Source organism: Phocoena sinus, chromosome 13, assembly GCF_008692025.1.
Source record: "Phocoena sinus isolate mPhoSin1 chromosome 13, mPhoSin1.pri, whole genome shotgun sequence".
NCBI lineage: Eukaryota > Metazoa > Chordata > Mammalia > Artiodactyla > Phocoenidae > Phocoena > Phocoena sinus.
This window is the reverse complement of record NC_045775.1, coordinates 17,489,305-17,561,393: the sequence shown is the minus strand read 5'-3', so window position 1 is coordinate 17,561,393 and position 72,089 is coordinate 17,489,305.

The window sequence follows — 72,089 nt, the reverse complement described above, 5'->3', positions numbered from 1 at the left end:
TTGCTGGGTCATATAATAGTTCTATTTTTTTTTTTTTTAAGAACATCCATACTGTTTTCTGTAGGGCTTGCCCCAATTTAAATTCCTATCAGCAGTGCCTGGGAGTTCCCTTCTCACCACATCCTCGCTAACACTTGCTATTTCTTGCATTTTTGATAACAGCCATTCTAACAGGTGAAATGTGATATGTGGTTTGAATTTGCATTTCCATGATAATTAGTGATGTTGAGCATGTTTTCATGTACCTATTGGTCATCTGTATGTCTTCTTTGAAAAAATGTCTATTCAGATCCTCTGCCCATTTTTAAATTAGATTGTTCATTGTTAAATTAGATTGTTCATGTTGTTATCCTTTGCTGTACAAAGAAGCTTTTTAGTTTGACGTAGTCCAACTTGTTTATTTTTGCTTTTGTTGACTTTGCTTTTGGTGTCAAGTCTAAAAAATCATTGCCAAGGCAGGTGTCAAGGAGCTTACCACCCATGTTTTCTTCTAGGAGTTTTTTTTTTGTTATATTTATTTCTTTTTCTGGTTATGTTTATTTTTTAGACTGTTGCCTTTCTCTTTATTGGAACAAACAATTAAAGTAATGGGCTTATGTATATTTTGACTTTTTAAAAAAGAATAATTTCAACAAACTTCTTTATCCCCCAAGTCTTTGTTAAATATTCTTTATGAGCTAGGTAGCATATGATATCACTCGTGGGAGGGGTGTCCATCAAGACTGGGTTAGGTTAAGTGAGCTCATTCCTTCATTCTCTCATTTAATAACCACATTTTAAGCACCTATATGTTTTACGAACAAAACAAATCATAGTCCTTCCCTCATGAAGCTTATATGGTAGTGGTAGCATAATACAGTAGATAAAAATATAAAACAAACAAACAAGCAAAACTTGGTAAGAAGCACTGTGAGCCAAAATAATGAAAACTAAAGCTTTGGGGAAAGTGGGCCTATGATTTTTCTTTTCTCATACTGTGCTTATTTTCATACATGGATATGTTGGCTGCCTCCATGGTCCACAGGGAAGATTTGATGCAGGTGGATGTAGTGCAGGGGATTATAGGAGTGGCTCTGAGCCACACAGGGAGCTGTGTTGTGGATGAGTAGTGGGCACAAGCTTGGATCTGCTTTTAGGGAGTCTTGCTGAGTTGTTGTTAACTCTCAAGATGTCCTGAAGCAGACACCTAGGCATCCAGAGCCCCATGAGGGTCCCCCAGGGTCACACGCCTCACTTCCTCAGAATGCTGCTCCCTTTCCTGCAGGGTGTGCTGGGACATCCCCAAGCTCCTCCTGTGCTTTCCTTGTAAATGCAGCAGAGTTTGGGGCCATTAGAGATGCCAGCCAAAAAAAGTGAGCAAGTCAGCTTTAATTTCTGACAAAGGTATAAATTAAAAGTGCAAAGTATGTGCTTTGAAAGAAGGTAAATATGAATGCTGGGGAGAGGAGAATTTAATTCAGGATGGTAAAGCAACACCCGCCATCCCCATGATGACCAGAGCCTGGTTTCAAATGGATTTCTCTCTCTTTCCCCAAGTGACAGACAGAAAGGGCCAGGCAGGCTACCCTGAGTAGTGAGGAATGTTTGCCATTTGCTTGGTATAAAGAACCACCAGATAACTTATCATATTAAAGCAATTTATGACCTTGTGCATCTGGTGGAAGACATTTTTTTTCAGTTTCATTGAGATATAATTGACATACAACGTTGTATTAGTCAAAGTGCACAGCATAATGATTTGATATATCTATACATTGCTAAATCATCACCACAATAAATCTAGTTAACATCCGTCACCTCACATAATTACACTTTTGTGTGTGTGTTGAGAGCTTTTAAGACCTACTCTTTTAGCAACATTCAGATATACAAAACAGTATCGTTAAACTGTAGTCACCGTGCTGTACATTACATCCCCAGAACTTACTTATCTTATAACTGGAAGGTTGTACCTTTTGACCCCCTTATCCTTCTGAAGTCTGTTTAAAGTGAGGCTTAAAATGCCCCTCGTTCTTTTTTTATATAGCTCGAGCTTTAGCAGTAAGCTGTGAGGCTTGAGTAAATTCCAGAATTGGGAGAGGTGTCCCACAGTTGGAGGCTGCAAAGAGCAAGACACTGTGGGTGGTGACATGCTTTTCCTCTCTGGGTCACTCTCAGGACCCCAGCCAGAGTCTCCCTGGACCAGGCCCAGATGGAACAGCCTGACCAACTGGCACAGCAGTTGGCCTTCCTTGTGTGTTAGATGTGAGATGTGTGTGGTGAACCATCTGACAGCCAACCAACATGCTCTAATTGGTGGCTGCTGGGTGCCCTCCCCATGCAATATTACCATGGGGCTAGACAGCCTGAAGGAGTGAGGCGGATGCCACGCTCGATGCAGGCACCACGCGCCGGAGGGCTTGCTGATGGCCGTGCACCTGCAGCTGGCCTTGGACAGTGGTTCTCACCCTTTGGTGTGAAATAAGAATTTCTAGAGGTTCTTGTTAGACTGGATTCCTAGATCCCACCCTGGGAGGTTCTGATTTATTGGGTCTGAGTTGGGATTTAGAAATGTGAACTTTTGGCAGGCACTCCTGGACATCCTGCTGTTATGTAATGAAAGCAGTTTGAGAAGCCCTACCTTTATGCAGCTCAGTCCTATCTTTTTTTTTTCTTTTAATCTACTAGGAGCTTTACTTTTTTAAACCACTTTACTGAGATATGATTGACATATAAAAAGCGGTACACATTTATTGTATACCACTCGATGAGTTTGGGAATAAGTACACACCTGTGAAACCATCACCACCATCAAGGCCAGAAATATACCCATTACCTCCCAAAGTCTCCTTCCATCCCCTTTATTATTATTATTTATTATTATTTTGTGGTGAAGAACATTTAAGATCTACCTTCCTAGGAAATTGTAAGTATACAATAAACCACTGTTAGCCATAGGCATTGTGCTGTATAGTAGATCTCCAGAAGTTATTTATCCTGCATAACTGAAACTTTGTATCATTAAGCATTATCTCCCCATTTCCCGGTAACCACCATTCTATTCTCTGCTTCTATGAGTTTGACTATTTTAGATTCCACATATAACTGAGATCATAAAGTATGTCTCTTTCTATGTCTGGCTGATTTCACTCAGCATAATGCCCTCCAGGTCCATTCATGTTGTCACAGATGGCAGGATTTCCTTCTTTTTTAAGATAGCCCAGCCTTTGATGGGAGTAAATGCTGCAGGGTCCCAGGAGCAGGACTGCTGGAGTCAGCTTTTTATAAGAGTCTAGCCTTTCTCTATAGGAATTATAGCCCTAATTCCTACAGCAGTGGTCCCCAACCTTTTTGGCACCAGGGACCGGTTTCATGGAAGACAGTTTTTCCACAGATGGGGGTGGGGTTGGGGGGTGGAGGGGAGGGTTCAGGCGGTAATGCGAGCGATGGGAAGCGATGGGCAGCAGCAGAGGAAGCTTCGCTCGCTTGCCTGCTGCTCACCTCTTGCTGTGCGGCCCAGTTCCTTACAGGCCTCGGACCAGCACCAGTCTGTGGCCCGGGGGTTGGGGACCTCTGCCCTACAACTATGACCACGGTGAGGTGGCTCACAGTCAGTGTTGGCAAAGGTGTCCCCTCCTTGATACAGAAAAGGAAAGCCACTCAAAGGAGACAAAAGGAGGAGCTTACTGAAATACTACAATCATTACTACTGCTATTACCAGTATTTAAAATTGTGATCGTTTATTGGGAGCTACTATAGCTCATGTACTGTTCTGAATTCTCTGCCTCTTTACTGTTCTGAATTCTCTGCCTGTTTAATTCTAATGAATAATCTTTGAGGTCTGTACTGTTATTACCCCCATTGTACAGGTGAGGAGACTGAGGGAGAAAGAGAGTACATAATTTGTCTGGGGTCACACACCTGGTAAATGAACAGTTCATGACTAAGGAACCCCAGTGTGGAGGCCTCCTACTGCATGAAATCGCATGGGACTGGAACAAGAGAATGCTTTCCACTTCTGGTCTTTAATTTTCTCACTCATAAAATAAAGGGTTTGGATATTATGACCTCTGAGCTGGTCTGACTTTGTCCAACCTGTGCAGTCACACAGGGCCCTGCGATCCGAAGGGTCCTGGGCTTGGATTCATGCTCTGCTGTTGCCATCTTGAAATTGCTAATAATTTTTGAACAAGGAACTCCATGTTTTCATTTTTCACTGGACCCTGCAAAATATAAAGCTGATCTTGGCTCTCAAGGGCTCTTCTGGTTACACCGTATTTTTTTCTCAACTCCTTTATAGATCCTTAACAATTCCCTGTGCATCCTTGGCCCTGGAACAGCCTTTTGCAGAGGCAGTGGAGCAATGGGCTGACCTGAGCTTCACAGTGAATGGAGTTTCTGGGCTGGTGATGAGTGCCCATGGTGTGTCTGCAGGGGCTGATGGTAGACGGCTGGTGAAGCAGAGCACACAGAGAGCTCTTAGTGGCTAAGGGTGGTATCTCATACAAACAGCCACGTCCCTAGCCAACCGCAGGTATTGTGAGTGTTATTGTGAGTGTCATTAAGTGGCCCATCTACAGCAGTCCCTCAGTGCAGAAGACGGATGAGGACTCAAAGTTGAAGTTAATGAATTCAGTTCTCCCAGAGAGGCATTTTGGGCCTTTGCTGGCAGCCCCTCACTCATTCTTTGGCCCTGGTCTCCACCTCCCCCCACTTACTCACCAGCAGCCCTGCTCCCAACACTCTGGACTCCCAGGGGTTTATCCCCATGCATGTTGCCTGGAACAAGCTTTCCAAAACATTGTTTTTTTCCTGACAATATCTAATGTTACTACTGTACACACAGTGCACAAATTCATCACACTTGCTGCTAGAAAGGTTTGGCTCTGGAACAAGTGAAGGAAATGGTTATTGAGTGCTTATCATGTGACCTCCTTACTCTCTTCCCCCAGGTCTTCCTCTAAGTAAAGTCTTAGTCCCACTTAACTTCTAAGGAAAAAAAATTAAAGGGTGCTTATCAGGGTTAATAACTTAGATTCCTATCAGCACCAAAACAAAAAATTCAGACACAGACAGTCCATCCAAGGTGTAGGATAAAAGGTTCATTCTTCACACCTTGACGCTTATAGGCAGAACAGAGATAAGCCATGAGGGAAGTGTCTGCATGTTTCTGTGTGTGAGTGAGTGTTAGTGTGTGTGTGTGTGTGTAGACTAGGAAGGCAAAGAAAGGGATGACCAGTTATCTTGCCTTAAGTGAGGCATTTCCCCTTCCTTCCTCCCTCTCTCATTCCAGGCTCTAGATCTTTTACAAATTATGTTTTGAACAGTTTCCTCCTCATCTAAGCTTAGCCATCACTTCCTCCCAGAAACCTGTGTGCACCCAGCCCCGGTCTGGGTCAGAGGTCTACTTTTAACCCCCAGAGCATGCATACCTAGTAGCCTCCTTGTGCTTGCACCACTCCAAATTGCAGTTATTTACTTACTCATATGTAGCCTCAGGGGCTGTTATCTCCATGGGGGCTGGCAGCAAGACTGTCTTGTTCACTGCTGTAGCCCCAGTGAGGATTAATAAATGTTTGTTAAAAGCATGAATAAACAGCATGAGGAGGAGCTCATGGCAACAACTGAGTCCTGGTGTCTCAGGTGTGAAGACAGATGTTTTGAGTGGGATACTGTGGGGGCAGCTCCACCTGCATGACCCAACCAGGAAAGGTGTTTATAAGTCTGTGTTTCTTCAGTGCTTACCAGGTGCCCCATGCAAAGGACTTCACTTACATCACTCTGTTTAATCCTTATAACAACAAAGTGGGTCCTGATTAAGATTTTATGGAGAAAGTAACATCTTGAACTGAATCTTGAAAGTTGTTCAGGCATAGAAGACAGAGAAGGGCTTTCCATTCACAGAGAGCAGATTGAGCTCTGTCCCGGGGGTGTGAAAACAGCTCAGGTGAGTGTGTCTATGGCTAGAAGTCAGAGTGGTGGAGTGAAATGAGATGACAATGCTGAACTTTACTTGAGTCCTGTGCTCCTGGAGATAGCTTTTAGGAAGTCTCCCCACCCTTTTGTGTTCCAAGAAAATCTAACCACAAAAACAACCACTGTGATCTCACATATTCCTAGATAGGCCCATCTCAGTTCTTCTTCATAACTTCCATAGGACTTGCCCATGACTCCCTGGTTTACCTGTCTATTATCAAATTCAAAGCCCCTTCCTGTTCTTTGATATGTTCCTCATTCGTTCTTCCTATTGCAATAGCCTGAATAAAATCATCTCCTTAGTTGTCTGACACACTTTGTCCTGCACAGGGGTTACATCTGGCAAGGCAGAGAGGGAACAGATCATGGAGACCTTGTAAGCCATGGGCAGGAGCTTGGACTTCCTCCTGTATGCATGGGAAGGCAGTGATGGGGCTAAAGAGTTTTTAACAGAAGAATGGAAAAGTCAGACACTCATTGTAGAAAGCTCATTCTGCTTTCTGTATGTGATAAGGATAGAGGGAGAATTAACTAAGACAAATTTCAAATTCTGATAAGAAAGGATGGGGCTCTGAGCTCGCATGGGGTGGGCTATGGGTGATGTGCCAAGGGTGGTACTCTCCTGGACATACATGGTACCTAGATGTGAGACCAAGGGAAGGGTCTAAGAAGGTTCCCATTTGTGTCAGGGTGGTGTCAGTTCACTGGCACCATCAGCCATCATGAGAGAGGTGGTCCTTAATCTGGACCATGGAAAATGATCAGCAGGGAAAGCCACAGGTAGGCCAACGGCATGTAAAAGGTTAAAGCAGGTTATGATAGCACTATCAGACACAGAACTCAGAAGCAGATGCCTTCAAGGCTCTGCAAATGTCCTTATAAATGGAAATTAGGGGGAGGAGGCTTAAGGCATACATAGCTTCCCTTTATCTAACTGGACCATGGTTTTATTTTTTTGCCAAACTATAGTTCTGCTTCCATTGGAAAAGAGATCCCCTAACATTATGAGCCCAGCCTAAATAGCATAAGGAAGGCTGCAAGGGAGATGGAAGATGTGGACATCAAATCACCCAGAGAGATGGCTGTTAGAGTTTTCATTCGGTCCCTCCACTGGTCCATTGTTGGTTAGTGATAATGAGGCCTAATTGGAGACCTGGTTCTGGGCTCCCTCAGCCTCTCACCTGCAAATCAACACTAAGGAAATGTGAGCATTTTATGGCAATCAAAGGGAGAGTTGTTTTTATGGTAGGTGCCACACTTGAAGGCAGTGGGTGATTCAGGTGCTTATTCCTCAGGGAGAGAGGCACCTTTGTTATATGTCTTTACAAGCCTGTGCTCAGGCTGGAGCTGTGAACTGTAGACAACCTGGTGAAACGTTCTTCTCAGTTGTTCTCAAGATATTGGTGGGTTTTTTTTTAAGTGTTTTTCACACATTAATACCATTTTCAGGCTTTAAAAAAAATGCAGTGTTTGATTGCCTGAAAGCTTAGTGTAGATGTAAGCACTTTCCTGGACTCTCAGTAAGAAATGTTACATTAATGTTATTACAGTGATGATGATTCATCATCAGGCCCAGGTATGATGGTACCCTGGTATCATGAATCTGGGCCTGCAGAAAACCCTTCACATAGAGCTCTGACTTCATCTCTTTCCTCCGAGTTTGATATCGCCCCTCTGCATGGTGGCGGCCCAGGGATGCATCAAGCCTAGGCTACACCTGGGGACTCCCCTCAACCCAGTGCCTTCAGGACAGTTCATTTGCTGGTAGCTTCCCAGTTGCTTCTGAACCCAGCCTTCTGCCCTGATATCCAGGCCCAGAGAGCCAGCTGTTCACTACATCTCACCACCTGGATTTTCTGTAGAAATCACAAAACCCACAGATCTCAATATCTCAGTATGGAGTTAGTCATCTTTCCTATCTTTGAAGCCCTCTCCCTCCAAACTGCAATGACTCAAACGTCAAAAGGGAAGCATTCTGAGAGAGATTTCTAGAGGAAGTGATACTAAACATAAAGGATACAGAGATATTAGCCAGGCAAACCCTGCAGAATGTGACTGGGCCTGCAAGTAGGTCAGGAATTTGGTAAAGGGCTTCTTCCTGGGTCTTGGGTGGATGGTCAAGCTATACAGCTACTCGTCCAAGATGTCCTCCTACTTGAAGAAGCCACACACAACAAACAGAGTGCTGACACTGAGGTATTGATTGTGCTCTCACAATTCATCTCTCCTTCTCTTCCCTTTCTTCTCTATATTTTAATCATTTACTGGAAGCCTGTTATAAAAATCTGAAGGTCTTGACTTTCTATTAGCAATCTTCATAATTTCAAAATATCCTCTCCTATAAGTAACCAGAGAATGGCAGCTTTCCCAGAGTAATACCCAGGTCAGTGACTAAATCCTGTAAATCAACAGAACCGAAGAGGGCCAGGGACTTTGTATGAATTTGTGAGAAAGGGAGAGACTGGGGGGTGGGGAAAAATTAAGATGATTGAAAAAGGTCTTTTCTTTTTTTTTAATAGATCTTTATTGGAATATAATTGCTTCACTTATACTGTGTTAGTTTTTGTTGTACAACAAAGTGAATCAGCCATATGCATATATATATCGCCATATCCCCTCCCTCTTGAGCCTCCCTCACACCCTCCCTATCCCACCCCTCCCTATCCCACCCCTCTAGGTGGTTGCAAAGCACCGAGCTGATCTCCCTGTGCTATGCTGCTGCTTCCCACTAACTAACTATTTTACATTTGGTAGTGTATATACGTCAATGCTACTCTCACTTCGCACCAGCTACCCCCTCCCCTCCCCGTGTCCTCAAGTCCATTCTCTATGTCTACATCTTTATTCCTGCCCTGCCACTAGGTTCATCAGCACCATTTTTTTTGGTTGTTTTTTTAGATTCCATATATATGTGTTAGTATACAGTATTTGCTTTTCTCTTTCTGACATACTTCACTCTGTATGACAGACTCTAGGTCCACCCACCTCACTACAAATAACTCAATTTCATTTCTTTTTATGGCTGAGTAATATTCCATTGTATATATGTGCCACATCCCCTTTATCCATTCATCTGTTGATGGACATTTAGTTTGCTTCCATGTCCTGGCTATTGTAAATAGTGCTGCAATGAACATTGTGGCATATGTCTCTTTTTGAATTTGGTTTTCTCAGGGTATATACCCAGTAGTGGGATTGCTGGGTCATATGGTAGTTCTATTTTTAGTTTTTTAAGGAACCTCCATACTGCTCTCCATAGTGGTTGTATCAATTTACATTTCCACCAACAGTGCAGGAGGGTTCCCTTTTCACCACATCCTTTCCAGCATTTATTGTTTCTAGATTGTTTGATGATGACTATTCTGACCAGTGTGAGGTGATACCTCATTTTAGATTTGATTTGCATTTCTCTAATAATTAGTGATGTTGAGTATCTTTTCATGTGCCTCTTGGCCATCTGTATGTCTTATTTGGTGAAATGTCTGTTTAGGTCTTCTTCCCGTTTTTTAATTGGATTGTTTGTTTTTTTGATATTGAGCTCCATGTGCTGTTTGTATGTTTTGGAGATTAATCCTTTGTCCGTTGTTTCATTTGAAAATATTTTCTCCCATTCTGAGGGTTGTCTTTTCATCTTGTTTATGGTCCCCTTTGCTGTGCACGAGCTTTTAAGTTTAATTAGGTCCCATTTGTTTATTTATTTTATTTTCATTACTCTAGGAGGTGGGTCAAAAAAGATATTGCTGTGGTTTATGTCAAAGAGTGTTTTTCCTATGTTTTCCTCTAAGAGTTTTATAGTGTCTGGTCTTAAAAAGTCCAGGACCAGATGGCTTCACATGCAAATTCTATCAAAAATTTAGAGGAGAGCTAACACAGATCTTCTCATACTATTCCAAGAAATTGCAGACAGAGGAACACTCCCAAATTCATTCTACAAAGCCACCATCACCCTGATATTAAAACCAGAAAAAGACATCACACAAAAAAGAAAATTATAGACCAGTATCACTGATGAACATAGATGCAAAAATCCTGAGCAAAATACTAGCAAACAGAATCCAACAACATATTAAAAGGATCATATACCATGATCAAGTGGGATTTATCCCAGGGATGCAAGGATTCTTCATTGTATGCATATCAAACAATATGATACACCATATTAACAAATTAAGGAATAAAAACCATATGGTCATCTCAATAGCTCAAGAAAAAGCTTTTGACAAATTCAACACCCATATATGATAAAAACTCTCTAGAAAAATGGGCATAGTAGGAACCTACCTAAACATAATAAAAGCCATATATGACAAACCCACAGCAAACATCATACTCAATGGTGAAAGACTGAAAGCATTTCCCCTAAGATGAGGAATAAGACAAGGATGTCCACTCTTGCCACTCTTATTCAACATAGTTTTGGAAGTCCTAGCCAAGGCAATCAGAGAAGAAAAAGAAATTAAAGGAATACAAATGGGAAAAGAAGTAAAACTGTCATTGTTTGCAGATGACATGATATTATACATAGAAAATCCTAAAGATGCCACCAGAAAACTACTAGCACTAATCAATGAATTTGGTAAGGTTGTAGGATACAAAATTAATGAATAGAAATCTCTGGCATTCCTATACACTAACAATGAAAGATCAGAAAGAGAAATTAAGGAAACAATCCTATTTACTATTGCAACAAAAATAATAAAGTACCTAGGAATCAACCTACCTAAGGAGGCAAAAGACTTGTACTCAGAAAACTATAAAACACTGATGAAAGAAATCAAAGATGACATAAACAGATGGAGAAATACACCATATTCTTGGATTGGAAGAATCAATATCATGAAAATGACTGTACTACCCAAAGCAATCTACAGATTCGGTGCAATCCCTATCAAACTACCAATGGCATTCTTCACAGAATTAGAACAAAAAATTTCACAATTTGTATGGAAACACAAAAGACCCCAAATAGCCAAAGAAATCTTAAGAAAGAAAAACAGAGCTGGAGGAATCAGGCTCCCTGACTTCGGACTATACTACAAAGCTATGGTAATCAAGACAGTATGATACTGGCGCAATAACAGAAATATAGATCAATGGAACAGGATAGAAAGCCCAGAGATAAACCCATGCCTATATGGTCACCTAATTTATGATAAAGGAGGCAAGGGTATACAATGGAGAAAAGACAGCCTCTTCAATAAGCGGTACTGGGAAAACTGGACAGCTACATGTAAAAGAATGAAATAGAACACTCCCTAACACCATACACAAAAATAAACTCCAAATGGATTAAAGGTCTTGTTTTTATTTAGTAATTCCTCTTTCTTTCAGAGCTTTGATTTGGAACTTAAGGTGTGTTGGTCCATGGTAAGGCAGCCAGCAGCAGCTACTCTATTTGGTCCTCAGTGAAGCCTCTGAGGACAGTAGCTCCTTCTATTTTAGGAGAGGTAACGTGTGCTTGGTGGGGATGGTGAATGGGGAGATTTAGTAAGGAAGGAGATATTTGTGTGGAATAAAGGATTGTTTTCTCAATGTGAATGAAGTATATTAATGAAGAAATATGACCAGTTTTCTGTCTTTTACATGTTCACAAAGTGATTGTGATCAGTTGAATGATGATATTTCCCATGGCCTTTAATCCACACTACTGTGTCTCCCTGCACAGTAGCGTGAAAAGTTGTTTCCATGTGCATGTTATGAACCTACAGTATCTAAAACCCTAGTGCCTTTTGGTGGGAATGTAAATTGATACAGCCACTATGGAGAACAGTATGGAGGTTCCTTAAAAAACTACAAATAGAACTACCATGCGACCCAGCAATCCCACTACTGTGCATATACCAGGAGAAAACCATAATTTAAAAAGAGTCATGTACCACAATGTTCATTGAAGCTCTATTTACAATAGCCAGGATATGGAAGCAGCCTAAGTGTCCATCAACAGATGAATGGATAAAGAAGATGTGGCACATATATACAATGGAATATTACTCAGCCATGAAAAGAAATGAAATTGAGTTATTTGTAGTGAGGTGGATGGACCTAGAGCCTGTCATACAGAGTGACATAAGTCAGAAAGAGGAAAACAAATACCGTATGCTAATACATATATATGGAATCTAAAAAAAAAAAAAAGTTATGAAGAACCTAGGGGCAGGACAGGAATAAAGATGCAGTTGTAGAGAATGGACTTGAGGACACAGGGAGGGGGAAAGGTAAGCTGGGACGAAGTGAGAGAGTGGCATGGACATATACACTACCAAATGTAAAATAGGTAGCTAGTGGGAAGCAGCTGCATAGCACAGGGAGATCAGCTCGGTGCTTTGTGAGCACCTAGAGGGGTGGGATAGGGAGGGTGGGAGGGAGACACAAGAGGGAGGAGATATGGGGATGTATGTATATATGTAGCTGATTCACTTTGCTATAAAACACAAACTAACACACCATTGTAAAGCAATTATACTCCAATAAAGATGTAAAAAAAAACACCTTAGTGCCAAGCAGCCAGGAGATTGTGGTGCAGAAGGAGGCGTGCATGTGTGTGTATATGTGTGTGTGCGTGTGTGTGTGTGAATGGGTTGGTTGGACGTGTGTGTGCATCAGTGTAGAAACGTGAGCTCTGTTTCTGTCTGAAAGCATTTGCAAGGTGTTTTGCAAGTGAAGGCCCATTTCTTTATAAAAATAGAATTGCTTTTCTAAGATAGAATTGCTGAGTAAGGAGAAGGATGGCTCTGAGTTTTAGAAGGAGCTTTCCAGAAATTGGTGCAAGGAACTTGCTAATGGTACTGGAAGATAGAAGGAGAGATGCTCAGACCATACTGTGTTTTGCATTTCAATCTCTGTGGATCCGCTCTCCCTGCCTATGCATATTTAAAATTCCTTTCAATATATAAATAGGATAATTCTCTTTCCACATCCCCACCAGAGTTCATTCAGCAGGCACAAAAGGAATTGCACATCTCCAGGCCTGTCTTTTCCTGCTTCCTGTTATTACTATTTATTGGTTTTTCTCATCTTCTTTTTTTTTCCCCCTCCTGTGTTGCTCCCCTTAGATTAAACTGGGTTTCAGGATTGACCTGAGGGAGAAATGCCATTTCTTCAAAACAAAGCTGAGCCTGAGGGAGGTGATCTCCAGGCTTGTTCTGCACTTTGGCACCAATCTAGATCTTCCAGAATCCCACTTTGAATAGAAAGCCCTGGGCCTTAGACTATCTGGGTTTTTGCAATCTCCCCATAATGCTGTCCTTTAACAATTACCCATTTGCCCCATGAATGAAGCCCCGGCACTCCCTAATGTCCCAAAGGCACAGGTGAAAGAATTCTTTTTTTTTTTTTTTTTTTTTTTTTCAGTCTCCAGACACGCAACCTCCCCGGCCATGCTCACGGGCCCAGCCGCTCCGTGGCATGTGGAATCTTCCCAGACCGGGGCATGAACCCGTGTCCCCTGCATCGGCAGGCAGACTCTCAACCACTGCGCCACCGGGGAAGTCCCAAAGACAGAATTCTTGATGGGAAGGACACTGGGTAAGAATATGAGCTGGGAACTGGGGACCGGTGCCTATGACAGTAGCCAGTCAACCCTTTTTCCTGGAAAAAAAGCTCTAGGAAGCATCTGTTGAGTCTAGTGGTCTCGCTTCATGTTGCTAATGTGAATAATTCAAACATTTTGAAAGAAGTTAGACCATACATTCCAAACATTGTCCAGATTTCAGAATGGCAGTTAGGCCTACAGGACATGTGTTCTTAGAAAGATGTTCTACATCATTTTGCATACAATGAAAGGAGCACTGAATTGGGATCAGAAGACTTGAGTTCTTCTATACTAGCCTGCCTCTGCTAATGTAAAGCTGGCTTTATTGATATCCAGTGACTTCTCTGATTACAGCAAAATGACCAACTTTAATAAATTCTTGGGTCATATTTGGTGGCCAAAATATATGTGTAGCGGGGCATAGAATGAGGCACTGACTTGTCACCTGTTATGTAAAAATGTATCAAGGGCAGGAAGAGTTTTCCATTAAACGTGCGATGAGCTTGATTCTGGGACTCACTAGGATTTCATTCCATGAGTTGGGCTCCCATGAAGGGTGGACGGAATCCTGGAGCATGTGACCAAGGGAAAATATCACTGCTGTATGACTCAGCACAGAACTTAGGGGAAGTTTATAGTGACTTCTCTCAATTACAAGTAAGGTGAGCTACAGACGAAACCTTGAAGAACTTTAGAAACAAGCCAGATAGGATATTTCTGAGGGATGAACTTGGGGTGCAACCTATGCCTATGTCTGGTCTGCCTCCTGAGGGAGCTGCTGATTCAGAAGGCTGCTACCCAGACCAGGGGACTGAAGGAGAGACTTCTGCTCTGATCAGAGCTGGGGACACAAGTGCAGAGCATGAAGATTGCAGCTGATGTCTCCACCTGGTAAACATTCCACGTGTTTGGCTTGCTCTTCATATACTTTGTTGTCAAATAATCTACTTAGGAAACTGATCTCTGCAAGCCAGGCTGCCCTTGGAGATCCAAGTGATGTGTACAGTTTGTCAGGTTCCAGGCCTCAAGAACAAAGCAAGGACTTTCCTTATAGGCCAAGTCAAGTGGTCCTCTGCATCCCTGTGTGAAACACTGAGAGATAGGAGAATTTCAGCTCCTCATGTAGAGCATTTGACTTGGAGGGGATCCTTGCTCTGTATTTCCTCCTGCAATGGCCATAATTTGCATACTTATGGCTAAGCACAGGTTGGGCTGTTCCACTGGGCATCCTGAAACACCAACCTTTCATGGGATTCCGGACACTGACTGCAAGAGTCTTCACTTTTTTATTTATTACAAATATAGGAAAATATACAACCAATACTGAATACAGCTCAAGTGCTGTAGTGAGCTCATTGACATGGATTACCTTATGTAATTGTCCTCAGGTAAGAGTCATTGTCCTTACAGAATATCCCTGGCACCAAAGGGAGTGTGATGGGAGGGTCTGTATCTTCCCTGTGAATTCATTAACAGCACTCAGGGACATCACCAAAGCCCTATTTTGATATCAAGTTAGAAATGAGCCAGACCCTCTTGAAGAAAGGCATTTCCTAATAGGGAGTGCAAGAGGTCAGGGCCTGATCATGTGGAACCTGCCATGTCTGGTCAGATAGGCAGTGATTCAGGACCGTTTTGATTACTGTGAAAGGACTCTCAGCTTTAAATATCCTAGACTGAATGGGGCGCATGCCCGTGATTGGTTGGAGTACAAATTGTACTTTTTGCAAAGTTATTACATAGTATAGACCCCTGATACTCTCTTGATTCTCCAAACTCGCAAATGCCATGATGGTAGAGAATTCCCGAATAGAATACATATGCAGAATGAGCCAGATAAGGAAGCACCACAGAGTACTCTTGGAATGCAACCCTGAATGCAGCTCTGCTCACTCACTACTCATCAGTTTCATCACCCCAGCCTTTCCACATCTGAGCCTCAGCAAAATTATAAATGACCCAAGGCCAGGTGCCTTCAGGGTCTCTTTAGAATCTCCACAATTGTGTAAATGAAATCTGCAAACAGCACAAGTCTATTATACTTGACTAACAAAGCAGACTTGAGCATTTTGGTTGCTGATCTTTTGAACATTCACACTTTCTATTTTTATTTTTGTAGTTTGGTTGGTTTAGGTATTAGAGATAGTAAAGAGCATGGATGCTTGAGCTAAACTGCATGGGATCCAGTGCCAGCTCTGCCACTTCCTAGCTGTGTAATCTTAGGCAAGGTACGTAAACTTTCAGTGCCTTAGTTTCTATACATGTAAAATGTGGACAACGGTAAAGTTGTTGTAAGAATTAAATGAATTCATATGCTAACAGCTCTTAGACCTGTGCCTGACAGCAGAAGCACTTTACAGGTGTTAGCTCCTCTTATTGTAAGTCGCCATGGCTGCTAGAGTTGACATCTGGAAGGTGTGCTGAATAGCATGTCCTGCCTGAAAATATGATCATGGCTCTTGTGTTTGCAACTAGTATCTATTAATTAAGAAACCGTCATTTGTGCTCCGTAATTAAATTTATTAAACCCTAATTCCTATCATAACAATAATTAGTTCTTGCTAATTAAATTTATCAAATTCCCCCTGGATTCATATCTTAGGTAAATATTTAGTAGCCCTACACTAATTATTTTAATCAACATGGAGAGTATTTCAAATGACTACAGATAGTTCTAACTAATTAAATTGAGTACAAAATAGTATCTTATGTAATAAATTTGCAGGTGCTAGAAAGAGTGGGAATGAGCCACAGGATAATGTCTCAGGGACCTATCCACGTGAGTTGGTGATTGCAGCATTTCCAAATCTTAGCCAACATGCTAGGGAAGTTTGAGACGGTTTATTGTTCCTGTCCTGATTTGTCTTGTACTGCCAGTGCTTTGTGCACTGAGCAAGCTCTGGGCATGATTCAGGAACATGCCATATGACTTGAAATTGGACCCATCAACACTAGTAATTAGTGCAGAAGCAAGAAGCCAGCAGAAGCAGCAGCAGGGCGAATTCCTGCTTCAAAGAGTCTGAAGGAAGTAAGGCAAACTCTCCAAGGTTCCTTCTTCTGCAGGCTTGGTTTCCTCATCCTCAAAGCAAACTGTCAGTTGTTTCTCATGTTGGGAAGTCCTCCCACCCTACCCTGCTGCTCCCAGCTCCTTCCTAACAAAGAAGAATCCTTGAATTACAGCCACCTGATTGGCATCCTGTTGCTAGGAAACTGTAAAATGAATGTATCATATTTCATAATAAAAATGCCTCTGACCCATCCTTAGACATGTACAATCAAGTGGGCCCCATGTGGCACTGGCTAGCACTGACCACCCACCTCTCCTCTCCTCTGCTCCCTTCCGGGGTCATGGTGAGATAACTGGCTCTAGTTAATGGTGGTCACTCTCTGGGCACCCACAGGGTTCTCTGTGGCTTGAGTTAGGGTTCTGTCCATGGCTAGGCTTGGGAGGATGGCCATCTAGGGCTAGAATAGGGGACTCAGTCTGTGACCAGTATTGACAGGATGTTCAATTCACAACTGAGTTTCAATACTCAGTCTGGGGTGGAAATTAGAGTGTAGGCTGTTGTGAAGTCCTATTAGGGAAAGAAAAGAAAATGACCATCGAAGTATTGGCAGTTGGATTATATTGTAATACAAATGGTCCACCTCAAGAATAAAAAGAGCGAGTTCGAGTATTAAACAAACTATGTAAAAAACTAAATCTTTTTAAAATTGTCTCCAGCCCTTTCTTGTAAATGACAAGTAAGTTATCATAAACAAGCAGCCAGCTGTTGATGCTCAGGGCACAGTATCCAGCATCACCCAGGCTCTCCTGACCTTCCATTTTCATCAGGTGGCTGGTGAGGAGGGGGCTGATTCCTTACAGCTTACATACTACATTCTATCTTTGTGGAGGAAGTGTCTCACATGGGCATGGGAGACACGTGGGTGGCACGTTGGACAGTGGATCTGCACTTGTGCTCTCAGAGCAGTTCAAATACACATGAGAGTTATAGAAAATGCACAAACTTTATCTTGCTCTCAAAGCAGTTCAAATACACATGAGAGTTATAGAAAATGCACAGACTTTATCTCTCCCTCTCATTAAGCTGTCATCCACATTCAGTGTGGATCTATTTCCTGGTTCTGAATATCACTTCCCCCCATCTAGCTCTCTTTCGAGTATTTGTGATCTCATGCAGCCACCTTTATGATAGATGAATCATTCCTATGTCAACCACAGTCATCATGAATCCTCTGAGTGAGCTGGCAGGAGAAAACAGCTTTCAAGAGAACAGAGATCCTAGGGGGACCAAGGGTAGTAGAGAAACCTGAGAGCATTGAACTGATGGAGGTAGGATCAGATCATGTCAGAGCCAAAAAGGATGAAATGACCGAGGCCCAGAAAAGGGACTGGCTTTGCTCAGTATCACACAGAGCTAGAACTCAGGCCTCTTTTATTCTTGTACCATGATGTACAAGTAAATGAATGAGCATAGACTTGCTATGCATCAGCTGAAGGCAAACAGGCCATATAATAGAATCTTTATGTGTTCTTCATTTGAACCCATTGGCCTGAACATGAAGTTTTGTTCAGAGAGTCTGATGCTTCAGGACTGAGACTGCATCTGGACCTAAGACATGTTGTCTCTAAAAATATCATTCTTTTCTATCCCATTTCTTTTCCAGGGGATATGCTCACTTGTAATGGGAGGTAGCTGGGGGGGTCTCTGGCCAATGGACACAGCTCTGTAGATGGCAATGATAAAGACTATTGGATATGGCCCCCTAAGTGAGGGCATTGTGGGACCTAGCTGTGTCCTTGCTGTGCTTGGCAGAACATGCAGATATCGTTTATCTAATAGTGCCTTATAGATGGAGCTGTGAGAAGATCTACCTGAATGGAGCTGAGACTAGGTCACATAAACACCTGGATTTGTTCCCTGGTGACCACCACAAAGGCATCATTCACCTGTTGCCTACCTGTTAGTTCTGAAGAGTCAACCATCAGTATCTCAGCTCCATGCATGAAGATGCTCCCCCATCCCTTCCTCACCCAAAGATGTCCAGGGAATCCTTCTTTTAAAGGATGAATCCTTCTTTTAAAGCCGTATTTTATGCTTTGAACAATTTTTATCCCAGATTGTGACTGAAGAATAGGAAGAAAGCTTGCATCTTCTAAAAGAATCCACTACAAAAGAATGTGATATGTGCAAAAAGGAGGCATTGCTGCTGTTTCGTTTCTGTGCCTTGCATAGGAGCCTCCTGAGATGGCGCCCTGAAACCTGCCCTTTGTTCTTTTCCTTTAAGGGATTAACCAACAGAGATCCAAAGCTCTTGGCTAACTGGGCAGAGAACCATAATGTCTGAGCACATTCCTACTCATTCTGAGAATAACTGAGTTCAAACTGTCCTTATTCAATCCACTGTCATGCAGCTACTGTCCTGCCCATGGTACCCAGTTCTGCTACATACCTAAATCTAACAGATTTTTTTTTTAAATTCCTGAACTTTCAGCAGAATTTAACGTAATTGATCCTACACATCTTCACTTCTTTCTCATGGCTCTCATATCAATATACTTTCCCAGATTTTTCGTCTCTGTTGACTATATCATATTTTCTTTTGTTGGGTTTTATCACTGCTTAATCCTAAAGCATTTTCCCCCCTATATTTATCAATTTTAAAGAATTCAATGATCATCTATGCCTGCATTGTCCAGTATAGTAAATAACCACTAGCCAGACGTGGCTACTGGGCATTTGGAACGTGGGTATCTGAATTAAGATGTAATAAAAGTGTAAAACACACAACAAATTTCAGAGACTTATTACAAACAACAAGAGAATATAGTTATCTCATTCATAATCTTTATATTGATACATGCTAAAATGATAATATTTTGAATATGTCATATTAAGCAAAATATATTATTAAAAATAGATTCATTATATATTTCTGTTGGGCAGTATGCAATGAATATATCCAAACTTATCTCTAGCTCAGACCTCTCCTTTAAACTCCAGACAATGTAACTAATTGCCAACTTAACATTTCTGATAGGTTATTTGACAGGCACTTCAAAAGCAACGTGAAATGTGAGATTATTTTTTCCTCCTAAATCCACACCTGTTTTAGTGACTGGTCCCACCATCATCTTCATTTCCCTTTTCTCTTCTCCATATGGCTTCCTCTTTCCAGAATTACATAAATGTAGACAATCCAGGTGGGAAGGCTATGTACATAACCACCAATCCTATGGTTAAGTCTTATCTGCATTATGAAGTTTTTATGTGGACATCTGTAGTGATGGGGAGCTCACTTCCTTATCAGGCAGCCTATTCCATTGTGGACAGCTCTGTTAAAAAGTTTCCCAATATATCAAACTATCATTTGATTTCTCAGAATTCCTAATCATGTTTTAATTCTGTCTCCTGAAGCCATACAAAACAAGTTTAATTCCCTTTTGACTTTTGAGAATTGTTTCATGTCTTGATTGCATTGACTGTTCTCAAGTTAAACATCTCTTGTTCTGTTGGTGTGATTTCAAGTCCTCTCAATCATTCCTGCCACTTACATTTGAATACAATGTAGTTTGTCTACTTATTAACAATGTAGTTGTCAAATGGTCCACTGATTTCAATAGGCTAGCTGAAGACTAGAAGGGGACTCTTACTTTGATTGCCTTAAATTCTGTACCTCTTCTGATACCATTTGGGAGTACGTCCGTTTGTTTGGGAGTCACATCACACACAGATAACTGGTTTTTATTGAATTTACTTTCATGTAAATCCACTATACTTTGGATATCCAATTAAGCCAAGCCTCTTCCACCCTCTATTTTTACAGGTTTGTATTATGTATTTAAAGTTCGTGATTATATTTATAGTTTGGCCCGTTGTACAAGTAAGCCTATCTAGATATTACTGATTCTGCTTCTTCCACTCACTGTGATTTGTCTTGTGTCTTAGATCAATGTCATCCAAAAAATTGATTAGTAAACCTATATTTTCACATAAATCATCAGCAAAAGTGTATAAAGGACAGGATGAAAGTCAGAAGTATGTTTTATATTATGAAAGTCTTCTGTTTAAGTTACGGCATCCATTTATTTAACCCTTCACATTACTGGACATCGTCATTTAACCAGCTGCAGGTCTAGGTGACAGTGCTTGGTAAATTCTTTTTCATTATCACTTCAAATATTTCCTCTATTCTGTTCTATCTATCTCCTTCTGGGACTCCAATCACATTTTCATTGACCATTTGATATTTCCCACTCCTCTTAGATTTTCTGTACTGTTTAGTTTCCTCCTTTTTTATATTTCTGTGTTTCAATTGGGATAATTTCTATTGGCATTGACACATTGTCAAGTAACAAATTTATTGCTCTACAGTTTTCACCCTCCCGATGAGCCCAACATAGGAATTCTTCATCTCTGATATCATTTTTATTTGTAGCATTTCCATTTGACTTTTATAGTTTCTATCTGTCTGTCGATATTCCGTATTTGTTTATGCACATTGTCAACCTTTTCCATTAGACCAGAGATCAACAAGTCTTTTTTTTTTTCAGCAAGTCTTTTTATTTTATTTTTGGTAAAAGGGCAGATATTAAATATTTTATGCTTTATAGGATCTATAGTCTCATAACTATTCATCTCTGCCATTGTAGTGTAAAAGTATCCATCAATAATTGTAAATGAATGAGTGTGGTTATGTTCAATGGACATATATACACTACCAAACATAAGGTAGATAGCTAGTGGGAAGCAGCCGCATAGCACAGGGAGATCAGCTCGGTGCTTTGTGATCGCCTGGAGGGGTGGGATAGGGAGGGTGGGAGGGAGGGAGATGCAAGAGGGAAGAGATATGGGAACATATGCATATATATAACTGATTCATTTTGTTGTAAAGCAGAAACTAACACACCATTGTAAAGCAATTATACTCCAATAAAGATGTTAAAAAGAAAAAACAAATATAAGAAGAAGCTGAATTTGTGCTGAAGGCCATAGCTTCCTGATCCCTGCTCTAGATCCTTTAAAATAATAATTGTAGTTATTTTAATGTACCTATCTGATAGTTCTAGGCATCCCTAAGTCTGCTTATATTGACTACTTTATCTATTGACAGTGGGTTCTTTTCCTTGCTTTTTTGGTTTGTGTCATCATTTTTTATTAAATATCAGAGACAGTATGTTGAAGAACAGAAGAGACTGAAGTAACTATTATTTACAAAAGGAAATGGGCATGTCTCCTTCTGTTAGGCCATTATGTAGAGGATTGAATCAGTCTGGTAATATTTCAACTGAATTTTTGTTTTTGATAGTTTTCCTTACTACAGTTACCTCTTGTCTAACATAGTCTTTAAAGTTGTCTAGTGATGAGTTTCTTTTTTGTGTGCTTTGGGTAAGGAATGGTGCTGAAGGATTTTTTCTCAGTGTTCCTGTTCAACCTTTAGCCTTCAGTGCTCTTAATATGAACACATTACATGGGGTATCTCTCTCCTCATCTTGCCCAGGTGGAAGAATGCTTGTTACTCTGAGGTTAGACCTGTAGTATGAATGGGTTCTCTTATGTCAAAGTACTTGAATTAACTCATATTTTAGTATTTCTGTTTCTTGTTTAAGAAAATATTGTGATGATCCAAATAAGGCTTTTGACGAATTTTTTTTATAGGTATCTCATGGTCCTGAATTATCAGACTGATAACTTTGAGAGAACCAAAATAATGATTTTAGATATGATTTTTATTTTTTAGGAGAGAAATAGTTACTCCCAGTAATGCTGTTTCCTCTGTAGATTCAATTTAATCATACATAATTGATTCAGTAATATTTTATGGAATCTTGCTAGGGCTGATGTCAAGACAAGCTACCTCTAGATTCCAGAATCAATCTTATATTTCTTTAACCTGAAATAATATTTGCTTTTCTATGATCTTCTGTGTCTCCTTCACATTCTCATTGTGTTACAAATATGTAACATAATCACATATTTGAAGTTCCTTTTAAAGTTCCTTCACCTAATTTGACCTAATCTTCCTTCTTTTACTATGTATATTCTTTACTTTATAGCCTCCAAATAATTGTAATTTACATTGTTACTAGAGGCAACCACATTCTTTGATATATTAGTTCAAGAAAAGTTTTTTCGTTAACTAATACGTGTCAAATTTTAGGTTTAAAGCTTGAGAACCAAGCTTGGATAAAATTTAGCCCCTGCCTCCCAGTCCAGATGGCAAGGCAGATATGTAACAAATATTTAGCCAGGTGCGTGTGATAAAAGCAATAATAGGAGGTTGGCTGATAAACTATGACTAGGCCTGGGGAAGGAGATTCAGTAAGGTTTCAGAGAGTTGGTGATATTCTTAAAAAGTCTTAAAAATGGTAAAGACTTGAACTTGATACATGATACAGGATAGAATATTCCAGACAATGTAAAACATGTATAAAGTAGCCTCATGCTGCATTTGCATAAATTCCCACAATAGTGGAACATGGTGGCAGGTAGTGGCAAGAGATGAGGCTGGACAGGGAACTGGGGTCAGACTGTGAAGCTCATGCTTGCCCATTTAGGAATTTGGACTTTATCCTGTAGGTGATTAGGATTAATGGAAGGATTTTAGATAGAGGAAACACATGATCTGATTTACATTTTTCAGAGTGCACTTTGGCTGAGTGAATGTAATGAGTCAGTGAAGCTTTATTGTTTGGGCTCTGCAGGCAGGATGAGTAGGGTTCATGAGCTACACAAGGGCCCTCAAATGGGGTGAGACATGGGAGAGGAGACACATTAGCTTCATGGTTGGACAGCTGCCAAGTCAAAATAAAAACTATTTTAATTAAATGCCTATAAATGATGGAATTATGTTAACTACTTAACTACAGCTCAACTAAACTCTAAAACAGTTTCATACAAATTGGGGAAATGTTGTGTCAAATAAGCAGAACTTGTAGAACACGATAATATGGCGACTTTACCTTAGTCTCCCTCTATCCCTTCAAATGCATTCTGTGGGCTAGTTCTTTCTCTTTCTCTTTAGATGAAAAAAGTACAAGGAAAGTCCTATGCTTCTCTAGTTACTCTTCAGCAACTAAAGTTCTTATGGTCGGTCTAGTCTCCCAAACAGTCTTTGTTCAGTAACTAGAATGCCCAGTTCTATTAGTAACCAATACTACATTTTCATGTATGGTGTTAGGGAATGTTCTAATTTGATTCTTTTACATGTAGCTGTCCAGTTTTCCCAGCACCACTTACTGAAGAGACTGTCTTTTCTCCATTGTATAGTCTTGCCTCATTTGTTGTAGTTTAGCTGACCATAAGTGCGTGAGTTTGTTTCTGGGCTCTCTATTCTGTTCCATTGATCTTTGTGTCTGTTTTCATGCCAGTACCATACTGTTTTGATTACTGTAACTTTGTAGTATGAAGTCAGGGAGCATGAATCCTCCATCTCTGTTTTTCTTTCTCAAGATTGTTTTGGCTATTCAGGGTCTTTTTGTGTTTTCATACAAATTTTGAAATTATTTGTTCTAGTTCTGTGAAAAATGCCATTGGTATTTTGATAGTGATTGAATTGAATCTGTAGATTGCCTTGGTAAGACCAGATACCATAAAACTCCTAGAAGAAAACAGAGAACATTTTTTGACATAAATTGTAGCAATTTTTTTTTGGATCTGTCTCTTAAAGCAAAGGAAGTAACATCAAAGATAAACAAATGGGACCTAATTAAACTTAACATCTTTTGCACAGCAAAGGAAACTATTGACAAAATGAAAAGACAACCTATGGAATGTGGGATAGTATTTGCAAATGATATGACTGATACGGAGTTAATATCCAACATATATAAATAGCTCTTACAACTCAACATCGAAATACAAACAACCCAATAAAAAATGGGCAGAAGAACTGAATAGAGATTTTTCCCAAAGAGGAAATGCAGTTGGCCAACAGGCACATGAAAAGATGCTCAACATTGCTGATTATCGGGGAAATGCAAATGAAAACAAGGATAAGATGTCACCTCACACCTGTCAGAATGGCTGTCATTGAAAAGAACACAAATCAGAAATGTTGGCGAGGCTGTGGAGAAAAGAAAACCCTTGAACACTGTTGGTGGGAATGTAAATTGGTGCAGCCCTTGTGGAAAACAGTATTGAGGTTTCCCCCCAAAATAAAAATGGAACTACCATATGACCCCACAATTCCACTCCTTGGTATATATATGAAAAAACCCCACTAATTTGAAAAAATACACACACCCCAATGTTCTTAGCAGCATTATTTACAAGTGCCAAGATATGGAAGCAAACTAAGTGTCTCTCAACAGATGAATGGATAAAGGAGATCATATGTATATATATATATATATATATCTGTGTGTATGTGTTTATACCCACACACACAATGGAATACCAATCAGCCATAAAAAGAATGATATTTTGTCATTTTCATCAACATGGATGGACCTGGGGGGTATTATGCTAAGTGAAGTAAGTCAGCCAGCGAAAGACAGATACCATATGATATCACTTATATGTGGAATCCAAAAATTAAAACAAACTAGTGAATATAACAGAAAAGAAGCAGACTCACAGATACAGAGAACAAACTACTGGTTACCAGTGGGGAGAGGGAAATGAGGAGGGGTAATATAGGGGTAGGGGGTTAAGAGGTACAAACTATTAGGTATAAAATAAGCTACGGGGATATATTGTACAACACAGGGAATATAGCTAATATTTTATAATAACTATAAATAAAGTATAACCTTTAAAATTGTGAGTCACTGTATTATACACTTGTAACATATAATATTGTACATCAACTATACTTCAATTAAAAAATGTTCACTACAAAAAAAATCAATATTTAAAGTTAATGGTTCTTTTCTCCCTTGCTTTGGGACTTTTTGGGCTGTTGGCTTGTGCGGAAAGAGAGGTTTGGCTTTTTATGTATTTAACAATTATGTTTTTTGTGTTTTTTTTTGCGGTACATGGGCCTCTCCCGTTGCGGAGCACAGGCTCCGGACGCGCAGACTCAGCGGCCATGGCTCACGGGCCCAGCCGCTCCAAGGCATGTGGGATCTTCCCGGACCGGGGCACGAACCTGTGTCCCCTGCATTGGCAGGCGGACTCTCAACCACTGTGCCACCGTGGAAGCCCACAGTTATGTTTTTTAATTCACTTTTATCACTCACTAACTGCCTCTAGATCTTTGAGAGTTGAAACCGGGTGGGGATTGGTGAAAGGATGGGTAGAGTTGGGGAGAGACTGGTTAGAAATGGTAATGAACAAAATGTTCAAAAGTTATGTAGAAGGTAAGTAAATAAAGAGCTTGGCCACCTGGATGTGAGGGTGAGAGAAAAGGAGGCACTTAGAATGACTTCTTGTGGGACATGCTATGGTGGTGTCTCTAACTAGGCTCTACATTTACTCATTCAAGAAACATTAACTGCCTACTTGATATTTAGATCCATACGAATGAGACAGTTCCAATTCTTGAACAGCTCAAGTCTTTTGGGAAGATTGGTAAATACACAACTAAAATGTTCTGTTATGAGAACTATGACAACATGTCGCTTTGGAAATTATGGGAACACAGTGGCGCATTTCACGCAGCTTGGAGTAAAATGGGAAGGGGTGTCCTCTGGAGATATAGACCTGCCGATCTTAGTTTGGGAAATATTGATTGTGATTCCTCTGAGGAAGTTGGAAATGGTGTTGGTTATGTAGATGTAGGGCTAAGGAAAGGGTTTGATCTAATATAGACGTTTAGGAGTTATCAGCATAGAGTTATATACAGAAGTCGATGAGGTATATCATCTAGGGAAAATATTAACTCTCTGGCTCATATGCATGAGGGACAAATTGGAGGCATAGGGAGTATGTAAGAGATAAAGAAGAGATGGAGAAGGATGTTGAGGAGAACTGGGCAGAGGAGTAGTAGGAGAACCCAGAGAGGGAGGAGCCCTGGAGGCCAGTGCAGAAGAACTTTGCAGGGATGAGAGAATAATGGTTACTGTAAATGCTACAAAAAGCTCAAGTGTTGAGTAGAGGAACCAGCATGGTCACTGGGTCTGAGAGACCTGCATTTACCCTAGTTTCTGCTTACAACCTATGACTTTGGGCAAGTTACCTAAGCATCTAGCAGGAAACTGTGGTTCTTGTGCTCCTTCTAGTTGCTCTATAGAGCACAGGTTGATGTTTCTTTCTCCTTAGGAGCCATATTCATCATTTGTGCTGGAAGACTACCAAAACTGTCCAGAGACACTTCTTCCCACCCTCTGTGTCTTTATTTTCAATATCTCCTTGCACGTTATCGGAATCATTTAATTTCTGACTTCCTTTTTGTTTTAAGTCTCTCCTCTCCCAGCTCCTCTCTCTAGGTTCTGCCTCTCCTGCAGCTCCAGGCTCCTGGAATGTAGAGCTGTTAGAAACAGATGTTTCCATCCTGTGAGTGCTTGACTACTTCTCAGATGGTGTCTCTGAGCAGATGTTCTTGAGTGTACCTTCCCCTTCCTCTGCTGTTGTGTTTTCTATACAAACACAAGATTGCATGGCTGCATCCTTCTTTCTGGAGAAAACCCAACTCATGATGGTGATGGGGTAGGCTATGCTTTCAGAATGTTAGAGATGGTCTATGGTGCAAAGGCTTTGCAGAGAGAGCGTGAGGCTAAAAGGCTTAGGAAATGCAGTTGTGTGCTGTGAATTTATCTACTCATGACTTGCTGCTGTCTCTGGTATTTCTTCCAGTGAGCTGGTGTTCTGCAAGAACCTCTCTTCTCTCTACTTCCTTAGGCTTGCCCTGCATCCCCATGTGCCTCTTTTGGTCTTTTGTAATTGTGCACCCTCAGGTGAGCCTTCCCAACACATTGGGTTCTTTGTCTCCGGACAACATGTGGGGTTAGGAGATGGAGTCAGAGAGTCTGTGGAATCATTACACTTTACAATAATAGACTTGAAAAGCCTTGGTGAAAATAGGGAGGAGGTAGGGTTACCTGCTGGGCAAACCTTCCCTATGAGGGTCAGTGGTGACATGTTACAGTGGTCTGCACACTGCCCACCCTCCCCACCATTTTCCCTTGGTTTGTGAACTTGTCTTTGATTGCTTACTGAGAACTTGTAGCAAAGGACCCAAGGATGTGGAAGAAAATCCCCTAACTTTATATTTTATTTATTTACTTTACTGCATGATTCCATTTGTATAAAGTATAGAAACAAGACAATCTAACCTTTGTTGTTAGAAATAAGGATAGTGACTGGGGGACTGGGATGATAAATAGTGACTGGAAAGCAGACCCAGGAGAGATCCTAGGGTGTGAGTCAGGTTCTCTTTCTTGACCTGAGTGCTGATTACGTGAGTGCTTTTAGTTTATGAAAAGTCGTTGAGCTGTACACTGATAACATGTATATATTACGAGTTTTTAAAAATCTATAGCTGGGTTTTTAAAAAATTGGAATATAGTTAATTTACAATGTGTTAGTTTCAGATGTACAGCAAAGTGATTCAATTATATATATATTCTTTTTCCGGTTCTTTTCCATTATAGGTTATTACAAGATATTGAATATAGCTCCTTGTGCTATGCAGTAGGTCCTGCTTGTTTATCTTTTTTATATACAAAAGACTGCTCTTTAACCTTACCTCTTGATTTGCTTTTGGGAATTCATGATTTGGAAAAAAGATTTTCATTCCCATTTTTATTCCATTTATGACAAGTAAATATCTTTAGTCTTTCATGTGATAGAATAGGTTGCATTCACCTGTCACTGGCTATCTCTCCGTACTGGAAATAGTCATCTTGTTGAAGCTGCCTGTGTTCCTTTCAGAGGTGCCTACAGGCAGGGCATACTCATGTGCATTCATTTGAATGTTAAGTACAGCTCTGGAGAGTAGGGAAAGACCCCAGGGAGAGTGTGATGGAGTCTGGGGAGCTGAAGGAAAGGACGGGATAGAGTGATTCACTTACCAACCAGCCTAAAGTTTTAGCCATATCCAGCAACTGAGAGATTAAAGGCAGGAGTGGAAATCAGGCCTGGCAGGTCTCAATGCCGCCAGTACGGAGTACATTTTACAGTCCAGGCCTCCCTTACTTCACATAGCAGATCATCTGAAAATTCACATGTGACACTCTCTCTTTTAAAGACTCCAGCAATACATTTATCTATAAAGCAAAGAGTGTGCCACAAGGAAGAAAGTTTGACCTTCAGAAGCAGACACACCTGAATCAAACCATGGCTTTACTACTTTGTTCATTCATTCATTCAAAAATATTTATCTAAAGCATTCCCTGTCCTAGGCATAATGCCAGGAATGAGGGAGACAACACTGGTAAATTTTCTATGTCAACCTAGATAATTTAGTAACTTCTCTCAGCCTCAATTTCTCATCTATAAAATATGAATGGTGTTACTTGCTGTGCAGATTGTCATGAAGGTTGAAATAAAGACACCGTTTCTGGCATATATCATTTTTTTATATCGAAAATTATAATTATGTGAGAAATATCCCATTTCACATATTCCATGAGTTTTTTTTTAAGTGAAGTCTGTATATTTACAATGACTTATAATAATGTTATTCTTATCAAGGTTCCCCGAGTAAACAATTCTCTCCCACTAACAGATTAAACTTCTACTCACTGAAGCTTATTGTGATGAAGATTTCCAAAATCATCTCAAGTTGTAAATGTTACAGCTATACTATTGAACTTGGCTTTTTTTTCTCTATAGAAGAGTTCCAAAGAGCACAGAATTGGAAGTCCCCAGGCCTGACTTAGTTTTAGCTTTGACACAATATAACCTGGGATTCTTTGCTTTGCTCTCTCTGGACTCTACTTTCTCCATCTATGAAATAGTTACAATAGTAATAATTTCCTTGCTTATTTGTAGTGATTTTATAGAGATTAAATGTAGTAAATGATATGAGAGGGTTTTAATACTTTAATTGTATATATTTTTGTTTTGCTTTCTTGTTTTTAAGGGGAAAAAATGAGAATAACTAGGGATATTTTGCCCAGTTCTATATCTCTTCTTACAAATTATCCTATTTTCTTACCTTTTGTAAGTTTGCACACTTAGATTTGTATTTTGAATGATAAATAATAATGATGGTGGATCCTAATTTGGAGAAGGTGGATTTGCCAGACTTTAAATTTACAAACTAGATATATTTGAGAATAATCGTTCATATTAGGAAGTGTTTTATTTTATATAAGTGTTTTTTTCTTTGATTTTCTTAAACTGGTAGGGGCAAACAGCAGTGCATTTAAAACATGATTTAATGTTTTAGAAGTACAGCTATTGCACAATTTGAAATTTACCTACATAGTAATATCAGAACAAAGGTTAATACTTGGATTTTCGTTCCAATACCCAGATCATTGTACACAGTGATGGGATTGAGTTGTTCCTACACCTACACAAAACACTATTAAATCTGTTGCTATATGTTTAGTTTGGGACTTTGATTTTGGGGTTGGTTTTGAATAAATTCCAAAAAGACCTTTATAGTTTGGAGGTCTAGAAAGAAAATAAGTGGAACAGATTCTAAAATATAATCAGTCAATCCATAAGTCTATACTGAGTGCCTGCTGTGGATACTTGGTACTTTGCTAGGAGATGTGCAGTCGGAAAGGCTTCACTGAAGAAGTGACTTTTGAATTGAATCTTGAAAGTTGCATAGGTGTTTACCAAGTGAAAAAGGAGTCTAAAGGAAAACAAGGCACAGAGAACTATGTGACCAGTTCAGAAGAAGGACGATGCAACCTGGGGAGCTGGTTTGAGTGTAAGGAGCATGTGGAGAAGTTCTGATGGGGGGGGGCTGGAGAGATAGTCAGGAGACAGATGGGGGAGGGATCGTACACCATGTTGTAAAGTTACTGCAAATGCAGTCAAAGGAATGAGTGTTTGATTAAACAGACCATATAAAGCACATCAGCTGATTCTCCTCCAGACATTGGCTCTATGAATTTTTTTCACTGAGCCTAGGTAAGTGCTGCTTTGTTATTATGCAGAGAGGATTAAGGTTTCTTTGCTAAAGATTGCACTCCTTAACCCAGCATGCTGATGTGCCAAGGTTTATAAAGACACACTCCTGCCTGGGTGAGTCATGTCTAATGTGTTCCACCCATTACTTTGCTGCAATGATAAACCATATGGATTATTTTTTTTCCTGAAGTACTTGCCATCTCCTTAGTGTGTACAGAATTTATGGAGTTATTAACAGACAATCACAGAACCATATAAACTGGGGTTGAGAAAACACTTGATCTCTAAGAATACAATATATAGCACAGGTAAAGACAGTCAACTCTGAGCTGGAAGCCCTAGAAGAGAGGAAGTAGGTGTAGGGGTTAAGGAATGGGTTAGGAGAGAGGGTTCTAAAGGGAAACTTGATGACAGGGACAAGGAATGATAGAAAATCCACAAGCTTAAGACCAGGACTCTGGATTTGATTTTGGAAGCATTGGAAAGAGAGTAAATTGTAAGTGCTCATTCTTGCTGCAGAGCAGAAACTTCTTTGGTGGGGGTAATCTGGAGAGTGAGAGTCAGACATCAGGCAAAGACAAGCATTAAACTATAAGGCTCGGAGGCCCTCAGCTTGCCTAAGGTTGCAGAAATACCAAAGAAAGGTGTTTGAAGAAAATTCAGCAGTTGGAGGCAGGCTGAATTTAGGGAGCAGAGAAAAGTGGAATCTGGGAAGACTCCTGGACTACTTGGCTGCCAGGACCCAGCAGAGAATGGCACTGCTCAATGATTTCTTGTTGTTAATCATTTTTCTCATTTTCCCTAGTTGTTAACCCTGGGACCATACTAATCAACTCCTCGTTTCCCTGCCCGTGGCTTACATGATTCCTTGGTTATTACATCTGAATTTAATCATTGTCCAAACTGAGCTCCATGCCTTCCTCACAATTTCACCTTGATACAGTTTGTGTTTTGCCAGGAAATACAGCTGTGTAGAAATGGAAAGAATCTATTTAGAGAGAGGAGTGTCAGGAATGGGAAGCATAGTCCAGAACAGGGCCATGGACTCTAACGTGACGTATGGAAGATTTTTTCCCCTGATCCCAAAGACCATGATGAAAAAAATCAGAAGAATAAAGAAAAACCAATGCCACCCATGACTTGCTGCATTTCCTCTTTTTCTCACTGGGAGAAGAAGAAGCAGAGATGCAGAATAGGAAGTAGGAAAGTGATTACATCAAAAGCATAAAAATGAAGTCTACTTGACATTGAAGTAGGAATTGTCTGGAAGTCATGTTTGGCCTCTGCTCCCATCTCTCTCTGCCTAGCCTCCTTCACTTCAGGAGTCCCTCATGTTTCAGAAACAGAGTGTGGAGGGGGCAGAAGTAAGTCAATCATGGGTTCTTCAATTACTAAGAACTGTCAGTGCTGGCCAACATCAATTGATGCTGTAAGATGCCAGAGACGTTATTTATGTTTCCACTCTCTAAGGCTGTCTAATTTGGAGATGGCAAAGATTAAAACCAGCTCCTTAAAGACCAGCTCTCAAAATCTTAAGGGAATTTATGAATAGATATGGATACACATATATTTTTTTTCCAGAAAATGCTGTCAGATATCTGATACCCTGAGGAATATCTCACTCTAGAGAATGGGGTATTTTCCAACCATATACCAACATCCCATTATTTTTTCCATCTTTAAAACAGTTAAACATGTAAACCTTGATCCCCCCACTTTCTACATCAATAGCCTTTAAAAACAAATCTCAAAAGAATTGTCTGTGATATACACTATCCCTAATTTTTCTCTTCCTGTTCTGCTTTGAGTCCACCTTTACCAGTCCAGTAAAAATGATCTTGACAGGCTCACCGAGAACCCCTGTTTAATAAATCCAATAATTACTTCCTAGCCCTCCCCCTACTGGACTTAAAGCAACATCTGCTACAGTTATTTACCTTTTCCTCCTGGATTCTGGATAATTCCTTTCTTAAATTGGCTTCCAGGTAAAACACATACCCCCAGTTTTCCTCCAATCTCACAGGCTGCTCCTTCTCAGTCTTCATTGTTGATTCTTTCTTATCTCCTTGCCTTTTTAATGTTGGAATGTTGCAGGGCTTAGCACTCTTTCACTTATTTCTTCATGATCTTATTCAATTACATGGTTTCACACACCAAATACAAAATGTGACTTCCAAATTTATACTCCAAGCACAGACCTTCTCCACACTTATGTAATGTAAGTATCCATCTGACTACTCAGTATTTCCACTTGGATGTTTAATAGAAATCTCAATATGTTCAAGACTAAGCTCTTGATGTTTTTTTCTTCTCTGTTGGTGCCAAGACCATTTTCCCTGTGGCTTAGGCCACCAGAGCTTGCTGTCATCCTTGATTCATCCCTGTTTCACAGTCTTTATCTGTCCATTAGCAAATCCTATGGACTCTACTTTTGAAATATATCCAGGATTGGATCACTTTTTACCCACGTCACTGCTGCCCTTCCGGTTAAGGCATTATCTTGGATCTGGATTATTGTACTACAGTTTATCCTTTGAATAGCAGAGAATAGCCAGGTCCAGGTAGGACAGAGATGAAAAGAGACTAGAGTCCAAAAGTTAATTCAGTTGTTGAGTCAGGGGTCTGAGAATGAGGTGAAAAGTGCACGGATGCTCTCAGCTAGGGTGTTGTATACACAGAGGCCTGTACTGGTTATTTTTGTCCCTCTGCCTACCTGCCCACCCAGATCCATTATTCACCCTCTGTGTCCTGCTCTGTGCTCCAGAAGCCTGACTTCTGTGCTCTGCATCTTGTAGGCTCTCTTGCCTGTTGCTCTGTTTGGGTTCAAGCAATGGGAAACATGGGCGGGATCTCAAAGGGCAAGAGAATAGAGAGTCAGAGTCTTATCTGCACTCCCCACCCCCATCACGCATCTGGCAGTGACTTTGTTCAAGCCACAGCACATGCCAAATTGTCCTTGCTGCTGTAGTTTCAGCTCTCCCTGGGTTTTAGAAGTACCATTTTCTTCCTTTACTCCCTCAGAATCACAAGTGTGAACAGCTTTCTTCTGTTCCCCAACCCTGGGTGTCTCACCATTCCTTGTAATCATTAGGTTTCAATATTTTTTTTCCTCAAAACTTTAGGTATTTTATATTTTTGACAGAGCATAAAAAAGATGTTAGAGATCAGCAGATTCCTGTCCCTTTGGGAGTAACATATTTTCCTGCATATTTGCTTAAAAAATTAGTAATTTTTTTTTTTTTTTACTGATAATATAACTTCCAGCAGGCTACTAGATGTGGCTTTTTCCTTTCATCTATTTTTACCTTATTCCTAACCCTGCCCAAACCTCTTTAAATAATCCCTTCACTAGGCTCTTTCAGGTAAATCTTTTCGAGAGTGTCCTTTATTTCCTTCAGGAACCCTTCCTAACATAGGTATAATTATTCTTTTGTTATGAAAATAAATATTAAATTAATTACATTTTGTGAAAATAAATAATAGTATGAAACACATTACTCATAGACTACAGAAATCTTGAGGGAAGAAAAATGTTCATCCTTAACCACAGTGCCACTAAATAACTGCTGTTAACATTTTGGTGAGTTGTAAAAAATTTAAATAAAAAAAAAATTTTTATTGGGGTATAGTTGACTTACGATGTTGTGTTAGTTTCTGCCGTACAGCAAAGTGAACCAGTTATACATACACATGTATCCACTCTTTTTTTATTTGCATAATTTTAGTCTCCTTGTAATGTTTTAAAATGTTAATATTTCTTATGTAAAAAGAAATATAGAAAATTTGGAACATAGAGAAAATACAAAGAACAACAAAATCTATTGTAACTATAGAACAAAAGTTCTATTACTTAAAGATAAGCTTGGAAAATTTTGTTGTATTTTCTTAAAATCTTTCTTTCTTTGGCGTTTAATATAGCTTCTACTTTACATTGTGCAGTGATTTTAAAGCATAGTGAATACAGATCAGTTACAATCCATAGAATGAAGGGGAAATGAAGAGAAGCTTGGTATACTATTGACCGCTGGTTAGTTTTTATTGCTTTGTCCTAATGTTTAAAAACTTACTTTAGCTATTAAACTGGAGTTTAAATTATAAAAATCGGTTATTTAATTATCTTGATACTAAAATTGCTTCTCTGATTTTGTGGATGGAAGAGAAAGACTTGTAATTATCTTGGTAGTAGATGAAAAACATAAATACTATAAACAATGCTAGTGGTCTTTGTCACAGTGAAGTCACTGTTTTCTCCTCAAACACATTCCCATACAATAGTGAGAGGAAGTTATGTCTCCAGATAATTGCCTGGTTCTGGGGAAAGAAAGAAGTCTGCTGAGGAGTAGCTATGTGAAGCAAAGCAGGCTCGATTTTGTATGTAGGATTACAAAATCTAAATTTCGGCACATAAATAAACTGATTCTGAATTAGATGTCCAACTAATTGAGCAATGAAAAGCTGCCATTTTTAGAAATATTACAGCCTTCCTAATTGAGATTTATTAATTTTGATGTCCCTTCAGTCACTTGGTATGTCTTTAAATAATTGTTTCAAAGGGGTTAGGTATATCGGTACTGTATATTTGACTCTCTCAAATATTTACCTCCCTGTCTGTTGCTTTAAGACATGAAAGACGATTTAGCTGTGTCTGTAATCATTAGGTTTCAATATGTTTTTTCTCAAAACTTTAGGTATTTTGTATTTTTGACAGAGCATAGAAAAGATGTTAGAGACCAGCAGATTCCTGTCCCTTTGTGAGTAACACATTTTTCTGCGTATTTGCTTAAAAATTTAGTAATTATTTTTTAACTGACAATTAAGATAATTACCAGCAGGTTACTAGATGTGACTTTTTCCTTTCATCGATTTTTATCAAGAATTTAGTCTGAGCCCTGTTAATCAATACACATCATGTATCTATTTCAACTCAAGACTTAAAAAAAAACACCAAAAAATTGCCTTAATTATGACTTCATTATAAAACATTCTTTTAAAAATAAATTTATTTGTTTTATTCATTTATTTTTGGCTGTGTTGGGTCTTTGTTGCTGCGTGCAGGCTTTCTCTAGTTGCAGTGAGCGGGGGCTACTCTTCGTTGCAGTGCGCGGGCTTCTCATTGCGGTGGCTTCTCTTGTTGTGGAGCATGGGCCCTAGGCTCATGGGCTTCAGTAGTTGTGATTCACGGGCTCTAGAGCGCAGGCTCAGTAGTTGTGGCACACGGGCTTAACTGCTCCTTGGCATGTGCGATCTTCCTGGACCAGGGCTTGAACCTGTGTCCCCTGCATTGGCAGGTGGATTCTTAACCACTGCGCCACCAGGGAAGTCCCAAAACATTCTTTTTGTTAAGTTAGAATGCATATTTTGTTAGAGTGAATCTGTATTTCTACTATTTCCTTCATTGTTTTCCATCTCCTTTTGGTTTTCTCCTCATTTTCAGGGAAATTCTCAGGTTGTTCTAAACGTCTGATCTGATTTTTCACAAAATCATACCTGCTCTTTACTGCCTTCCTGGTGGATTTTAATTTTGCTTTTCTATTTTGATTTTATTCTGTTTCCTTTCTTCACCCATATCTCCTTATATTTTATCTTTTAATTTTGGTCTATGTTGTTCTTATTTTTTTTCAGCTCGTTTTTCTTATGGTATTTTCAAGGAAATACTTACTTTGTCTAACTTTTGCTTTTTACAGTAAAGTTTTAGTTAGTATTCCCCCTTTTCATCTTTCATGTTGAATTCTGTGTGTTCCCCATTGATTATTGTTTTTTAGTATCTTCTCCCTTGGTTTCTTGATCACTTTTGACAAGGACATTTCTTTTTTCTTTAAAAGTATTTTTAGTGTTTTCAAAGAACCAAATTTGATATTGCTAAAACTCTCTTTTTGTATTCATCTTCTATTTTAACTAATTTTATTTCTGTTATTTCCTTTCTCTTAAATTATTTCAATTTATTATAGTATGTTGATCTTTCTTGAGATGAATATTTAGAGCATTAATTTTCAGCCTTTCCTTTTTTTCTAACGTAAGGATATACATTTCCCTCTAAATACTATGCTAGCTTTTCCTTTTATGTTTAGTAAGTAGTTTCTTTCTTTCAATTTGTAACTTCTAATGTCTACTTTTCATTATAATTTTTTTAATGCATGAGTTACCACAAATGTATTTTATAGTTATGTTGCTGATACCAAATCCTAACAGTAATATCATAGTCAAATCTGTATGCTTCAATTTATTCCATGATTATTTATTGAGGTTTACTATGTGCAAGGTACTGTTTGAGACGTGAGGATTTCTTTCATGTATAAAGCAGACTCCTAACTCTTTAGCTTATATTCTAAAATGGGGAGAGAGATAGTGAATGTAATTAGTAAGTATGAATTTTGAAAGGTGGGAAGTATATGTAAATCAAAAAGCAGGTATGGAGATTGGTTCTGCTGTGTATGTATATGCATATACACAAGTATGTGGGTGGTGTGTGTGTGTGTTTTGTATGCATTGTGGTAGGGAGTTTTATGTAGAGTGGTCATAGAAAACCATCCCAAGAAGGTGAGATATGGAGAAAAGGGATTCTTCTCTGGGAGAGAAATTCTAGTCCAAGGGACCATCCAATGCAAAAGCTCTGAGGCAAGATGGTACCTGGCACATCTGAAGAGGCTGAGGTGACTATGATAGAGTGACTGAGGGTGGGGCAGGTAGAAGAGGAGATGAGAGAGGAGTGGGGACAGTTAATGCCACTTAGACATCAGCCAGGGGACCCAAGATCTTGATTTATTTTTATCTGATCTTCATGGAAGAATTGTTTATCCAAAGAATATTTTATCTTTCAGAAATTGTTTACAGAAATGACTTTATTTTGACCTCCAGGAATAATTAGATAACTCCAGTAGCAAAAGATCCTTTAGGTCCTTGTAAAGTCTTTGGCAACTATCGCTTAATGAGAAGAAACTCAAGATTTTGCTCTCTATTAACGTGATCTTTATACAGGAATCATGCATTCATTTAGTCAACAGTAGTTATTTTTTTCAGAATTATTTATATAAATGTTCTTATGCTGACCTTTAGATTTAGACAAATCGACATGCAGCTATCCCATCTGGTCATTTCAGCTTTGAAATTTGAAGAACTTCAGCAGTCATCACCATAACAACGGATCATTATCCAAATTCTACTTGAATGGTCCATTCTTATTTATAGCTGAATCCATTACTGGATTACTTTAATTTTTGCCAATTTTATTTTATAATCCATCAGCTATTTGAAAAGAATTCCCATATTCCCCTTGAGTTGCAGCTTCTCTGGCCCTTGCATTCTAGCTCTTCCTATGCTTTTCCTCACATTTCTCTTGTGCCTGGTGTTTCACACTCCTTGCCATTTAGGTCACCCTCTTTCAGACAAAGACAGGGTAATTCTTACATTTCTATGTAAGAAAAATTCCTCGTCTTGAATTTGAATTTTCATGTCCTTTCTCATAAGTAAAATTCCAACAGTCATTATAGACAGAAATGTGATGAAAGCAAATCAGTTAGATGCCAGCGTTGATGGTCATGTTAAGTAATTTGGCACATGGTGGAAAGAGTTTCCTTCCCTCACAGAAAAGTTCTATAATAGATCTTTCTTCAGCCTTAGTGAAATTGATTAATTACTTCAACTTAATTGATTATATGCAGTTTCTCAACCTGTTCAAGATCTAGAAACCAAACTCAGCCATGAGTCAACAGTTTTCTGTTTGGTTCCGTCTGTGTTTATAGTTAGCATGACTTTGTAAAAGCAAAGAGGTTAGGTATTCCCTCTATATTAATTCCCTATTTGTGATATGAAGTTAAGATGAAACTGATGGGCATAACTTTTCCTGTTCTGTTTTTGCCCTGGGGATGAATATCACTTTTCCCTTAGTGTCATGTGAATTTGTTCTGTTTTGGAAAGATCATTGATTTATTGAAAGGTTAAGTTGGCAGAAGGTCTCAAGCTGTATACAAAGCATCTGTCCACTCATCCAAACCTCTCCCCAACAAAGTTTCATTTTATACTTGGGAAGGTCTTCTAATACTACAGGGAGTATTTCTTCCCTGCAGTATCTTTACAAACGTTTTGAAAGCCCATCTTTCATTTAAGGTTCAGCTAAAAATTATTTCTATATGAAATTTTCCTTACCCCCCAGCCAGAGTAGTATTTTCTTTATTTAGGTGCCAAGATCTATCCCTAGCACCTCACCTGTAGCATCTGTCTTACTTTGCTGGTGTCATAGTTATGTACATTTATAGATAATCAGGTCTCCACTCCCGGCTCCTACTCCATTCTGAAGTTTTTAGCAGACATTTCGCTTTTTCTTTTTTTCTCGACCATTGGAAATCTTAACACGCTTTCTCTAGTAGAATATATCATCATGTATGTTACAACAAGAGGCCCTGCTTCTGACTACAGAGGCCGAAAAGTCTGGAAAATAGTCCTTTCCTGCTCCCAACATTGGCGCACAGGTACATGATATAAATTAGCTGATCCCATGATCCTACTTAGAACCTTAATTTGGAGCATTAATGTTTATCACTAGGGGCTGCTGAGAATTGATTCCAGCCATGGTTATGGTAGAAGCCATGGTCTGGTGAGATCATTGCTCTACCTCAGTAGTGGCGTTTGATGTCCAGTGGTGATATCAGTAGTGTCCCATCTAGATCATCCCTGTACTATGACCTTGCCTCTGGTTCTGGTTCCTGCCTGTTTTCTAAGGCTGGCTCTTCATTTACACCGTGAGATTGCAAACTACTTAGTACTCTTCTAATAAGCCATCATTTCTGTTATTGTTAACCAAGCACCCTGACTCGTAGAGGAAGAATCTTTGTTTTATTCGGATTGATTACCAGGTGCCTAATAAATGGTTATTGAATGATTGAGATCATGCTGGATTTGATGTCTCTGGGAGCCAATGGGGAATCGGCAGCCAAATTATTTCATTGACTAAGCTGTCATGTTAAATTTTAGATGTGAGATGCTGGACCGAGCTTTGGAATAGTCTTTCTCCCTCTACCTCCTCTTCACCTCTGAATATAGGATCTCAGTGTAGATATTCAGCTACCTGTAGGTTAGCTTGTTGCCTTCTTAATGTTTGTGGGGTTGCTGTGTTCAGTTGTGCTAAAAATCTCAAGCCTGAGAAACTTTCCTGACATTTGGAGTCATTAAAGGGTTTAAACAAAGCAGGGGCCTGAGTGGACTGCTGAGTCCTCCGGCTGTGCAGCCTGCCATTTGGTATTGCAAGTACCAGGGACCCAGGCACAGAGGAGGGAGAGCCACACTAGGTGGATTATCCTTGTTATAGTTTTGCTGGGTCCTGATCTTGCCAAGGAATTTTGTAGTGATGAGAGCTTTCCAAATTCTGAAAATAGAACTGCAGGGGCAGAGAAGCCCTGTCTTTCCTATAACCAGACCTTGAGTGCACAGATAACACCTTGAATCTGGAAGGTGGCCTGAGGTTTCCCTGCGGTTCCATTGCTCTGCCATCTCCGGCCTGGGGTCCCCTGGCGCTGGCAGAACTGTGACTGTATGTGTGTGGGGCTGTGGCTGAGTATGTCAGCGCCTCTGGGGAAACGCACCCTCTGACGGCAGTGATGAGTTTCCTAATGGGCCCGTGATGTGATGGCTGCAGCCATGCCTGGAGGCCGGGCTTCTGCTCAGTGCGCCGTTGGCCTTGCCCACAGCCCCGGGGAAGCCCGCTCCTCGTTTGTGCCACTTCACTGACTCCAGAAAGCTGTACGTTTCCACCATGGGGAGTGAGATAAGTGTGTTTATCAACCACCAGGCTTCGAATGAGAGTCTTTTCCTTGTGGGAATGCATCAATCACTTCTCAGGACTGACCTTTTCTGGTGGTTTCTCTTGTAAATGATGTTTTGCTTTCCCTGATTGCAGAACAAAATGAGAGCTTCATAATTAAGCATGTGGTAAACAGTGAGGTAGTGGCCCTTGGGTTCCCAGTCCTCTCAGAACTGCATTTTGCTATCAGGGGTGGGGGCAGTGGCTTGGGAAAAGATGAGATAGATTGGAAATTCCTTCCAACTTCCTGTACATTTAGCCAAAACGATACTAGATGACTTCTGTATGACACGACCTCAAACACTGCTATAAGTTTCTGCCCAGGAACCTGCCATACTTCAGTTTAGGCCAAACCCTTTAAATGGAAAACCCAACTGAAGCCTCTCATGTTCATAACCCCCCAGTGTGCAATGGAGCCTAAGCACATAACTTCAAAAGTTATGTGTTCTCTTTTCTGAGCGGCTATGAAACATTCTCAAGAGAATTTTGAGACAGAATTATGTTGATTTGACTTGGGACAAAATCAAGTGGTTGTTTTTCTGAAAAAGATGAGAGGCCATCACTTCTTTACGCACACGCGCACACACACACGCACACACACCCACACCCATCTCCTTTGGAAACTGACAGCCTGTGAGAACATCATCCCTTGCACTTATTAGCTATACTTCTAGGGATGTTCCTACTAAATAAATTGTTTTGAGGTCAACATGAAATGCCAACTGGAATGTAACAAAAAAAATCAAAACAGAACAGCCCTCTTTGTGATCATTAAGACACTGTTAAAAAGGGAGAAATCTATACTATTGACCCAACTTTGATATTTTCTGCTTTAGTTTAGGGTCGTCACCACAAATCTCAGTTACTAAACTCATTACTTTTTGCAGAGGCTCCCTATGCTGTGTGTTTAATAATCCTTTTCTGAATCAAGGAATCACAAACAGCGTGTTATTCCTCTCTGGTGCCTGAGAAATACAGCTGCTGAGGCCAGCTGGTCTCATCAGCAGCCTGGGACAGTGATTTCTTCTGCGTGAGCCCCTTCTGACCAATTCTTGGATCCTGAATCTCTTATGACTTATGTCGTGATGAATGACAAATAAACATTGCTGACAGTATTATGAGGCTTCATTCCTATTGGCTTCAGCTGGGTGTCATCGCAAAGCCTTTTCATGACCGAGGGGAATGCTGAGGGTTGCCAAGACCATAAGTAACTCTGTGTGGCTTGTCTGTCATTACATCCTCACCACAAATATTTTAACCTGCAAGTTAAAACATCTGACTCACAACAATAACAACAACAAGAAAGAAATTGCAGTGACTACTATTGATTGAGTATAATCGTGCGACTGTGATGAAATAACCCACTGATAATGTGTATGAGAGTGTCCTCCTTGAAAGTTCGGTTCTGTTATTTTATTACAACATTCTAAAGCTTGTTTTGGTATCTTTTGAACGAGTTGGACATTGTCAATGGAAGAGACTGGTTTTAGCCAGGAAAACCAGAATTTGGAAGGCAGGCCCCAGATAGATTGGAGTGTAAGACGTGGAGACCCTCTCGCCACTTTACTCTCTCAGATTTAGACTTTGAAAAATGGAAGAGAGCTCTTTGATTGTGGTCTCTTCTCATAAGTAGGACAGGACCCAGGTTCTGGGTGCCTTCAAAGGCAAACTGTATCCGTTAAGTGGATTATTCAAGGTACATACTTTGTGAAGTTTTGCTTGTTTTATTCTCTCTCACTCTCTCTTATAATTTGAGATTCTTGGCAAAGAAATATATTGTTAATTTTGTAAACTGTTCTCAAATTTATATAATAGATTACTAAAGGAAAGATTTTGGCTCCCCCATTGAGCCAGGACTTTAGAGCAGAAACCATCCCTTCTTGAAGAAAGGATATTAAAGAATGGTGATTCAGGCAGCCAGGAATGAGCCTACTGTTCTGTATACTTCTTTGGAAATTGACTTAGGAAACTATCCTTAGGAAATTGTCTCTATTGAAGTCCCGGTCTTCATTTTATTAATGACAGAAGATAAAGGAAATAGAAATATTCCTGTATGACAGACGAGGAAACGGAAGCTTAGAAAGGGTAAGTGACACATCAGTAACAAGGCAACTAAGCAAAAGCCAAGATGGAATTGGGACCCATTTTAGTCTAATGACAAGGTCCATACTACATACATGATAATAACATTTCATGAATTAGAGCACAGGCTCTAACTTGGCTTGGCCTCAGAGAGAAACCTCTTTCCTCCTCACCTCTTTATCCAATAGCCTCATACACACAGATGAAAATTACATAGAGTAGGTTACTCTCTATGGTCACCATGGCCAAGGCAGTGATTGGGATGCTGTCAAACTGGGAGCCTTTTCTATGAGACGTTAAACTGATGTGTGTCCTAAGGACCAAAGCTCTGCAGCTATGACAGTGTTTCTTGGCACAGCTAGAGAAGTCATCCTTGACATGTTTTCAGGCTCACAGTTGGTACTCAAAGAAAGTTGGCTAAATTGATTAGAAGTTTCCAAGTTTGGAACAAATCTTTTGTTTTGCTTTCCTAAGCACTTACATATCCATTATCTTATGTGAACTTCATTAAACACCTATGACAAATAACCTCACTCTGTAGAGGAGACAAGCTAGTTTCAAGAAGACTTGAGACTATCCCAAGTTCTTAGCACTAATCAGTGCTAAGTTGGGGCTGGAAATCAAGTCTTAAAGTTTGTGGTGCGATGTGCTTGTCCCTACTTCTTCCTGAACACTTCCAATTAGTCTTTTTAAATGGCTGGAATTGAGAAGAAAGAGCCAGTATTTCTCTAAGTGCTGAGTTCTCCTTAAAGAGAGGAACTGGTGGCAATGAAAATAATGATGGTGATGTCAAATAGTTCTGAGTTGAACAATTAATGTATATCCGTGCAGTCTCACCAGAATACTCCTGATACTTGATTTCCTCTTGTTATCTGGGATCAGGGAATCTTTGGTCCACCTTAGATCCCTGTTACCATATACTTTCCATAGGATTTTATTCTAAAGATCCTGAATAAGGCTGGTTTCCAAACACAGGTAGTACTCTCTTTAATATTGGGGATTTTTGTGCTTGAGGAAGGGCTCATTGAGGAAGGGCTCATTGCCTTCTTTGGGGTTGTAATTTTAGGTCTATTCAAAAGTTGACTGTTAGCAATGAAGGAGAATTATGGTCAGAGTTGATTATGTGCCTGGGAGTTATTACCTAAAAGACATCAAGAGTTAGACTTTTGGGACTTAAGCAAACTGAACTGAACAGAGAGAGTTCTTGGGTTGGGGACTCCAAAGTTTGGATGCCGCATCGTTTGAAGCCAATAAAACTTCCCCCAGATCCTTTTCACTCAGTGTTGTTCTTAGATCAGCAGGATTGACATCACCTGGGAATTTGCTACAACTGTAGACTCTCATGCCCCCTCAGGACTACCGAATCACAATCTGCATTTCAGAGAGCTCCCTGGGTGATTAACATGCACATAACAGTCTAAGAAACACTTCCTGTGATATTGTGATTTATGATAAGAAATATGTATTTGGTCTTCATCCCTGTTTCCGGCACAGAGCTCCTAAAACCCTAGGAATTTCCTGTGGTGGTAGTGATAAAGGTGTCTTTTGTTATATTAATGAGGAGGCCTTTAGAAAGCACCTAAGGGTGGGGGCTGATTGTAGGGGGAGCTGACCCTGTGATTAGAGGGTCTTTAGTCCCATCCCTGACCTCTGGGGAGGGGAGAGGGGCTGAGGTTGAATCAATCACCCTGGCCAATGATTTCATCAATAATGCCTACATAGTGAAGCCTCCATAAAAAACCCAAAGAAAAAGGGTTCAGAGAGCTTCTGGGTTGGTGATCACTTGGAGGTGCTGGGAGAAGGATGCATGTGGAGAGGGCATGGAAGTTCTGCCACCTCTTCCATCTGGATGTTCATCTGTATCCTTTATCATATTATTTTATAAGAAAACTATGAACATAAGTGAACTGTTTTCCTGAGTTCTGTGAGCCACTCTAAGCAAATTAATTGAACCTGACGAGGGGGTCATGGAAACCTTTGACTTATAACCCATCATTCAGACTCACAGGTGACAACCTGGATTTGTGATTGGCATCTAAAGTGGGGGACAGTCTGGTGGGACTGAGCCTGTGAAATGTGATGCTATCTGCAGGTAGATAGTGTTGAAATTGAGTTGAGTTGTAGGAGAGCCAGCTGGTGTCTGAGAGTTGGTGCTGTGGGGAAAACCATCCACACATTGTAATTAGGTCCCACAATCCTTCACTTCTCAAGATAGTCTTAGGGGATACTGGGTTAGTCAGGGTTCTCCAGAGAAACAGAGCCGATAGGAACTGATATATGTATAGAGACACAACCAGACATAATGTGTAGCCAGATATCTGGGCACTCTTTGATCCAGTCAAGTTGACACATAAAATTAACCATCAAAAGATACTAAGGCTCCCAACTGTACCTGCTTTGGATTGAGAATTACGCTGTTGCTCTTACAGAACACGGAGAGTAAACTCTCAGCCTCCATTTATTTAGAGCCAAGGACATTGCTAAGTGGCTGTTGTGGTTGATTGGAGACTATGTGATTAGTTAATGTAAGCTTGAAGTTATAGTTCCAGCTATCCATGTGGTCCACAGACCAGTAGTACCAGCATCACATGGGAGCATGTTATATGTGCAGAAACTCAAGCCCACCTCAGTGCTATGATAATAGAACTTGCATTTTAGCAAGATCCTCAGGCAATTTGTATGTACATTAAAATGTGAGAGACACTCACATTTAGTTGTTTAAATCTAGTTGTTTGACCCAACTAGAAGTGCCTGACCCCGTTCCTTAGCTAAGTGAAGAACATGTATTAGGTTTGCCCCACAGGCTGCTTTTGGGATGGAATATTCTGGCAGAGTTCTGAGGTGAAGAAAAATAACCAACCACCCTGTAAAGTATTGATTCTCAACGTTGGCTGCACATTGGAATCACCTGGAGAAATTTAAAAGCAGCCTAATGCCTGGGACCCACTCCCTGGTAATCTGATTTTGTTGGTCTTAGATGTGGTCTGGTCTTGGAGAAGTTTCCAACCTTTGCAGATGAGTATATTATGCAGCCAAGCTTGGAAACCACTGCTGTCAATGGAGCATTGGCTGCCCTTCTTCAGTCTAGCTTCAGTTCTGAGTCAGATCATAGGTGAAACTTTTGACTGCTTATTTGAGTTTTTCTTAACTCTGAAGTAATATTCAGGATGTGGAGAAAATGTGGGCATCTTGTGAAACCATGGGAAGAAACTATGAGAAATGCAGTGAAGGAGCGAGGCGTACATGGGGAGGCACAGGAAGGAGGAGCCTGACCCCAGTGCTTCGCCATAACCAGGGGTGCATATCCTGAGTGTGATTCTCGTTTACCTAGTGGCATGAATTACCAGCTCTGAAGTAAGGCATCGTAACATATCCAAGCTGAGAGGGACTCAGGGAAACCAGTTGGTGCAGTTCCTGTTTTCATTTGATGAATATCTACTCTTTCCAGCTCTGAGTAATGATTCTTCCCTTCAAGGTCATGCAGATTTTTACCCATAGCAGTCTCATTTGTTCTCTTCCATGCTACCATTTCTTTTTCTTCCGTCTTTCCTTCCCCTTCCTCCCTTCACTTCCTTCTTCCTTCCTTCTCTATTGAACACACAATTATTAAGCACCTTCCATATGCTTGGGCATAACTTGTCATTTTCCTTTGATTCCTTTCCAGTAAAACATTTCTGGTTTACTCACATTCCTTTTAAAGTTTTGTGTCTAAAGTGTAATCCAGAACTTTCAAGAAGTTCTGAAAGAGAAAGGGTGAGGGGAGTTTGACTTCTGAGCCTAGGATGTTTGTATTTAGCTTGTGGCTGTCTTGGAACCCTTGTTTATTTTTCCTTGTTCCAAAGTGACCCACAATAGAGTCACTCCATCTTGCTAAGATCACTTTGAATTTTATTCCTGTCTTGTGGAGGTATTAGCAGATCTGCCTAACTTAGTATAGTTTGCAAATTTGATGAGCACATTGTAGATTCCTTCATCTCAACCAGCAGTAAAGATACTGAATAGGCAATAAAGATTGAGTCCTGTCATACTGTGGGACAAAGGCATAGGTGTTTACAGTAACACTTGTGACCCAAGCAATCCTGCTGACTGAACTCATACTTTCTTCTCAGAATCAGGCATCAAGTTCATGGGGGTTTTACTTACACAGAGAACTTCAAGTGCCACTAAAACTGGTGTCAACAGGTCCCCTAATGTCTCTGCTCTTTCAGTATATCATGTGCTCCCAACCGCTCTCACTGTAGCCTATGGTCCTTCATTTTCATCCTCCTCAATTAATTGGGTCTTTGTCTTCATCGGCAACTTGGGCTGTGGACCATGTTTGTGTTAAAATTTCTGCATCTAGCCTTTGATATCTTATGATTTCTAACCATGACTATTTCCACCATAACTTTTCCTCCTCCCCAATTCATACTGCCCTTTATATCATAAAATCCACTCCCTGCAGTTCATTTGGAAAGCAGCACAAGAGGCTGTTTTGATGTCCATAGGTGTACCGAGGCATCTTTGTCAATGATCATGAGAAGAGTGGGTTTTAATTATTTTAAATGCTTGGGGTATGATTCTTTAAACCTGTGGTGAGATAGGAGACTGAACAAACTCACTTTTGAGTCTCACTGTAACACTTCCCTGATTGGGGTGTAGAGGAAGTGCTCAGAATATTTCTGAGGCAATGATTCTTCATTCTGAGACGTCAGGTAGTCAGCAGCCATGGCAAGGCCTCTTCTCAGTGCTTCCTCTTTGTTTGGCCTCAGATTATCCCTTGACTTAGAAATAAAATGCCAGTACAGTTAATAATGTAACTGGCAGAAAGACATAGAGTCATTTGTCTCCATAGAGTGAGACAAAAGCCTGTATCAGCCCAAACAAACAGATGACAGTCCTTCCCTGCAAAAGAACTTTTGCTCATCCCTGTCCATCCAGAAGACTTTCAGTTTTTGCTTTAATTTAAACCACCCCTTTGAAACACCAATCATAGCTGGAAATAAAGACAAATAATGTGCATCCCTCAGACTTTGAAATCGGTACCCTGCTTTTTCTCTGGCCACGTAACTATACACACTCAGTCTCCTATGGTAGGCTATGAATCTCTTCACTGTTCTCTGTATATGAAATGCTTATTCCAGCCTCTAAGACTTCTGACCTTTAATGTCAATACCTGGAAAACAGCCTCCCTATCCACACCTCTTTAATTATCTAAATTCTATTCCCGGTTCCACCCTCTCCGGCATTCCTTTCTCTGATTATTGCCTTCTCAGGGAGTACTTCCTTACCTTCCATAGCTTTCTTCTTCTTACTCTCTTTTGCCAGGTACTTTGACACTTAGTGATGATCTGGCTGTAACATTTGCTGTTTATTCATTCACCCATTTGTTCACTCCCTCATCAACAAATTATTATTGAGCACCTACTATATGCCATGGATTGGAATAGGATCCATGGCACAATGGTGAACACAAGTGTTCACCTACTCTCATAGAACTTATGCTCTGGTGAAGGACACTGACATAAGTAATTGCAAATGGTATAAAATTGAAAACTATTTAAAATGCTTTCCCAGGGATAAATAGCAGGTATTTTGAGAACTCATAGGGTGCTTCTTGACAAAGTAATTTTTGAGTTGAAATAGATAGGATAATCAGGAATTATTTAGGAAAGGGTAGGGGAGAGGTAGAATGTTCCTACCACAGGGAATAGCAGACACATAAAGCTCCATGATGGAAACCTGAAGATCAATGTGAGTTGGAGAGTGGGGCGTGTGCAGCTATGAGAAAAGGCTGCAGAGGTGGCGGGGCTCAGGCAGGTCATGTCTTGTAGACCTTGTGAAGAATTTGGGTCTTTGTTCTATGAGTGATAGGAAACCACTGAGGGCTTTGTAGTGTGGCAGGACCATGGCCTTAGTTTTGTTTTGCCAATGTCACTCTGAGGTTATCTGATAAAAGATCAGATAAGAGCAAGAGTTTTGAGAAGAGTTTAGGAAGATCATTTAGAAAGTTACTGCAACAGTCCAGGGAAGAAACGCTGACAGCTCCAGACAGGGTGATAGTAGTGGCGATGGAGGGGGTGGAATGATGTAGGAATTAAGGTAAGTAGGACTCTGTGATGACATGACTGTGGGAGGTAAGGGGAGTAAGTTGCCAAGGGTGGCTCCAACGTGTTTGGCATGCACACTAGTTGGAAGGAGATGTTATTCACTGAAGAGATTGAAAGAGAACCATATTGGAGACGGGGGTGGGGGATGGGGTAATGCGTTATGTCTTGATACTGTTGAGTCTAATGTATTTTTCAGTCATACAAGTGGAGCGCAACGTATGGGTCAGGACTTTTGCAGGGAGATCTGGACTAGAGCTATCTATGTGGGAAGCTTCGATGTGCAGATGGATGTGGGTAATGATGCCTAAGAAACAGTGTGAAATGCTTGCAGGTTTAAGTAGACCTTGAAGAATTCTATTCTGTTCTCCTTCTGTGCCCTTCATTATACTGAGCACAAGCCTGGGTTCATTCATTAAGTTTAACTAGTATTTTCAAAATACTGTGCTAGTCTATAGCTACTTTTACAATGTTTATTAGTTATTTTACATATTTTAGTTAATATTTACAAGGCACTATGCAGTATTCGCCAGTCTTTGTTTAATTTTTATAGTTTTCCTGTAATGAAGATATGATTATATCCATTTTAGAGATAAAGAAACTAAAACTCAGAGGGATTAAACAGATATTCAGCTCACACAGCTAGGAAGTGCCAAAGCTGGATTAGAAACCATTTTTTAAAAAAAATCCATCTTGAACTCCTGCCTATAAAAGCCAACCAAAGGAGATCTCAGTAAATACTTGTTTGTTGATTGATGTCAGATAAATGAAATGTCTGAGAATTAGTAACTTTTACCGATTTTCCATTTTTCTAATCGCTATCTGTGAAATAAGCCTCATTCTTGGGTCCACCCAATACAAGTGCCTGGCTCTGGATTAGGAAATGGTACAGAGTGTGTCAGATGTGGTCTGGCCAACATAACCAAAAACAAGGTAGCCCTGGGATCTAAAACTATTTAAGAACAGGCAAATGACTAATCCCCTCTCCAGCCTTCAGGATACACTCCTAAATGTGTGATGCCAAGTGTATTGGAGGTAATAAAAATTCATATAAAAAGAATACTCCTTGGAAGTCATATGTCCCTAGGGAGGACACGGAGGTAGGTTAACTGCGTTAGTCAGCTTGGGGGCCATAACACAGTGCCACAGACTGGGCCACGTAATCAACAGAAATGTGTTTGTTACAATTCTGAAGGCTGGAAGTCTGAGATCAGGGTGCCAGCACGGTCAGATTCTGATAAAGGCTCTTTCCTTGCCTTGCAGACAGGCACCTTCTTGCTGTGTCCTCACTTGACAGACAGAGAGAGAGAGAGAGAGAGAGAGAGAGAGAGAGAGAGAGAGAGAGAGACGGAGAGCCCTCTGGTGTCTCTTCTCATACAGACACTAATCCCATCATGAGGGATGACCAGGTCATGACCTCCTATAACCCTAATTACCTCCCAAAGGCCCTATCTCCAAATACCATCCCATTGGGAGTTAGGCTTCAACATAAGATTTTGAGGGGATGTAATTCAATCCATATCAGTCATGAACATTCCCTGAGACTGGAAAGTTTCCCAGAACATGGTCTTTTACATTGGGACTGTCCTGGCAAAGCAGGATGGTTGGTCACCTTGCATGGAAGGGAAGTCACTTTTTCCCCATTATTCAGGAAAAGCCTCATGGAAGAAGTGGAATTTCAATGATTATTTAAAGGATAAAAAACAATTGAGAATGGCATTGAATTGGGAAAAGGATAAGTGATATAAGTTGCCAGGGAGATTACCAGGAACATTAATCCCTTCAAGTCTATTAATGAGAAGCTATTAGGATATAACCCCGGAGCAGTTATGTGTACTTTTCCCAAGACCTTCAGAGACAATGACTGAACTGTTATATACTGTGCTCTTCAGATATTCCAGGGGAGAATTTCTAACATGGTGACTGGAGAACTGGTTTTACTGAAGTTGAAGAAGTGAATATATATTTTGCTTATTCTTTCTCTGCCTTTCCTCCAAATGAGTCCTATTTAAAAAGAATAAAGTGTTTTCTGTAAAGAATGCTGTAAACCTACTACTGACAAGACAAGATATTATATAATGAATTAGTTATCTGACTTTCTAAGAAATGAGATATTTGCACATGAGTATGTATAGTCTCCATCCAATCAACTCTAAAGCTTCCACGAGCAGAACCCCTGCAGTCTCTAGATTTAAGGACCTTGAGTTCTTATTCATCACTAGTTTTGAGTAGGTACTGAAAATAAACATTTGCCAAAAAGACATGGAAATGCTGCATATTCCATGCAAAAGCGTCCTGACAGGCACCATATGCAAAAGTGAAACTAGGAAATGTGTCCACATAGGGCGCATTCAGTAAGTCACTGTTTTGGCAGATGCCTCAGTCCTACATTACATGTTTTTCTCCTTAATGCTTCCAGGACAGACTATATTTCCTAATGTACAATCTTGTAATGACCAGAGCAGTGTGATTTATTTCCCCAAAGTTGATTTTCAAAAGTTCAAACAAGTATGTAAAAGAGATGCTTTTCTTTTGTAAGTCACCAATGTCTTTTTAATTTTTACTTATTTATTTAAATTTATTTATTTTATTTATTTATTTTTGGCTGCGTGCGGGCTTCTCTAGTTGTGGCGAGCGGGGGCTACTCTTCATTGCGGTGCGTGGGCTTCTCATTGCGGTGGCTTCTCTTGTTGTGGAGCATGGGCTCTAGGCACATGGGCTTCAGTAGTTGTGGCACTCAGGCTCAGTAGTTGTGGCTCGTGGGCTCTAGAGCACAGGCTCAGTAGTTGTGGTGCACGGGCTTAGTTGCTCCGTGGCATATGGGATCTTCCTGGACCAGGGCTCGAACCTGTGTCCCCTGCACTGGCAGGCAGATTCTTAACCACTGCACCACCAGGGAAGTCCCCCAATGTCTTTTTTTAAAAATGATGGCCAAGTGCAAACACAGCTGTTATGGTGCTATAAAGGTCCTTGTTTTGTACGTTTGTTTTAACAGAGACTAATAGATTGTTAACTGCAGAAGGAACCTCACAAGTCCTTTGTGTAACACCCTATTTTTTATAATAGGAAACTGGTGCCTTCCTCTACACTACATATCTGGTTGGTGATAAGGCCAGGATTGTGTGAGTTCACCTGGATCCTGTTCTAGGACCCTTCTCCTCTCACATGCCCATCATCATGTTGATGGGCAACCTTCAAATGCTCTTTATCTGTTCCAGGGAAGAAGATTGGCTTAGTTGGTGAGGATGGAGGAGGCGTATCCACTAAAAGTAGGAGTACAGGGGCTTCCCTGGTGGCGCAGTGGTTGATAGTCTGCCTGCCGATGCAGGGGACATGGGTTCGTGCCCCGGTCCGGGAAGATCCCACATGCCGCGGAGCGGCTAGGCCCGTGAGCCATGGCCGCTGAGCCTGCGCGTCCGGAGCCTGTGCTCCGCAAGGGGAGAGGCCACACGGTGAGAGGCCCGAGTACCGCAAAAAAAAAAAAAAATAGGAGTACAGTTAAGGGAGGGAACCTCTATCCTATGGCTGCAGGGGACACAAAATCTAGAGGAGCAAGTGGAGGTAAGCGGGGAGTGGGGAGCCCATGGTCAGTAAACCAGTTTTAACAGGGTGGAGCCGAGGGACCAGAGGCAAAAATCTGAGGGACCAGGGAACAGTAATCAGATGAATAGATAACATACGAGACAGAAATAACCTGGGAAATTGCTTGGTAAACCACTATTGTCTGAAGCCAGCTTTTTTTTGCACTGGCTGCTAGGCAGAAGACGAGTGGGCCAGCTCATTTAAAGGGCCAGTCTGGCACAGACAAGAATAAAAGGAGAGGATGCATGGGCGCATGGGCACAGAAGGGAGTGTTGATTTTATACTGCCTCCAGAAAAAGAGGCAATTTAATGAAGTAGAAAGGGAACAGGGGCTTTGGAATCAAATAGACCTGAGTGACACCTCTGCCATCTTACTTATTAGATGCATGGCTTGGAGCAGATAATTGTACCTCTCTGAGCCTCCCTTTCTCCTTTGTAAACTGGGGTTTATGATATCCACCTGGGTGAGTTGATGTGGTTGAAGTTCCCAGCACAGAGCCCAACACATAACAGGATTTCAGCTTAGCAAATGAGTTTTTCTTCCTACATCTCTCCTCTTGCTTTCTCACCTCATCATTCTTGCCCACTCTTGAACATACCTTCTATCTCTGAAATGCACAGTTCTGAAAGGACAGGTGAATAAGGAAGCAGATCTCCTATATTAAGGGAACTCCCTGTGACTTTGAGTGAATGAGCCATCAGTGGGTGAAGAAATGGCAAAGGCACATGATTGTACTCACGTGTTAGCAGAGCTGGACCTGAGTGTGTGTGCATGAGTGAGTGAGTGTGTGTGTGTGTGTGTGTGTGTGTGTGTGTGTGTGTGTGTTTGCTATATCCTATGAATTAGGTGTTGACGAGCCTGCCCTGGGGGAGAAATAGCATGACCAAAGACTCAGCAGAGGACATGGGGGATCTGTGACCCGATTAGCCTTCCTATACCCTCCCTCTTCCCTGCTGAAGAAGCCAATACAGAGTTCCAGAATTTCACAGATTCTTCTAAAGCCCCTTCACTCCCATCCAGGGAGTTGCCAGAATTGTCCTTCTGTCTCAGGCTGTTTCTCTCTGTCACCTGAACTTTCCAAATTTCTCCGTGAACTGCTCATCCTAATTCAGTCATTCAACCAGAATTATTGAGCACCCATTATAAACCCAGTGATGTATTATATAAGGGGCTTGCAATCAAAAAAGATAAAATCAACATTGTTCTTGTTTTCAAAGAGCTTATCATCCAAGAGGAAAGTCAGGCATTTTATAATTTACTATGATAGCACTTACATTAATTTCTAGGGCTGCTGGGACAAAATACCACAAACTGAATGGTGTAAGCAACAGAAATGTATTTGTCTAATAGTTCTGGAAGCTACAAGTCTCAGGTCAAGGTGTTGGCAGGGCCGTGCTCCCTCTGATGGTGTTAGGGAAGGGTCTGTTCCATGCCTCTCTCCTAGCTTCTGGTGGCAGCTGGCAATCTTTGCTGTTCCTTGACTTCTGCTGCATCACCCCTATCTCTGCCTTCATCTTCACATGGAATTCTCCCTGTGTGTGTGCCTCTGGGTCTGAATTTCCCCTTTTTCTAAGGACATTCAATCATATTAGATCAGGGGTCTACCTTACTTCAGTATGACTTCATTTTAATTTAAATATATATGCACAACCCTTTTCCCATATAAGGGCACATTCTGAGGTACTGGGGGTGAGGACTGCAACATATAAATTTGGGGAGACACAATTTAACCCATAACAGTGGTTAATGAAAACAAGGTAGGAGAAGTCCAAGGTTCTGTGGGAAAGTTCTCTTTTCTCTCTACTTTCCTAAATCCTACATATCCCATAGAGTCCTCCTCCTCCCCAGACTCCTCCTAGGCTCATCCACTCCACACCAACCTTCCTGTTTCAGCTCACGAGCCTTCCTTGGGCCTGTGTCCTCTTTCCTCTACTAGATTCTAAATTCTGTAAAAGCAGAGAATGTCTTCTTCTTCCCTTTTGACTGCCTCAGCAGCAATTAATCACTAAAGCCAGCATGTTTTTGGAATTGGTGACTTGGTGACTTTCCAGCGTGGAGCAGAGTGGTGCTAAACACCAGCCTTCCCTGCCCATACTTCTGTCCTCTCTCTAGTCTGTATCCTGCAGCCCTGTGTTTCTCTTGGTAGTAAAGCCAACAGGAAATATCTCAGGAAGCATAGCTCCTCCAGAACCTTGTCCTGCAGCAGGGACTCTGAGGAGAGCATTGGAAAGAGGCACCAGCAAATGTCTCAGCACCTGGACCACTCCGTGTGAAAAAGGCTGCAACTCAGTAGCAAGTAGCAAGTAGCAACATCTTTCATTAATGAAAAAAGACAACCTCATCAGGGATCCTAATGATATCCTTAAAAATCACAGAGGGTACATACAGAATCATGATTTTAGCAGGAATATCAGATCCAGGATTTTATTCACAGAGCTGTTAGTGTTTGACACATAACACAGAATGTAAAAATAAAAAGAACCCATATGCATCTTCATTTGCATCTTTAAAAAATCCAATAAAAATATATGTACTTAATCTGTAATATTATATATAGGATATTGAGCCTGATTACAAACTTATGCTTCTGTGACCTTTCTGAATATATGATTGGGTTTTGTGGACCTGAAGTTAGAGATCCTGAATGCTCCTAAGGCAGCAAAGCAGATGGTGCATTAATAATGGGGGTATTAGGAGGATCGGCTTCCCAATTCCAGTGTATTCATTAATACACTTTAGACAGTTTAATTGCTTCCTGAAACACTAATTGAAAGAGGTTCATTTGCAAATGCCTAGGTTCTAATAATATAAATCTGGCACAGTGCCACAAAAGCCCCTTAAATACCATTATAAGATGAATCGTGGCATTTAAATAAAGACAGCTACATTTTAAAAATAAAATTGGTACAATGAAATATAGTGTATGAAATATTTTTCAGAGGGGGGAAAAGAAAACAGTAGGTGCTGAATCCTTCCAATATTGGGGTTTATGAAACACTCACCGACATCATGCACCTGAGCCTTGGGATCATGAACAGCTGGTACACTCTGTGACTTCAGTAGCACAAAGCAGAATGGTCTCGTTTACATAAACTCATTTCCTAGAGGGATAGCTATGGAATCTGTTATTTCAATGTTGTAACACCTTGGAAGGAAGGATTTTCCCCTTAGAATCATTCTGCCTACTGACCTTCCTTAAATTGTATTTCATGCCTTTATAGGCATATTGATTCTACACACGCTTCGCCAGTATTTACCAACCAAAACTCTGAGCAGTTAGGCTAAGAATACATAAGGAGTTTGCTTCCATGTGAAAAAAAAAAAAAAAAAAAAAACACAGATTGATCAGGACCTAGATTTTAGTAATTCTCAGTTTCTTTTGGTGGAGTTAACTTTCTCCAATTAACGAACGTGAGTGTTGGATGGGTTGCTTTTTGGCTGATGAAGCTATGGATAAGTAAATTGTTATTAGATAACAGTGATGAGAAATTCCAAATCTTCCACCAATGAGTGGGACCTTTGATAGTTTCCTTTCTTTATGCGGAGCAAGATGCTTTACACAAATTGTCATTGAATTAACTTCTAAGAGCTGAGCTCAGTTTGGCGGCCAGGATTGTTCTGAGAATAGTTGAAGTCTGCTTAGAGGAAAGACTAGTGAGACCCAAGTACAAATGCAAGGCACGGCTTTGCTATCTGATGGGCCGGGGAGTTAGGAGTGAACCTGCTCCTTTTCAAGCAGGCACGTGGCATTAAATATGAGGGAGAAGGGCCTCCTGGAGCCTTTGTGATAAGGAAGAGAAGCTGTTTTGTGTTATGAGCTACTCGAATTTTTAGGGAGAAAAGTTTCCCTCAAGAAAATGAGAAACAACTTGTTGCTTTCAAATTATTACTGTCCTGTTGATTGAATGTTTGCTCATATTTCTACTTTGAGTCCTACCTGTGGTAAAGACCAGCTAGCTTCTGATAATATCTATGCCTTAAATGTACATGATTCCCGCAACACACACTGCCTTTGATGTCAGTTATAATTTTAAAATTACTTTTTCAGTTTAGAGAAAAATTAAAAATTTTATTTAAAATATTTTAAATATAAAAAATAAAATGATCTTAATTCTCCCTTATTTCTTCACCCCCTCAACCCTAATACCCTTGAAGACAGAGATTCTGACTTTAATCAGATATTGTATATAGAACCTGTCACAAAATAATTATTACAAAATATTGACAATTTATTTTATCCTCTCCTTACCACGTCTTCTGTTTTCTTCTCTTTCTTTCACTTGCTTTTATCCCAAGGAGTGATCACAAGTAGACACTCAGTAAATTTTGGTTGAATTGAAATGGAGATAAATATTCTTTAGAATGAATTGAAAGAAAATCAGTTATACTTCAGCTAAGGCAGGAGGTGTACAAAGTCAAGGTGTCCCTGTATTTGATCTAGTTGCTGAGCATGTGGAACTGGTGGTTTGACATCCTGCAAAGGACCAAACTTGAAGAGAGATGATTTAGCCCCACAAAATATAATTACTTGTCATATAATTATTCTTAGGGCCAGAAGGACCACTAAAGCCTAATGGTCCACTAAAGCAAACATACATTTTTTAATGTCTGAACATCTTCACTTCACCTCTATTTTTTGAAATTTAGATATGGCCCTTCACACTGTATTTCACTGCATACCCACAGACCTCATGCCAAGCTCGGAAACAAGGCATGTCTTCAAATGAACAATCTCCCTCCCTTTTTTCACTCCCCCCTCAATGAATTCAGAAAACTCCAACTCACTGTCAACTCCTCGCCTCTCTCATCATACCTTTATCTCATTGGCCACTAATTTTTGCCCGTCCTGTCTCCGCAGCTTCTAATTGACTTTCCTATCTTCTATCTCATCCTCTTTAATCCATCCTTCACAGTTTCCCATGTGAAATTTCTAAACTTTAAGTCTGACCACATCACTCTCCTGCTTAAAATCTGCAGGTTAAGTAAGGTTCAAAAGCTTTACAAGGGCTTCCCTGGTGGCGCAGTGGTTGAGAGTCCGCCTGCCGATGTGGGGGACGCGGGTTCGTGCCCGGGTCTGGGAGGATGCCACGTGCCGCGGAGCGGCTGGGCCCGTGAGCCGTGGCCACTGGGCCTGTGCGTCCGGAGCCTGTGCTTCGCGGAGGGAGGGGAGTGCGTGGCGGTGAGAGGCACGTGTACCGCAAAAAAAAAAAAACTTTACAAATGTGTTCTTCCTTCACAGCTGCCCAGATCTTTCCCAGGAATAGAATTCTGATCCCTACTCCAGGTAAGATTGTTCTCTCCTCTATGCCTCCTTCGAGCCTTTTGAGTTTCTCTGTTGTCATATGATACACAGCCTGTAATTACCTGTTTATTTCTCCATCTCTCTAACAGTTGACCTTTGAGGGTGAGGCTCTGTTTTATTTTTCTTTAAAATTTTTCTAAGTCATTTGCTGAAAGATGGGTATGTAATAAGTGCTCCATAAATGGCTACCGAATGTAGTTGAATATAACAAGAAGGTAAACAGTAGATTTAATTTTTGGTAAGAAAAGAAACTTAAGCAGAATAAGAACCACATGGTGTTAAATTTAGAGGGGTCAAAGGCATGCCAGATTATAAGGTATTATGCTGAATATTTGAGTGCTGCATGCAACAGTATTTGTGCTATAGAAACCAGACTACTGATACCTAAGATTTGTATGATTTTTGTGGCTCAGACCTTCATAGCTCCTCTGTGTAGAGTATCTAACTATGACAGAAAAAAATGTATTTCCACATATATCTGCATGTATGTACATAGATATATGTCTCTCTGTTTCCAAAGACTGAGGATACACTTTGAAATGCATAAAAAGTGACACACTTTAATGAATTGAATATAAAATGTCACTCAGGTTATTTAATATATATCTAATATACTTTTTCAACTAGCCAAATCCTATCAGAGTTAAAAGTCTCAAATTACTTTCTTTAGGGTGATACATCTGTAATATAACACAATCCCATAAGGAATGTATTGTTTGCTGATGAGAAGTTCACCTGATACTGTTTTAGATTAGAGCCCTGAGAGAAGAGGGTTTGGAGAACTAGACCCTAAACCTTAAGGGGGACAATACCATTAACTGATGTTAAGGTCCAGGGAAGGAAAGAGAAGGGTGAAGGTGAAGAAGAGAGATTTTTGAGCCAAAATTTGACTACAAGCATGTTGCTCTTAATATGATTTTGAGAAAATACTTACTATGAGATTGTTTCTTGTGACTGATAATTAGTGAAAGCAGATTCAAGTGATAAGGAAGCATTTAAGCAAGGCTCAGATTAAGGTAAGGGTGAGGGTGCTTTAGAGGTAGATACTTTAGGAGATAGAAGTCCTGGATTCCCTTGGCAGATCTGAAAGTGTCATCTCTAAAGAGTTAACATGCTGCTTCTCAATGTTTAAATACCTACCAATCTTAACTACGCACTATTATAAACTCCACACATCCATAGAGTTTCAGTGGCACATAGAGCATTGATTTAAGTATTGTCATTAACATTTGGATCAAATCAAGTAAGGCATTGGGTTGAATCAGGCTTCAAAAGTTATATCCATCAAAAAGGAATCAGAGAATAAAGTCTCTGGTAATGATAATTCTTAAAACATTCTAATGAAAACATTTAAAGTTAGTTGCCTTACAATTGTGCTCATTGATATAGGCATGACTAGTTAGTGTTAATCATAAGGAAACTATTAACCACATCCATTCATTCTCAAACAAAAACCAATCTGCCCCCGCACCTCGCTCTCTCTCTCTCATATACATATGCACACACAGAGTGTAGATCCCTAAAATCTACAGTAAATAATTTCATCTTAACTCGTTTGCATTTTCCTTTGTACAAGTCTTGAAGAATTAGTCTTACAAATCTGATATCACAATTGAGAGTGAAAGGAGGCCTGTTTCAAGGAAAACAAGATAATTTTAAGGACTTAAACTGAATTATCTGTGTATGCCAAGGAGGTGAATCTTTCATACTCATTAAAGCAAGTTCAAGTAAATTTCTGCTGGGGGACACTTCTCATGAGTTTTCTCTACTTGAATATACTGAAATCTCTTTTAAATAGTCTAAAATTTCACACTGAGCACTTAAGCTGGTTTCAAATAGGGGACATTTGTTAGATTTAGTCTGCCTAAATATCTCAAACCCTTCCTGCTTGGGGGTTATTTCACTTTTGTGAATCTTGACGGAAGGGTGGAATTTACAGAAAGCCAGAGGCTCCATTTCTCCTTCCCTCTGTTGAAAAGGTGCAATCTTAAGTCCTAGGCTTTGCCAGTTGGCTTCTCCTGCCCCAAAGACACAGAGATGCTAAGACTATTTAGAATTCATTTTCGTGGTGGTGACATCCAGTGTCAGCAAGAGAAGTGTCAGTCAGACACTAACCATACTTTTCCTATGGCTTGATTTTGGCCCTGATTTCTACTCTATCTACTCTCTTAGTTTAGCTAAGAAAACTTTTTAAAAGATAGTTTAAAAAATGATCTCCAGGGCTTCCCTGGTGGCGCAGTGGTTGGGAGTCCGCCTGCCGATGCAGGGGACCCGGGTTCGTGCCCCGGTCCGGGAAGATCCCACATGCTGCGGAGCGGCTGGGCCCGTGAGCCGTGGCCGCTGAGCCTGCGCGTCCGGAGCCTGTGCTCCGCAACGGGAGAGGCCACAGCAGTGAGAGGCCTGCCTACCGCAAAAAAAAAAAAAAAAAAAAAAAAAAAAAAAAAAAAAAAAATGATCTCCTTACCATTTTAGTCAATTTATATAATTTAGGTCAATTCTTCCACACGTGTACTTTTTATCCTTTTACATGATATGCATTCTTAAAATAAATGTGTTTTTATTAAATTTCACTTGGTGGAATTGTATTTATGCATTGTCTTTACTTGAACATGATCTCAAATTTTATAGTCTCCTTTCCCTTCTCATATCTAATACTCTAAATCTGTGAGAGTTTACTAGAGTTTAAACTTTATAAAAGAGTAAATTTTGTTCCGTTCTATATTTTGGTGTATTAAATTATCACTTGACATTACTATCTAATCTGGGTTATGTTTAAAAGTCAAAGTCATTAAATATTTTAAGCTTCCTTTGAGATTTGTCTTTTCTTATTAGGGCTGGGGCATGGAGAAAAGGTATATCTGCAAGAAATTGGTAATGAAGGTGCCAAATCTCATGCGTAAAAAGGGTCAAGTTCCTGCACAAGACAGGAAAATTCTAGTTTCTCTAAAGATGTACTAAAGAGAACTTGATTCCAAGTCTGAGAGTTTCAAGGATATTTATAGGTCAGCTTTTCCCCACTTCTACCTAAACGTGTAGATAAAGTCTTAAAAAAAAAAAAAAAGCCTAAGAAAGATGTGAAGCTGGTGGAGGGGGCTGGTAGCAACTTAAAGGTCCTGACAGTTGTGTCATAGATAAATCTGCAAAGCCAAATTTGTTTTAAAATTTGTTAAGTTGTAATAGAAATCCTTTGTTTCTGGTGATCTGTCTTACACTAACAGAAAAAAAAAGAAAAAATCAGAACTGGGCTGATCAAAATCAATCAGGTGTAAGAAAATGCTACTCCAGATTTGCCTGCTGGGGGCATTGTCTTAGATGGCAAGTCAGGCCAGCCCTCCAGAATGGTTCAGCTGTGAGGCAGGCTGCCCACCAAACAGTGTGGACAGATATAATTCAAGGGACATTGTTTGTGTATCTTCTCTGTGAAGAAATTTAGAGAGTTCTTTCTTCCCCTTCCTTCTTTCCTTCCCTCCTTCCTTCTTTCCTCCTTCCCTCCCTCACTCCCTTCCTGACTACTGGGATTTGGCTATATACCTCATTCATTTTTTGATTGTAAAATATAGTCCTGAAGAGAATTTAGATGACAATGGCCAAATCTGACTTTCTGCATGGCTTTAAGTAATTGATGTGACAGCTTTAGACAGACATATTGATTAATAATTCTGTCCTAGGCACTAAGTGTCCCCACCAAGCCAGTTCCCATTTTATTAGCATGTAAATATATAATCTGCATAAAATTAAAGCTGTTATGTGCTTGAAACATTGTCTGTTCAAGAGATGCTTATTCTAAAGAACAGACATGGCTGAAGTTGCTACTCTTTTTTTTTTATTCAATTCTAATTTTTCTTTTCTCCTCTTCAAAGCTATATTCCATTGTCATTATTCCTTCTGAACTACTCTATTCTCCATCTAAGGCATCTCTTTAGGGAGCTGGAAGTGATTTTGAGTATGAACATTCAGTGTTCATGTCACCACTTCTGCTAAAACTGAACTGTTAAATTATGAATTTGTGGTCTTGTTTCACACCATACTAGCCCAGGCTAATGCACTCCCATAAGAAATGTCAGTTTTCATCTAAATGCACTCAATAGCAAATGTCTTCTCCCAGGAGCACACACTATTTGTTGAAAAGAGATATGGAAATTTCAGAGTTTACATGTTGCACTTTGGGATCACACAGCTGCTTTAAAAATTAGTGCATTTGAAATAATTAATGGCTGACTGGAGGCATTCTTCTGTTAAGTATGGTCCAAAATGTTCTTGACAAATAGAATGTTAGAAATTTTCCCTAAAATTCTTAGATGTCAGTGCCTTTGGAAGACAGCCTATAATGAATGAGATTTCAGGGAGGAATAACACAGAGTTTTTCATACAGACCCAAACTTCTGGGCTCAGGACAAGTCTGCTCTAATATATTGTGAAGATTAGATGACTTAAAGCATATGAAGTATCTGCAAATGTACCTCAAACATAGTAAGTGCTTAATAAAATTGTCTATTATTATTACTCCTTCTCTTAGTTCAGTGACTCATCTTGGTTTAGGGTATTCAGAAACTGATAATACTGGAAAATGTAATTTCATGAACTGGGTGGTTATAGGGCTATGGGAAAGGATTGCTTTTATATTTGCACGTACCTTAAAGAAACAAATGACCTTACAAATTTCTGAAAGGTGTCTCTTAAGCCTTTCATTCATACATACTAGAGGATGAACATAACTCTAGGCTTGAAAAGAACCCTGAGGGAGGGAACCCTATTTAGGAAACACGGGTCCAAGCTTGCAAAATAGTTCATGCTCTAGTCAGAAGTGTCCAAGACTTGACCTGTGGGCAAATCTTCCTCCAGCTGGTTTAACCTCTTCTAGTGACTTCACTATCTTGTAGCTGGTGACGGCAAAAGAACAGTAGATACACATGGAGTGATTTCCTGCAAGGAAATCAAATAGTGAAAATGCAGGAAGGGACTGTGGGACGATTGCAGATAAGAAGCACCCCACTTGGTCCAGGAATCCTCTCTCAGTCCCAGCCCTCCTATTTCTGAAAACTCCTACCTTAAAAGGTGGAAAACTCAAATTCTTTCAGGCCTTTTAGTTTTATTTCTCTAGTGAAACTGTGATCCTGTGAGAACAGGCACTGTGTCTTAGGTTCATGCATTACCCAGGGCTGAGCACAGTGCCAGGCATAGGTGAGCAACTGCCAAGGTTGAAGCTATGAAGACCATATCAGTATTGTTGGAAAGAAACCAGAGATAAAGGACGTAGGAGATAGGCGATCTGGGTTCTTGTCCTTACATCAACATTTTTGTGCTTGGACAAGTGTGTTTAATGTTTAAGCTGCTTCTATAAGTAAGGTCACAGCTATGGAGATTTGTACATAGAAGTTACTTATGACATTCTTGTGAAAGAATGAGTGAATACAAGAAATACATTAAGACTTTTAGAACTTTTCTTAGATTTTTTTTAAAGTTTCCCGTTTGAAGTAAGAAGTAAAACCCACACCACCACATAGATGCCTGGATACGTTTCCCATGATGCTTTCTGCTTAGAGTATAAAACCACAATGTTAGTGGACTAGAGTGCAGGTGATTGGGGTTCAAGCCTTAGCTGGTCCATCTTTGCTTTTCCGTAATCAGTTTCATGAAGAATGATCCAGAGTGTGACAAAAAGAATTATTTTGACTATTGGAGGACCTATTCAGGGTCAAAAAATATTACTAACCAGATAGTCAGTTTGGGCCAAAATCAGAAGGGGAAATACGGAAGCATTAAGTGAGAAAAACAGGCTGCAAAATTATATACAAGACTTTAAGCAAAAAAAAAAAAAAAGTTAAAAAAAGTCCGTATATAAAAAATCTGGAAGAAAAGGAACTCTGGGAACTAGGTAAAGTTCTAATGTCTTCTCTACAATTTCCATATTTTCTCAATTTTTCTAACATGAGTATGATTGCTTTATAACAGGAAAGTAAACTTTAATGAAAATAGAAGAAACTGGAATCTTTATAAATTTATTTTTGCTTTGACATTCAATAGAGGCAAAGAATAGTGTTTATCCTTAATTATCCTTCCATGAAGTTTATACCCTATTTATGAAATTCAAGTTCATCTATGCTAATGGCTGTGAAAGTCAGGCAGCCACCCTACCTGCTATCACTGTGGATTGCCTGGGGTGCTGCCTTCTCACGCTGCTGTTTTATTAATGATCTTGAAACTGAAATAATAAGGAATGAAGAAGTGTTAAAAAGACTTAGTGATATGCTACCAGCATTTGCCAAGAAAATGAAATAAGCTAAGATGAGAAGACACTGGGGAGACCAATGAGAAGCCAACTGTTCTGTTTCTCTGAGCCTCTGACCTCTGCAGTCATGATTTCTAAAGACACACTTTCTGTGGGTCAGGCTTGGGCTGTCCACCCTTTGCCTGTGCGCAGACATTGGTCCTCTGAGAGGTACAGTTTGTCCTTGATAAAGCTGAGGTGGATTGATTTTATTTCCAAACATGTTTCAGTTGCAGCACAATCATAATTTGGGAGGGGAAAAAAAGGCTCTAGGCTTCATAATACTCTCACTTTATTAATTTTTTTAATAAAGGAGAAGGATTATTCAAGATATGATTATCCAGTGGCCCAGTTTGCATAAGTTAAATTACATATCATTAATATGTTAAGTTTTATAAAATTAAAAATGCTATTAAATCATTCCAGAATCTTTATTTCCTTCCAGGCTACATGGTTTCACCACTTGTTTTATTTAAACTGAAGAAGATAATGTATTTTCAGAGGCTGTAATAGACACCAGAAGCAAATGAAAAACAAAAAATGGAATAGTTTTGGAGGGGGTCTGTGGTTTCTTGCTTTTGTAGACAGTAAACATAGGGGGAACTTTGCATAGAGATGCCAGGTCCTTGGGATCACGAAGACATACTTTGGTAAAACAAGACTGTGAAGCAAGATCTTTAAAGCATCAAAAGAGTTCACTCAATTTTTAAAGCAGCTGATGTCTTTAATAAGTAAAGAACCAAACTGGATAGCAAAGACCAGAAGATTTATTTTACTGGGTGGTTGATATCAAATGTTTTATGTATGGGTCTCATTACTGTAGTTTTGACAAAGCTGAAGGAGCCAAAGAGAGGACTGGGGAAAATGGGCAGTAGCAGAAGGAACAGGTGATGAACATCATCGTCTATGGACTGCTTGCCAATGTATGGCTTTGCATTTCATGAACCATCTTATTTACTGCTCACAAATGGTCTCTAAGTGGGGGGGTCACTTTTCATCTTCACAGATGAAGAAATGGAAGCTTGGAGAGATTGATCATTTGCCCCAGATAATGTTGTACAACAGGCTTTCAAACTTTGAGTCCAGAATCCCATTTTCTTAAACACTAAACTATCCAGACTTGGTTAGACTTTGTCCTTATGTGACTTCGAGTTCTTTATTCATACTTTTAAAAACTTTTTAAAAGTACTTCTAAAAACTTTTTTCTGTTGTCCCATCCTGAGCATCTGCAAACAATCAACACCTCTAAAATGAAATTCACTTAAAGTATCAGGGCCTTCTAGTACAATGAATCCCATAAAAAGCACACCCAGTATTCTTGAAAAAAAAAAAAAAGATGCTTTTTTTGATGGATTTAAACGGGACTTCAATAATAGACATATTTAACCATGTTATATTTGACCTAAAAATCACCTCAAAGTTGTCAAAGGTACCTTTGTGAAACACATCAGGTAGTGTGTGCTGATGTGATTCACTAAAGGAGATTTGACATGAATGGCTAAATTCTCAGAAGTACTGCAGCAGTTTTCACAGTGTGTATCCCCCCCACACACACACATCTAGAAATGATGAGATTCATTAACATAAGTGCCTGTGCCCTGGCCATCATGCCTTTTCCGAGTGCCTGGCAATCTAAGTGGATAACTTCTAACCCAAGACTGTTCAGATTCCTCATCACCTTCCTTTTGGTTGGACAGTGATGGGTTATAAGATTTTTCTCGGAAACTGTGTTACTAGGCTTCCATACATCAATGACCAAAGGAATAGACCTCAAAGAGGCCTAAGAGATATACTCCCAGCTTCTCTCTTTTTCCTGAGAGTTCTCAGCTTCTCATCATGGAACAGAATGATTTTAGCATCTCCTTTGTTGCTTATCAATCCGCTCCGTCTGTTGCTGTCCTTCAGTTTCCTAACTTAGAAGCCTCTTCTCTGCTTTTCCCACCAGAGGTCCTGCTTCTTTCTCTCACAATAATTAGTTAGGCTTTTCATTATTTATAATAAACTATCAAGGATATGCCAACACTAAAGCGGAACCCGTTTTGCATTGATTTGTTAAACAAATATTTATTGAACCCACACTAGGCACTGTTACAGGCATTGGAAATAAATCAGTGAAGGAAAAGGCTTTTGTGAAGCTCATGTTTCTGGGCTGGGTTCAGATAACAAACATAAATAATTAGAAGGTCAGACTGTGATAAGTGCTCTAGGAAAAAATAAAATAGGGACAGAGGGATGGAGGTTCTGGGAGGAGGTGCCATTTTATTTTGAATGATCAAGGAAGAGCTCACTTATAAGATGACACTTGAGCAGGAACTTGAAGGAAGTGAGGGGCATCTGGGGGAAGAGTGTCCCTGGCAGAAAGACCAGCAAGTACAAAGGCCCTGGGAACAGGAAGGAGGTTGGTGTGGCTGCAGGGGGATGATCAAGGGGGAGCAAGGTTGGACGTGAGGCCAGGTAGAAAGCTAGATCATGTTGGGTTTTGTAGACCATTATAAGGGCTTGGGCTCTTATGCAAGTGATATATGAAGTCTCTGGACGGGTTTTAAGACAAAGGGTGACATAATCTGACTTTCATTTTAAAAGAATCACTGTAGCTGCTGAGATAAGAATAGGCGATATAAGGGTAAAGCAGGAAGCTGGGAGACTACTGCAGTAATCTAGGAGAGAGATGATCATAGCTTACATCTGGTGGAAATAATGGAGGTAGAAAAATCAGTTGAATTTGGGTGTATGTTACACTGATCCTCTTAGGAAAGCTTGAAATGAGTTATTGCAAATGTTTTAAACTTCTCCAGCTCCTCAAATTCTTACACACAGCAAGAAAGTTTCATGACTTCTAGATGTCCTCTACTTTTCTCTCTCGGGCCAAAAACTGCATATATACCATAAGGAAAAAGGAAAAGAGCTTGGTGATTGAGGGTCCTAAGCTGAATCCTGGTTCAACAGATATGTGACTGTGTGAGAAGTTGTTTAACTTCCCTTAGCCTCTTTATTTATAAAATGGAAATAAGTGTAGCATCCATCTCCGAGGTTTGGGATGAAGATAAAATAAAATAAATTTATGAACAGGACTTAGTGCAGTGGCTGGTATGTAAGCAGAATTCACTAAATGCTAGCTATTAATATTAAAAAAATTTAAGTTATTTTTATTACTATTGTTATATGTACACTCTAATAAGTCCTCAGTGAAGGCTTAGCCCATTCTACTCTTCTTCTCTGAGTCCTGAAGCTTGCTTTCTTAGCTTCTGAACCAGTCTACTTCTTCCATACTTACATCCCAAATACCTTTCTTTTCAAAATTAATTAATTAATTTTGGCTAAGCTGGGTCTTAGTTGTGGCACACAGGATCTTTAGTTGTGGCATGCAGACTTCTTCGTGGCAACCTGTGGACTCTTAGTTGTGGCAAGCTTGCGGGATCTAGCTCCCTGACTAGGGATCGAACCTGAGCCCCCTGCTTTGGGAGAGCGGAGTCTTACCCACTGGACCACCGGGGAAGTCCCCCAAATACTTTACTTACAGCATCTGTGGATTTCAGTCTCCCTGTTTTGCCTCCTGTCATGTACCTTCCACGTGGTTCTCTCTGTCTCTCAAACTCCTGAGTAGTTTTTCTCCTAATCAAAGGTTGATTTCATTTCCTAGGTCGATTCGGAAGCCTCTTCACTCTTATTTCCTAGATTTCAAACTCAGGCCAACAAAATTCAACTCTGAGGCAACAAAATTCAACTCTGAGGAGTACATGTTAGATCCTTGTATCTATTTACAGTTTTACTAATGTCTCTTTCCCATCCTTTGCCCTTTCCCAATGTCCCTCTTCTCTGTTTCTGTCTTTTCTTTTTAACCTGTAATCAGTCCAGAGAGGCTGCCAGAGCCTTGCCAGCTTCTTCCATGTCATGCTTGCTAAACTGCTCTTACAGTATGTATTCCCTCCCCTTCTGTCCAGTTCTGGGTGCAATTCCATTTTTCACTCCTAGCTGTCTTGTAAGGGGTGGGTATTTTGAAGGTAGGTGCCTGGGAGAAGGAGAATGTCCAGTAAGTCTTTGCCGGCTAAGTGTTTTTTTGGACCAGTTAGAAGGCCACTAAATCCTGGGTATGTCCTGACAAGCCCAGCTTCTTTGTTTTCTAACAGAAGCAAATGTAAGTGCTTCACCCTGCCCAGGTCCGCTGGCTTTGTTCCACATTTCTCTTCCTCAGGGACCTAAATTACTCTGATGGATTTGCAGTTCCATAAAGCTGGGTGTGATCCTTTTAACCCTGTGCTTATGAAGTGTGCTGTGAGCCTTCCCACATCTTGGAATTTATCCATGATAATAACAATGCACTAGTCGCTTTTTTTCATTTCACATTTTCGTGATTTCCTGATGACGGCTCTTGTATTCTAGATGTGTTCCAAAGAGGACTCAAGAGCACTAATGCACACTCAATTTTTACTAAAAAAAGGTAAAGGAGGGTCTTCAGAGAAACATGATGGCATTAAGAATTATGATGGAGTATAAAACTTTACCTCTAGGATGTGACATTAATATCCTGAAATTCCTTGTTTTTTTAAAATTTAAACCTTGCATTTTTTCTCCCTTTAATTCCTTTCTAATCAAACAAAAGCATTTAAACAGCACTTTATAATTTTCAATGTATATTTATTCACATTCTGTTGTTCAAACAACATCTACAACACAGAAAACTTCACTGGAGGGAGACAAAAACAAATCATTTTTCTCCCTTCAAGGAGTTTTCTCTTTGGTTGGAAAAAGACAGAGGTAAAAAAATTATTATTCTATAGTTGAGCTAAGGCTCTTTAATAGGTAATATATCTAGATCAGTGTGAGAAGGGGTGAAGAAGCTTCTGACACATCTCTCTCTTTGTTGGCTGAGCAAACAGCTTAATCTTCAGCTTTTCCACCTGGCTTCCTGGGAGTGCCAATAAGTCCCCACCCATTCCCCCAACTCTGGCCAACTGTGCTGGGCAGGGTTTGTGAACTGATTGCATATGTTACCAAGGAAATTATTGGGATGTCAAACGGCAGTGTCATCTTCCTGGCAACATATTCTTGAGCAGATTGTGATCCAGTGACCTACAGGCACATCATTCAAAATGCCAGTGCCACTGCTGGTCCATCCCCTACCTTTGTTCTACAGGCAGTAACCCCATCTGGCAAGGGAGAAGTACAGATGATCCAGAATTCTATTTCTTCAGTCTTTTTCTAGAGCTGCTGCTTCCAGGTTGTCAGTCAGTCCCAATATCTGGCAAGGTAAAGCTGGACCCACATATATTCATTGCCTCTTTGTCCTTCTGCATTAGTTTTTCACACACCATACAAGAGGTCTCCCTGCAAGTTCAGTAAACACTACAAAGATTGCAAAGAGGGATGACAATTTTCTTAAAATATTTTGAACTGTGATTTTTCATATTTTAAACTACAAAATAAATACTTAACATATGTTAAAATATTTTGCTTAGAATAGTTCCTCATTTTATTCCCCCTGGATATCCAGTACTTTTCCATCCTTTTCTCTTTTCTCATCCTTTTTTTTCTCTATCTTGAGATAATTGTGTGTCTGTGTTCTTGTACTGCCCCAGGTTTTTCCATGTCTCTTTGATGTAGACTTAGTTTGATATTCAGATGAATATTGTGTTTATTTAATTACATAAAAACATAATTCTTTTCAAAAGTCAACAACCATGTTTGAGTTTTGCAAAGCCTGCCTTACATCTAGTATGAAAGTCTAGCTTGTTGAATTCATTGATATGTAATCTGCCATTAATTCACTCTATAAGTTTTTATTGGACGTGGAGTAAGGCATGCTGCTAAGTAATATGAAGTTAGTAAGATAAACGGATCTTGGACTATATGACAAGTAACACACAACAGAATAAGTATAATTTAAAGTTGATTATAACAAATGCCAAAAGGGAGATACTTAAAATTTGTTATGGAGAAGAATAGGGTAATTAATATTTCCTTTCTTTCTTAAGATAAAGGGAAATGTTTCCATTTTTCTTATTACATAATTGCTTGCCTATAAAACTCATTTTTATAAACTCATTTTTAATGTAAGGAGACTGCATCTACATTTGAGCAAGGAAGTAATTTTAAAACCATTCTAATATAAATGTAGGCTTAACTGGTGACCAGTGGCCATTGCTGCTGTGATACTTTATATCAATTTACTCAGTAAAGAATTGTTTTTCTCCTTTGTGCTATTAAACATCTTGGACATGGTCCCTGTCCTCACAAGCAGAAAAAGACACCACCTTGCTCTTCAAAGAATTTGTGGGGCAGGGCCGGCAGAGAAGCACACAAGTAAGTAGTTCAGTTCAGACCATGAATGGTTTCACATTGGACAGATTACTTAACATCTCTTCTTTTTCTCATCTGTAAGTAGGGAAAATAACGTCTTCTTCAGAGAATTCTTCTGTTCTTCTTTTGAGATCATGTAGTTGCTGTGGCTAGCATGTATTATGAATTAGGGGAACTCCATAATTGATGGCCACCTTATTAAGCCATGTGGTTCATGATGGCTTATAAATTTTAAAAGGTTTGTGAAAGATTTCACAAACAGATATAGATAAAAACACATCTTGAGGCATCTCATTACTCTGGGGGAAAATAAAACACTTTGGATGTTTAGGATATTCATAGTGGGAAATTGAAAGTAATTCACGTGCTTGCCAACTGTGGGGTCAGATTTTTAGCACTCCATGTATTGAATTCTGATAGCATTCATCTGAATTTATAGAGAATTGTTTTCTTTCTCTTTCACCTGTACTCACATGGTATCAGGAAGGCTTGATTGTTTGGCACTAACTTCTATTTTCCTCTGCACAAAGCACCTTTTTTCTAATAATTTATCAGTAAAACTTCTATTCTCTCTTTCATCCTTGTCGTCTTCTCTCTGATCCCTTTCCTTTCCTTGTCAGTCATACTTAAGTATGCACTTGTCTGGCTCATACCAGGCTTTGTACATATCTCAACTCTGGCACTACAATAATCTACTGTAACTGTTTATTTGTTTTCATATCTTCCCAATGTACACTGAACATATATGACCTCACTGCCTAAAACAACAACTGGTTTACAGAAGCCATCTGATAAATGTTGAAAGAAGAGAGGGAGAGAAAGAGAGGCAAAAGGACTAAGAAACAAAGAAAAAGCAGGAAAGTCGTCTTTTGGTCAAATTATGTCAAGTAATTTTTTTCCTCCTTTTCTTTTTTCTTTGAATTTAAAACAGTAGAAAAGTAAAACATGATTATCATAGTCAACAGAATTAGACAAAATTAAAATTTATAAAATGGGATTATGTTTTGGTCTTTCCACTTTAAAATATACGCTAGGTGTCTTGCAATAGATCTGTTTATTTTTGCAAAGCAGCAAAGCATTCTGTAGTGTGGGTGGAGCATAAATTAAATTTCCACTTTTCTGTCAATGGATATTAAAATTGTTTCCAATATTTCCCTTTCAAACACTGCTGCAAAAAATATCTTTGCACACGAGTCAATATTTATTTAGAACTAATTCTTAGAAGAAGAATTGATGGATCCGAGCAAATATGCTTTAACCTTTTTAACCTTTTGATAGATCTTGCCAAAGTGCCTTCCATGATCAGTGGAACATTTCCCTACCATTGGCAACACTGGACATTTTAAACCTCAACTTTTCTTCTGGGTCAATTTTATGGATTAAAAAATTAATTTTTATTTTAATTTGCATTTACAAGATGACCAGTGAGGTAGAATATCATTTTATACATATTCATCATTTCTTAGAATTTCTTTGTGCCTATTATTTATTCATAGAGGTTTCATGCTATATTAAAGATTTTTAACTCTGTTCTGTGTCTACTGTATATGCAGTAAATAATTTCTCCCAGCCACTTAGTAGGATTTTGGATAAAATTCTTATAAAGGTACACTGTGTAATGTAATCTAAGTTCTTTTATTTTATTTTATTTTATTTTTTTTTTGCGGTACGCGGACCTTTCACTGTTGTGGCCTCTCCCGTTGCGGAGCACAGGCTCTGGATGCACAGGCTCAGCGGCCATGGATCACGGGCCTAGCCGCTCTGCGGCATGTGGGATGTGAGATCTTCCTGGACTGGGGCACGAACCCGTGTCCCCTGCATCGGCAGGCAGACTCTCAACCACTGCGCCACCAGGGAAGGCCCTAATCTAAGTTCTTTATAGTTGCTGATCTATTTGTCATTTGCACAGTGCTTCTGTGTCAACAAGAATTAGCCAGGGCCTTCCAATCCCCAATGGTGCTGTGTAACAAGGATTTCACACCACCTCAGTCCCAAAGGGGATCAAATCCTATATGTAAAACAAGGAGTTCCTTGTGATGCTGAATATTTAATGAAATTTTGCTCTAGGTTGGGCTGATATGATATGCATGTGCTGCTTTCCTCCTGGTGAACTCCTTGGTGTTCTGAAAAACAGGATAGTGATTCGGACATGCCCTTCATTGTTTAACAACTTCTTTCAAGAGAGAGACTGCACACCTGCAAATTGTGCTTG